Source organism: Pan paniscus, chromosome 13 (genome assembly GCF_029289425.2).
Source record: "Pan paniscus chromosome 13, NHGRI_mPanPan1-v2.0_pri, whole genome shotgun sequence".
Taxonomy (NCBI): Eukaryota; Metazoa; Chordata; class Mammalia; order Primates; family Hominidae; genus Pan; species Pan paniscus.
This window is the reverse complement of record NC_073262.2, coordinates 27,850,961-27,923,049: the sequence shown is the minus strand read 5'-3', so window position 1 is coordinate 27,923,049 and position 72,089 is coordinate 27,850,961.

Sequence of the window (72,089 nt, the reverse complement as noted above, 5' to 3'; positions counted from 1 at the left end):
ACAAACCTAACAAAGTCATTTCCTCTGTGGTATGAATATTGGATTAGCAAATGATTTCTTTAAAAAACAAAAAACAGTCAAGTGCATTTATTTTTCCTTTGAAATGGACAGCAACAGAATAAGGGAATTATTTATGAAACAGTTACAGGTCCCCACACCAGCATTATCATCATCACATGGGAATGTTTTGTAGACAAAGTCAGGCTCTACACTAGACCTACTGAATTAAGAAATCTAGGTTGAAGAGTCAGGTAGGGCCCAGAAACATGTATTGTAACAAGTCTGCTAAGTGATTCTGATGTGCATTAAAATTTAAGAACCACTGTTTTAGAATATTGAAAACTCACTGTACTGATAAGAAAGCTGTTAATTTTTAAAAGACTTTCAGCATCAATCCCCATATTGAGATATATATATATATATATATATATATATATTTTTTTTTTTTTTAGTATTTATCAAACGCTTATACACCATGAGGAAACTGAAGCATAGAGAGGCTAAGTAACTAACCTGAGTAATACAACTAATAAGTGGCAGAGTTAGGATTTTGACCCAGGAAGTCAGGCTCTTGAGTGCAGGCTGCTCAGTTTTCCCATGTGCTCTTCAGGAAGCCGGCTTCATCTCCAGACCTAGAGGTACTGTGTATGGCTTAGATACCACACAGTCCATGTCACTCAAAAGTTTCAACATCTCCTGTCAACACCTGGTGTCCTTTTTTCCTCAAACTCTGTAAACTCTACATTTAGTTACTTTATTACTTCATTCTCTTCTATTAAAACGTAAGTTCCATGCAAAAAGACATTTAAATTCTTTTCTTACTATGGAAATATTCAAACATATGTGAAAGTAGATAAACAGTATAATTAATCCAATTTATCTGTTACTACTTTCAAAAATACCAATATATGGTCATTCTTGTTTCGTCTCTATTTCTACCCACTCCCCATACCCTGGACTATTTTAAAGCAAATCCTGAACATCAATCATATCATTTCTTCTGTAAACATTTCAGAATAAACACCTAAGAGATAAGAGCTCTTAAAAATGTAACTTTAATATCATAGCTTTAAAAAACACTTATAATTTCTTAAAGTCTTCAATGCCCAAGCAATATTTAGATTTTTCTGATTTTCTTAAAAGTTGCTTTAAAATATATTTGTTTAAATCAAGATCCAAATAATGTCCATATATTGTGATTGGTTGGCAAGACTCTTTCAGTGGCACTAGGTCTATAGGTTTCCCCATCATCATTCTGTACATATTTCTCCAGCTTTTTTTCTTGAAGTATTTTGTTGTTATTATTATTGATAAAATCAGGTAATTTTGTCATGTTAAGTAGAGGTTAGCAAACTTTTTCTATACAGGGCCAGATAGTAAATATATTATGTTTTGAGAGTCATATGAGCTCTGTTTCAACTATTGAACTTTGCTGTTCAATCATAAAACAGCATAAACAATATGTAAACAAATGAGCAAGGCTGTATTGCAATAAAACAGCATTAACAAAAATAGGTGAGGAACCGAATCTGGCCCACAGGTCATAGTTGCTGATCCTTCCTATGGAATGCCACAGTCAGATTTCATTAATTATCCACCTATGGAATCCTTTATCAGGTCTTCTGTTCCTTCTAGTTTCTGTAAATTGGTAGTTAAATCTAAAGGCTTCATCAGATGTAGGTTTGATTTTGTTTTCTTGTTCGTATATTTTTATTTTTATGAGACAACTTACATACATGTATACATATATACATATTTTGTATACATAAAATATGTATATTATTACATATTTTACATATGTATATTTTACATATGTATATACATTTACATATGTATATAAGTATGTATATTATATACTTATACATACATACTTTATAAGTATAATACATACATACTTATATATATAAGTATAATACATACTTATTACATATGTATATAAGTATATTACATACTTATTACATATGTATATAAGTATATTACATACTTATATACATACACGTATACATATATACATATTTTGTATACATAAAATATGTATATATGTATACGTGTATGTATATAAGTTGTCTCATGAAATAAAAATATATGAAAAAATGTGTGTGTATTTTATATATATATAAATATATAAAATTTTCATTGGGGGTTATTATAGCAAACAAAACAAAATAAAAGAAAACAAACAAAGAAGCAGTGCATATTCATCATAGGGTACTTCTGTCACATTTTGAGATGTATTTATTCATTAATATTATTCATTATTCATTAATGATCATTGCCCAGATCTATTAATAATATCTCAAGAGCTAGAAGATAGTAATATTCTTATTTCATTATTACTTCTTTATTTATTAGATAGAACAGTGTTACAAAGAGAAATTATCTTTGGTCACCCTGCGGTACAGTTCATACAGGAAAGACAGAATAATTGCTTGATGATTTAGCTTATCATAATGAGTTTGTTCTCTAGCATCCTTAAAAGATATCTAAACTTTTAAAGGATCAGTATAAACCTATGATATAAAGTATTTGAAGTTTTTCAATCAATTGTCCTTGTTATTCATATGGCACACACATTTTTTCCATCTTTGTTCAGTAGAAGTTTTTCCAAATTGTGTCTGATTCTTTTTGGCACAATCCTACTAGTCTTTGAAAGCATCCCTATTTTAAATTATGGCAAGATGTTTCAGATTTATCTTATAAATTATCTGCCCCAGATGCTGAATTATCCATTTCTCCAATGAGTCCTGGTTCCTTTTACTGACAAAAGGCATTTAGAGACCATAATCTGAGCATTAGGGTTGTACTTGCTAATGGGTTAGTCATTGTTTCTAGGGCTATTCATTGAACAGAATTGGAAATTATTTTCTTAAGAATACCTATATAACAAATTCATACAGAAGCCTCAAAAATTTTTGGCCAGGTAGAGTGGCTCAGGCCTGTAATTTCAGAACTTTGGGAGGCTGAAGTGGGAAGGTTGCTTGAGTCCAGGGGTTTGAGACAAACCTGGGCAACACAGTCTACAAAAAACAAAAAAAAAATTAGCCTTATCAACCTTCAATCTGTATCTTCTTCCAATCATGCCAAAAATCTGAGTTCTCAAGGACATGGACATAATTACTCATTTGATTTATTAAATATCTCACAGTATAGACCTAACAGACTCAGAATAACAATATTACTTTCAAAAGTATTATAACTTAAAATCATTTAATATTATTTTTAAGTTCTTTTTGTCATTTTAAGTTATTTTTGTCCGAGGGATATACAATCAAATTCCTGAATTTTAAAATCACCTGGAGTAGTTCCTTCCTATGTGACTATTCTGTTTCTGTGCTGTCTAGTATGGTAGCCATTAGCCACATATGGCTAGTAAAAATATAATTTAAATGTCTTAACTATAACTTAAAATTAAGTTTCTCAGCATACCAGCTGCATTGTAAGTGTCCACTAGCCATATGTAGCTAGAGGCTACTATTAAATGGTGGAGATACAGAACATTTTCACCATCACATAAAGTTCTATTGGGTACATCGTTAAGTTTATTTTCTTTCCTTTTAAAACATTTTTAGAAATTCTTTTTGTATGTATTTTATTCTGTTTTGTTATTAGGTGAAAACCTACATAATTCCAAAGACAAATCAAGAAACAATATATACTCAAAGAAGTCTAGTTTCTATTACTGTTCCCTCTACCCTGTTCTCTCCTTCCCACGATAGATCAAGTTTTAATATTTCTGTGCTTTATCTTTCTATTGGTTTCATTCTTAATGTGAACAAATATATATATACTTACATACATATATATAATTCCCAATTTTCTTAAAGGGCAGCATACTATTTATTATTTAATTGAATAGTATTTTTCTATTACTTGCAAAGAAAAAAATGCAGTATAATATAACCACTAATTCTTTAGAAATAAATCTGTGCTGACTCACCATTAAAGCCTTTTTAAAAAATGAACTTGGAGATGTGGAGAAATCAATGAGACACTAAATCTCAGGGAAACTTAAAGTTTTGGACAGTTATTAACACAGTAACTTAAAGCCCAAGTTCATGATCAAAAGTAAACTCTGAAATCCCAAGTGGTGAGTGAAGGGTGCCATATGTGTTGGAACACAAGAATGACCAGATCAGCCCAAGAGGATGCCAGAGAGTGATACTGACTTGCTGTCCAATAAGAAAATTTCAAATCCATCTGAGTTCGTTGCCAACAAATGCAATTTTTTTGAAAGGGTGGAACATGTTCATATTTCCTTAGTTTTTGTCAACAAGTTAACAGCTGTGTTCCAAATGGACTGAAGTTGAGCCAAAATATTGTCTGGCAGCCCTGAAAACAAAATCTGACAATAATTGATTTTCAGAGCATTCACAGTATGAATCCCAACATTCCACAGTCTGGGGTTGTTGGGGAGATAAGGGGGTGGTGAGCATAGGTCTTTATTCTCTTAATTCTAGATAATACATGACCAAAGAAAATCTAAACAAGAGATTAGCCCAATCACTGTGTTCTATTTCTTAAGATAGAGTGAATTATCTATGAGATATGTAAAAAACAATATCTTTTTCTGCCTCAATGCTTCATACTAATCTAGAAGGAGCTTTGGTTACCATTATGCTACTTTAATGACCCAAAATAGTGTGCATGTAAGCATCATATCCCCCATTTGAAAATAAGAGAAACATCAAGTATTACATGCAATGCTGAGGAATATATGGAAGGCAACTCTCACAAGTTCTCAGAAACCTGTGATTCTTACAAGAAGAAATAAACGAAATATAAAGTACTGAACATATTTCCCTTTGAGACATTCTCCAAAGCTAGCGAAAGGCATTGCAGAAATGTAAAGTATTCCTTGATATTGTTTAGCAATTCCATCTGTGGGGGAGGGAAAATGCAGCTAAGATCAACCTTGGGACACCCCCCTAAACAATATCAATGCCTGCTTTTCATCCTATATTTTGTTTGAGATCAAGTCATCTGACAGTACGCTCGAATTTTCACCTGAAATATTTACTCAGTTTTTAATGAAAATAAAAATAAAAAACTTTTCTCTATTAAAGAGAAAAGACCTTATATCCTCAGTAAACAACCTGGGACAAATTAATATATCATTGTCACCTCTGGTTTTTAAAATTTGTAGTTTTCCTCAGCTTTTCCAAGCTAGCCATATGTAGATATTTTCACTCAGCCTGACCATATTCACTAACCATATATGTCTACTTTTTGGAAAATATTCCCTATATAAATGTGAATGAAATTATAAATTTGAATCCCACATACTCATTTTTTGAACTCTATTTACTCACTAGCCAATATTCACTTAATTTGGAAACCTGTATGGTGAATCTCCTATTCATACCTTTGATGCTCATCTGGGTCAACCAATGAAAAAGGAGAAAAATGAATTATGCTTTTTAAAATCATTAATAAGGTATAAATCTCTAATAAAAATGCAGGAATCACAAATGTGCTATCACAGAGAAAAATAATAAGCTGAAGAAACCTCAACGTCCTCTGGTTCAATCCTTTTTCTTAGTAGAAGGAACTGAGGCTCCAAGAGTTTATGAGTGTGTTTATCCTGCCATACTTTTCTAGCACATCAGGAACAAAATTAAGCTAGATGGGGCTCCTGCCTACCTGTCCAGAACTATTTTCTCATAGCATCAGGTTGTGTATTATCATGTATGAAAAGGTACCAGGATTATTCTTGTTCAAAATAAACACTACCAGTGATCATCAGAATGAGGGTGTTCCCTGCCAGGATCACATCGTTTTTCTGATTCACATTTCCTGACTTGGAGAGCACCTGCCCTCACTGCTGGCACCTCACAAATCTGGGATGATTTAGCTGACCTGGGCTGGAGGTGGTTGGTTTCCAGAACTTTGGCTCCAAGAACCCAGTGATGGGCTCTGATCTTGGGGCATATTTGCTCTGCTTGCTGCAGCCAAAAATGTGCTTGTGTCCGGTCAGCATTCTTGAAAGGTTTGCCTTTGAGTCACACTTTTCCTATGGACCTTTTGTTCATACACTGCACTTTTAATCATTATTTAACATTTATTTAATACCTTCAATATTTCATCTCACCACATACCACTAAGATATTCTACAGAACAATGATTTTACTTAGATGCTTAGAAACAACAGTAATAAACACAGTAGGAATTACAATAATTTGAGTACTTATTATATGTTAGGCAACTTACACACCTTTCGTCACTTAATCTTGAGAACTTTCCTTTAACACACACTGTGAGACGGGTATTATTAAATTGATGCTACAGATGAAGAAACTGTTTCAGAGAGCTTAAGTAAATTGTCTAAGGTAAATGGAAGAAGCAGGGCTGTCTAACCCCTAAGGTTCTGTTTCTGATTACCATTGTCTTGAAATTAAGAAGTACCACCTTGACCATTTCATGGCCTACAGCTGGATCACAGTTTATTAGCGGACAGTTGGGAAATCAAGACTGTGTTGGAACATATTCAATAAGGGGGAAAAAAAATCAGTCATTACTTCAATAATTACACTTCACCCTTTTAAGGAACCCCTCCCTCTCAGGATAAGTTAAGGTCTTTTAGTTATTCTTGAACATTGAATGTAAACCCTTTATCAATCATACTGCACATACTCCTACTCCCTCCTCCTAAATCCTCCTTCTTCAATACTCCAAAACATTTTTCTCTTCTAATAGCAGCTCTTTCAAGCTGGTCTTCACCAAACAAACTTACCCCAGTCCCTTTAACATTTTTAATGATTTGTTTTCCTCAAGTTTACTTGTTTTTTTGCTTTTGTTTTTGTTTTTTTTGAGACAGAGTCTCCCTCTGGTGCCTAGGCTGGAATGTAGTGGCACAATCTCAACTCACTGCAACCTCCGGCTCCTGGGTTCAAGCAATTCTTCTGCCTCGGCCTCCTGAGTAGCTGGGATTTACAGGTGCACACCACCATGCCCGAATAATTTTTGTATTTTTAATAGAGATGGGTTTCACCACATTGGCCAGGCTGGTCTCAAACTCCTGATCTGCCTGCCTCAGCCTCCCGAAGTGCTGGGATTACAGGTGTGAGCCACCTCACCCAGCCAAATTTGCTTCTTTTTAAGATCATCTTCTAAAACTATATATCTAAGTTGTTGGCCACTATTGACAGAAACCTTCAGATTATTTTTTTTAGTAAAAATAAAAAAATAATTTTTATAAAGTAGTTAATAGTTTTATTGGAGTAAAAGATTGTAAACCAGCATCTTGTTGATCCATATTATTCAGACATTTCCTTTTTTTCTAGCTCATCTTTCCACTGCCTTTTTTTATCCCAAAAGGAGACAAAAGCTCAAATGTTTCACAGCTCATTAAGAAATTGAACAAAAGATGAGAAATGCCTCCTGGAAAATGTAGCTACACTAAAACTGCCATTAAATCTAAATGCACAGCTAGGTGAATGTTCTTTATTCTGTCATTATTTCAGTGTCATGATACTGAATGTGAATGAACTTTGTTCAAACAAACATACCTCAAGGGATTCAAAGAGTATCCCTTATCACATAATCATGCCATTATTATTCATAGCTTTAAAAACATCAAGCTGAAATATATTTCTATCAGAAATGTAGTAAGAGCATAGAACTTGATAGATTTGGGAATCAACACAGAACGTTCTCTGTTCTTCAGATGCATCTATTGCTCCTAGACTGATAGGAATCAAGCCTATTATAAATATATAGATTCAAAATGACCTCTCTCAAACATAACTTGGGACTCAGACAACTTAGTTGGATGCAATCTGTCCCTGGATCACTTCCATCTTGTCTTCTTCTCAAGGGAGTTGGGCCATAATGTGTAACTATTCTCAGAAATGGGTAATCCTCAACCTCTGGGCATCTCTCATGAATGTTTTTTCCAGCCAAAACTACTTCAGACTTTGTAGCTTTTTTTTTGATAGGTCAACTTACCATCTCTATACAAATATTTATGTCACTATTAATATCATGCCTCCGTTCCAAAGCCCTGAAATCTAGAAAATACTACACAAGCACAAGTCCTCGTAACAGCCATGAGTTAGTTACACAGGTAAGAAACAATAGGAAGATAAGGAGACTCCCAGAATCATCCTTAAAAATCAGTAAGCTACAGATTGAATCTCCACACTCTGATTCACAGGCATTTTTTTCCTCCTCAAAGAAACAACACACACTCTCAGGAAAAAAAGAAATATTGATGAAAAAATTTAAGTTCCAGAAAATGCCAACAGCCTCTTGAATCAAATGATACAAAATTATAAATGCAATTGAGCATGATCTCCAGGTACTGAGCCTATTTGATGCTAAGGGAATGAATGTGATCACATCAGCAGATGTGGTGGGGGCAAAACCAGCTAAGCCAAATGGACCAAGATGATGCCAAGAGCCTTAAAGAAATCAGAAAAAGGAATTCAAGAATCAATCCTGGCAACATAACAGAGAGCCGATGTGAAGATTGCAAATGTGATGAATATGCTGTGGCCACCTGTAAGAACACATGCTGCTCTGTTCTGGGGAGGAAAAGTAGGATTTTGTCATTCCATGGCAAATAGAGGCTCTTGAAAGGCAGTACCTACAAAGTAGAGAGCTGAGTCCTCAAAGTAGGGAAAAACATGAATCCAGGTCCCTAATTAACCCCAAGCCCTAAGTACAAAGAAAGAGTATATGCCCTAAGTATAAAGAAAGAGTTGGTTATCAACTAAATTCTGATAACCAACACTTGGCCTAGGCTACGTTACCTGGGCTGTTTCTTACACTGTCCTTCAATGTAGGCCAATGATGTAATATCAAAACACAATACAGTTAAGCAATTCTTCAGGTGGGCAAAGGAACAAGTCCATTTATGCAACCCCTTCTGCTCATCTGCTTAATCTGGGGATTGATTTTAAAGTAACTTGAGAAATGTAGGAATTGAATATCTTTCTGAAATTTTTTCAAAAATACTCCTTTTGTAGCTGAGCTTCTACAAAGAGTTGGACAAGAGTAAGTTCAAGATTTTACTCCTAGGAAGTTACCTAGAGAAATATGGTCATATATAGTCTGTAAATAGCTGAGAGCAGTAGCATACAGGTAGTAACAATGGTGGTAACAATATAAGAATTGATATAGCAAATACAGTCACAAGTGTGCTGAAAGAGGGAGGCAGAAGATTTGATCACAGAAGAAGAAGGCAATGTGACAATGGAAGCAAGGTGCACCATTGTCTGAAGATGGAGGAGAGGGCCAGGAGAGAAGGATGCAGGTGGCCTCCAAAAACAGGATGAGGCAAGAAATGGAGTCTATCCTGCAGCCTCCAGAAGGAATCATCTCTGCCAACACCTTGATTTTAACTCACTGAAACTTATTTTGGGTTGCTGACCTCCAAAACCATGAGAGAATACATTTGTGCCATTGAAGCCACTAAGTCTATGGTAATTTGTTAAAGACACAACAGAAAGTAAATACACATGATGATCAAGAACATGGTCTTCAGTGTCAGGGACATCTAAATTAGAAAACTCTCTCTGATACTTACCAACCTGGTGACCTGGAACTTAATTTAATTTCCCAGAGCTTCAGCTTCCTCTTGTTTTGAGCAATTAATGAGATGATCCATGTTAACAATTTAAGCACAGATTATGACACAGAATGTGTACAACTAATGGAAGCTAATATCATTAGGGAGGAAAGGAACTGATGATTATTGAAGCCAACTAAATCCCAAGCACTTCATGGCTCCTGTCTCATTTAAGTCCCATGACTCTCCGAAAGGTAAGGATTTCTGTCTTAGATATTTTAAAAAATAGGAAACTGAGATTCAGAGATGAAGTCGGTTATGTAGCTGATACTAGTTTATATTTATCCCAGTAACATTCACTGTCTTTCTGTTGATACTCTGACAATAAAATCCTTCATAGAAGTTTTTTCAAACCAAAGCAAAATCAAGATGAATGTACCAAATGCAGTTGGTGGAAAGAGTGTAGTTCAGGTATGAGGCCAACCTAGTCCTTTGCCCTCCTCCCTGTGATCAATTAGTCATAGACTTGGCTATGCCTATGTTTCTTCACAGGTGAAAATAAACTGGTTGAAAGATTAATAATGAGATAAACATCTGACTTTTAAATTTTCTAGACAAATCTAACAGTTGATGTGTTATCAATTACTTTTATACTTAAGGTCTCTAGACTAATCAGCAATTTTTTTGCCAACTTGATTTTGCAGAATAAAAGATACTATAAACTCGAATTGAATTGTAGCATTCTAACTAAAATGCAACTATATCATTTCAATAAGACAACATGGAATTTCCACTATATTCTTAGAATCAGTAATATTCTTTCTTTTAAAAATATACATTAATAGGTCGGGCATGGTGGCTCACTCCTATAATTCCAGAACTTTGGGGGCCGAAGTGGGAGGATCACTTGAGGCCAGGAATTCAAGGCTAGCCTAGGCAACACAGAGATATCCTGTCTCTACAAAAAATTTAAAAAATTAGCCAGGCATAGTGGTGCATCCCTGTGGTCCTAGCTACTTTGGAAGCTGAGATGAGAGGATAGCTTGAGCCCAGGAGGTTGAGGCTGTAGTGAGCCATGATCGCAGCACTGCACTCCAGCCTAGGTGACAGAGCAAGATCCTGTCTCAGAATGTATATGTATGAACATACACATTAATAAAGGTTTGGGAATTTTAAAAAATTGCTATTCCCTGGTCTTTATACTAAATCAAGTAAAATCCTTTATGATGACCACAGAGACATTGTTAGAGAATAACAAATTAATTGGTTATAAAAGTTTATTCAAGGACTTGCTAACACCATGTCTGTTTCTGTGGCAGCACAGAGAGCACTGTAGAATATGAATCTTTGTTCATAATTAGCCCTCAATATAGACACAATTTTTATCTTCAGAATTTTCTCTACCATGGCAACAGAGACTATTTAGACTCTACTTACTTTCTAGGGACACTGAAGGCTTTAAACTCCTCAAACAGCAGAGTGTCTTAGGATCAGAGGACTTAGGCTCAGAAGACTAGATCTAAAGATGACTTACATTTCACTTCTAATTTCCAAAAGCTGTTTTCTATGTCTTCTTACTTATCAGCTATTCTGCTTATGCTACATTGATGGAGTGCTTAGTAATTACACAATGTTCCAGATATCTATTTTCTAGATTAAAAAAAAAACAAAGTTCTGAAAGGTGAAGTGATATATTTCAAGTCATACAGCTGACCACCTGTAGAACAAATATTAGAACTCAGGCACCCCAAATCTTACACCCATTCTTCTCTTCCCACACCATCCACAAACTATAGCACCCTCTGTGGAAAGACAGCAATGTGTAGATGCTTTATGTGCTGCCTGAACTGAAAAATGTCATGCTTGTAAAAACTGTCATGGCTGGTTACCCAGAGGAAGTGCTACTTGTCTTTCCATTTCATTAGCCCAGTTTATTTTTAATAGAAGAAAACAAATGGTTCTCAAAAGTATTCTATACCTTGTAGGCCCTGCAATGGAAGGACACAACCACAGTAACCAACCCTGACACTGTCATTTCTAAGCTGTACAGCTTCTTCCTAGAAACTTCATTCTCTGAACTATAGTTTTTCTCATTGGCAAAAAAAAAAAAAAAAAAAAAAGCCTGGATAGTAACATTCTAAATAGTTAATACAGTAAAATAGAAACCTATGTCACAGGATTGTTTATGTGGGGGAGGAAAAAATAATTTTCCCTGTAACCTCTGAGTTCCTAGCTTAGATCTCTATAACATAGAACATATTAACAACAAAAAAAAACAAACATGTTTACTAACATGTGAGTTTTATATATATGGGGGAGAATACTCAGATAAAAAATATTTCTCAGAGAGGTAGCTTAGAATTCCAGCTTACATGCCATCTTCACCAAAAATCAACACATTTTTTGAGAAGTGACAAGACAAAGGAAAAGGACCTTGAATCTCTAGGGGCAGGAAATGTAGGAAAGTGAATACAGTTGACCCTTGAACAACACAGTCTGAATTTTGTGGGTCTACTTATACATGGATTTTCTTCTGTGTCTGCCACCCCTGAGAAAGGAAGACCAACCCCACCTCTTCCTCCTCCTCCTCAACCTGCTCAATGTGAAGACGATGAGAATGAAAACCTTTATGATGATCTACTTCCAATTAATAATAGTAAATATATTTTCTCTTCCTTATGATTTTCTTAATATTTTATATCTTTAGCTTACTTATTGTAAAAATACAGTATATAATACATATTACATACAGAATATGTGTTAATTGACTGTGTTATTGGTAGGGCTTTCAACAGTAGGTTAATAGTAGTTAAGTTTTTGGAGAGTGAAGTTATACAAAGGCCAGGTGCAGTGGCTTACACCTGTAATCCCAGCACTTTGGGAAGCCAAGGTGGGTGGATCACTTGAGCCCAGGAGTTTAAGATCAGTCTATATAACATGACAAAACCCCATCCCTGAAAAAAAAAATACAGAAATTAGCTGGGTGTGGTGGTGTGCACGTATAGTTCCAGCTACTGGAAAGGCTGAGGTGGGAGGATCACTTGAGTCCAGGAGGTTGAAGCTGCAGTGAGCCATTTTCACACCACTGCACTCCAGCCTGGGCAACAGAGAGAAACCCTGTCTCCACAAAAAGAAAGGAAGAAAGGAAGAAAAGAAAGAAAGAAAAGAAGGGAGGGAGGGAGGGAGGACGGGAGGGGAGAAAGAAAGAAAGGAAAGAGAGAAAGAGAGAAAGAAAAAGTTACACATGGATTTTCAACTGAAGTGGAAGGAGGGGGGCAGTGCCCCTGACCCCCACATTGTTTAAGGGTCTACAGTATATGGGAAACTATTACTAGATAAAGGCCAGTTAGAAAACTTTGTGATGTAGATTCCTCTGGTGCAGTCTCTAGGCTGATCAGGGTCTAAAGTTATCATTGATAATGAACAAACTTTGTCCTTTCTGACGGAGCTGGTTTGGACAAACAACTTTGCAAATTTATGTCCTGTTTTTATGCAAATAGGAAAAGGGCAAAGAACTTTTCTGATATCTGCTTCTTCTCAATTGCCTTCAACTCAAAATAACCCTTATGACAAGGTAGGTTATATTTTGGGGTGGTGTATTCTGCTGCCTTTCATTTTTAAAGTCAAATAATAATGACAGCACTAGTTAATATCACTTTTTAAAATTATTGTAAATTAAGCATTCTGCTCAGCAGTTTATTCATTTAATTTTATTTGATCCTTGCAATCACTCTAAGAGGTAGATTCTAGCATTATTTCCATTTTGTAGATCAGGAATTAACCTTGAGTGTTCAAGTCATCTGCTCAAAGTCACAAAGCTAATTTTAACTCCTCTTCACCAGTATGGGTAAGAACTTTTAAAAATATAAAGCACTATAGGATATAAATTACATATTCCTCGGTTTTTGTCTCTAAGACTGCTATAGTGGATAAATTGATATACATGCTTATTGCTGGAGCCACCTCTGGGATAGTAAATTAGGATAATTGCTTGCCTTTCTCTCCTTTCTTATTCCCATACTGTCAGCAGCTTAGGGATGAATTAAGAAAGCTGGTGAGAAAGACAATAGATGTGTCAGTTAGTAGGACACTGTAAGCTCCTGAAGGCAGGAACTGTGTTATTTCTGTGTTCTATTCTTTTCTCAGTGTTATATACTGAGTGCCTTGCCCAAAGTCCTGCTCATAGTGGAGGTTCAATAATATTTGTTGAGTGAATAAACAAAATGATAAATACATGCCTACTAGGACAGATTTCAGTTTTGTCTACATTCAAAGTACCCATAATGCTGACAACTACCACTAAGAACAAATTGATGTAGATGGCCAGGAAAATGCAATGTGTTCACCAAATTCTGGTTCTGTTTCCCCCAGGGCATACAACCAGACCATATTTCCTAACCTTTCCTGCAGTTACTTGTGGTTCATGCAACCTAGATCTGCCCAATAGAATATGAACAAAATGAGCTATACCATATCAAGGCCTGGACCCCCAAACCTTGCAAGCAATTCTCCAACTCTTCCTTCTCTTGACTTCTGGAGCCACAGAATCCAGTGGTAGATTCCAGAGCCCTGGGATATGGTGAAGCCACTTGGTAGAGGGATTGTGGGTCCCTGAGTACATGGAACAGGACACCACCACTACCACCACCACCATCATTGCCACCAACTCACAACGGCATGTGAGGGAAACAAACTTTTAATTTATTAAGTGTTTTAGTCCATGTGGACTACAGTAACAGAATACCATAAGTCAAACAACTCATAAGCAACAGATATTTATTTCTCACAGTTCTGGACACTGGGAAGGCCAGTATCAAGCAGATTTTGTGTCTGGCGAAGGCTGCTTTCTGGTTCACAGATCACACCTTCTAGCTGTGTCCCCACATGGTGGAAGGGGCAAGGCACCACTCTGGGGCCTCTTTTATAAGAGCACTAATCCCATCACCTGATCTAATCACCTCTCAAATGCCCCACATCCTAATAAAATCACATTGCTGATTAGGTTTCAATGTTTGAATTTTGGGGAACACAAATATTCTGACCATAGCATTAAACCACTGAGATTTGGGGAGCTCTTGTTACAGCACTGTGTTTCTCTCCACTTTTTCTCCTTTTCATACACTTTTTCCTATACTCTTAGAGTGCCTTCATTTCTCTTCCCCATGTATTGCCTATGGTTGTTGTTGATCTTAATATAATTTGTATAAAAATACTTATACCATGGCAATGAACAAAGAGAACATCCTAGGCCCCAGAAATTCAAGGATGAGAGCTCAAGAAATAAATCCTTCTATTTATCATGTCTGATCTGCTCTTACAAAAAAGCTAGGATGACACAACACTTGGGAACTCTTTGGCCTAGAAATACATACAGGTTTATAAAGAGAATACGCAATGCTAAAACTTCCACCTAGGCAGCAAATATTGAAGAGATGTACAAAATGAACCTGAGCCCAGAGTTAAAATCCGTTCATTTTGTTTGTGTAAAAACTTGGACTATAAGAGCCTATGGTTCCATACAGCCTTTAGCTAAAAAGAATTCGGATTTAAACTTGATGGCCTGGGAGGGTGACACGAAAACATCTTTAAACACTCTGAGTGTGCGTAAATCCCTGACACAGGAAAGACTATGTTTCTTTCTATCCTTTATTATATTTTCTGATTGCTCTTCTAATAATTTGTGTGATATTTCCCAGTTGTGAAATGTCTCTGATTGCCAGTGATTAAGATTAAATGAGAAGATTGCGCTCCTCCCCCAGGTGGTTGTTAGGAAACATCTGAATCATAGTGATTTGTTGGATGAACTAAGAGAGTGCCTCTCCCTAGCCATCTCGGGTTTACATAAATAAACATTCAATATATGCCACACCAATACATTTATTTGCACTGCAGGCTTCTGATCTGCAGTATCCAGTTTCTTTATGGCTTAGCAAATCATAAGCATGTTTGGAAATACAACCGCCTGAATGTCAAGACTCACGGTTTTACACATATTAAATACACCAGGTCTGAGTTTCAAAAGAATGCGGGCATTTGAGCTTCATAAATGTAAAGGCAATATAATTCTCAATTGATGATGACATCATCCACAGTTCTGTTATACCCAGGGAAACATTCAGACTTGTCTTATTTTTTGGTCCTATGAAAACACTGAAACAAAAACACTGAAATAAAACAAAAATGATGTTCCAAGAAATGATAAAGATGTGGCCACCAGGAGGAAAAATGTACAGGCCACAGTGAAAGGCTGTGTCTGTGGTGCAGCTGACACAGAGGTGCGGTGCCATCCGATGGTCTCCTTACATTGGGTAATAGCGTGGACATCAAACTTCTAAAAAGAATAACCAAAATCTTTTGGAAACTTTGGCAGAGTTACATGATATTTTTTACTGTTTTTTAGATGGATAGTAATATAAGCACACCACGCACTGCCATATTTTTATAGTTATTTGTTCCTTACTCCAGGAATATCTACCTCCTCTGTTTGGGGTCAAGCACTTTTTCAGTCTTCAAATCTTGCCTCAAGAATCACCTCCCTGCTGTGGTCACCTCTGAGCCTTACAGACAGAACCATGATGTCCTTTCTCTCTGCCCCCGTAGCACAGTCCACTAACTCTAATCCAACTATTTAATAACCTGTGTCTCCTTTAGAAAAGCCAGGGCTCTTCAAGGGTAGGCACTTTGTGATAGTCATCCTCAGGGCCTACAAAGATGTACTGTACTTATGGAGCGTTCAATCAATGTTTGATTTCTTCATGAAATAGTTCTCAAAATATGGCACATGAACCCCTGGGTGTTCCTAAGAATTTTCAGAGGGTCTGTGAGGCCAAAACTAGTTTTATATTAATATTAGGGAGTCATTTGGTTTTCCCACTGTGTTGGCTTTTGCACTGATGGAGCAAAACCAATGGTGGGTGAAATGACTGGGGTCAGATCATGAATCACGTCAATGGCAATAAACACCACTAGCAGTCATTGTATTTTTCACTGCCACGCACTTGCAGGAAACATAGCGCCCATTCCACTTACAAATGTCCTTTATGAAGCAGTAAAAACATATGAGTTTTTTAGATCTTAACCATTGAGTACAAGTCTTTTAAATATTCTGCATGATGAAATGGACCAGATGGATGAAAGGCACTTCTGCTGCATTCTGCAGTACAATGAGTTTCTCAAGAAAAATTCCTTGTCTGATTATCTGAGTTGCGAGCTGAACTAGTTGCTATTTGTTTAGAGTGCTACTTTTACTTGAAAGAGCCACTGACTGTTAAGCTATGGTTATTCAGACTGGCAGTTTGGTAGAGATTTTTACATCATTGAATGGAGTAAGCCTGCCATTTCAAGGAAAACAACTGGCAATTATGTTGCTAATGATGCAATTTAAGTTTTTGAATGAAAATTAGAATTTTGGAAAATGTATATCCTCTACTTTTTGCCTGACAACTTCACAATACTTACAACTTCTCCAATGGGATCAGTGGTGATATTTACAAAAGTGAGCTTTTAGTATTTTACAATGAAATGTGTCAACCTTTGGAGATCTGTGTATTTGTTCTAGTCCTCTGAAAAGTAGGTGCTAAGATCAGAGTAGACATTCAAGAAAGCTGCTGATGGGAATACCTGTGAAGGATAAAGGGAGAGAGCCAGAGAAGGCAGAGACAGCCTTTGAACCACAATGCAGGTGTGACACCGGAGAAGGAGGGAAGAAGGAAAGTGCATGAGGTAAGAAGAGTTCTAGACTGCAGCAGTCCCTGGCATGTTTCAACTAGACCAATGCCAACTTCTGGAGTCAAACTCACCAGTTTAAGGAGGTCTGCATCTCAGTGGGGTGGGACTGCCTTAGTACTTCTGTTACGTGCAGCCCCTGGCTGGGAGCAGCCATGGGAAGCGTGACCTCCGTACAAACATGATGGTGGTTCTAGAAGGACAGTCGCAGGTGCTGTCAGTCAATCATATTCCCTGCAGAGAAGATCTAAATAGTGCATTTTCTTACCCACCACAATCTGTATAACTCAGACTATATTTTCCAAAGGAGCAATGCATATTGTTATACAGTCAGGCATGAATAAAATATTCACTAAAACTGAGTTTTTCAAAGTTATTCATATTAACTGTGGTTTCTGATTCCACATTGACACTAATATTTAAGTAGTATTTAAGAAACCACCAGTTGTTGGGTTTGATGTAGTATCAAAGATAGCCATAGTCATTTGAAAAGGCTATTAAAATACTCCTTCTTTTAAAACTATACATATGTGTGAGGCCAGATTTTCTTCATATACAGTATTTCAACAAAAAGACCATGTCCCAACAGATTGAATAAGAGCAGAATGAGCATACAGGTATCTTATATTAAGCCAGATAATAAAGAGAGTTACAAAAATGTAAAACAATGTCACTACTCTCACTATTTTTCTGAAAAATAGTTATTTTTTACTAAAATATATTATTTATGTTAACATGCAATGGAGTCATTACTGTTATTTTAAAAAATAAGATGATACATTTTTCAAAAGTTTCTGTTTTAATTTTGAATACAATACAACTAGATATTACCTATATATTAGATTGGTACAAAGGTAATTGCAGTTTTTGCCATTATGTTCAATGGTAAAAGCCGCAACTTCTTTTGCACCAACCTAATAACAGAAACTCTCTTTGAGGTCTTCAATAATTGTAAGGGCATAAAGCTTACCTGAGACAAATGTCTGAGAACAATTGCATTAAAGAATCATTACATTCAGTTGTGAGCAGTAAAAAAAAAAAAATCAGTACCCCATTGAAGAAGGCAGAGAACCTGGTAGCTACCAGAGTGTCTCTGGTGTCAGAAAACCAAAGTTTGGATTTTGGCTTCTATATATGCTAAAGAGAGTCTTTGGACAATGAATTAAGCTCTCTGAGCCTCTGTGTCCTTATATACAGAAAATAATATCTATCTATAGGATTTGGGTAAATATTAAATTCGATACAAAGTATTTATTATAATCAAGATGAGCAGCAAAAGCTCAATAAAGTTTAGTTTTTCCTAGTAATTATTGATAATATTATTACTCAACTGCTAGTACTTTTCTCCGATTGGAAATCAAAATAAACACCCACTCACCTTTCCTCCACAGCAGTACATAGTAAATAATCCTTGAATGCTCTGCATCAGAATCATATAAAGCGCTTATTAAAAATGCATAAAACCAAGGTGTTAGGTTAATTCAAGTCTTAAGTGCTACTAGAACAACTAAATATCTGTATAAAACAAAAATGAATCTCAACTCCCTGCCTCATTATACACACATAAATACACGTACACACTCAAATTGATAAGATACCTAAACATAAATGCCAGAACTATAAAGCTTCTAGAAAATAATATAGGAGAATATCTTTGCAATTTTGTGGAAGGAAAGATTGAAACAGACCAAACAAGCACCAACCATAAAAGAAAATATTAATAAATTAAACTTAATTAAAATTAAAATTTTCTGCTTGAATGAAAACACAAGTAATTTTTTAAATGACAAGCTACAGGCTGGCAAAAATATTCTGAACACATATATCTGACAAAAATGTGTATTCAAAAAATGCAAAGGACTCATACAAGTGAATGATAAAAAGGCAAAAAAATTTTTTAAATATTCAAATAATCCGAATAGACCTATCATTAAAGAAAACATTACAAATCATCAATAGATACATAAAAAGGAGCTCCACATTTTTAATTATTTTTTTTTTTAATTTAACAACACCAAAGTTTGTGAGGACATGGAAAAGCAATTCTCCTGCATTGCTATTGAGAGGGTAAAATGCACCAATTTTGGAGAAATGTTTGGTGGTTTCTTAAAAAGTTAAACATACATCTATCTTTCGAGCTAGCAATTTCTCTCCCAGATATTTACCCAAGAGAAACAAAAACTTATGTTCACAAAAAGAAATGTATAAGAATGTTTATAGCAGAATTATATACGATAGTCAAAAACTGAAAACAATCTACTTTAGTCCATTTTCACACTGCTACAAAGACATACCTGAGACTGGGTAATTTATAAAGGAAAGAGGTTTAATTGACTGACAGTTCCACAGGGATGGGGAGGCCTCAGGAAACTTACAATCATGGTGGAGGGGGAAGCAAACACATCCATCTTCACATGGCGTCAGGAAAGAGAACAGCATGGGGGAACTCCATCTAATCACCTCCCATGACGTCCCTCCCTCAACACACGAGGATTACAATTTGAAATGAGATTTGGGTGGGGGTACTGCCAAATCACATCATTCCAACACTGGCCTCTCACAAATTTCATGTCCTCATATTTCAAAACAAAATCATGCCTTCCTAACACTCCCCCAAAGTCTTAACTCATTCCATATTGGGGGAACCCACCCCCAATATTCAACATAGGTTCTTTCTATATGCCATAAGTGTCGGCTGGCTGAGAAATAAAGAGAAAGAGTACAAAGAGGAATTTTACAGCTGGGCCTCCAGGGGTGACATGACCATGATGCCCACCTGAGCTGCAAAATCAGCAAGTTTTATTAAGGATTTCAAAAGGGGAGGGGGTACAAGAACAGGTAGTAGGTCACAAGGTCACATGCTTCAAAGGGCAAAAAGGAGAACAAAGATCACATGCTTCTGAGGAAACAGGACAAGAGCAAAATCACAAACTCCTGATAAGGGTCCAACAAAGATCACAAGGCAAAGGGCAAAAGCAGAATTACTGATAAGGGTCTACGTTCAGCGGTGCACGTATATCTTGATAAACATCTTAAACAACAGAAAACAGGGTTCAAGAGCAGAGAACCGGTCTGACCTCAAATTTACCAATTTGAGGGTGGAGTTTCCCAATCCTAGTAAGCCTGAGGGTACTGCAGGAGACCAAGGCATATTTCAGTCCTTACCTCAACTGCATAAGACAGACACTCCCAGAGCGGCCATTTATAGACCTCCCCCCAGGAATGCATTTGTTCCCTAGGGTATTAATTATTAATATTCCTTGCTGGGGAAAGAATTTAGTGATATCTTCCCTACTTGCACGTCCATTTATAGGCTCTCTGCAAGAAGAAAAATATGGCTCTATTTTGCCTGACCCCACAGGCAGTCAGACCTTATGGTTGTCTTCTGTTGTTCCCTGAAAATCACTGTTATTCTGTTCTTTTTCAAGGTGCACTGATTTCATATTGTGCAAACACACATGTTTTACAATCAATTTGTACAGTTAACACAAATATCATAGTGGTCATGAGGTGACGTACATCCTCAGCTTAAGAAGATAACAGGATTAAGACATTAAAGTAAGATAGGCGTAAGAAATTATAAGAGTATTACTTGGGAACTGATAAATGTCCATATTAAAATGAAATCTTCACAATTTATGTTCCTTTGCCACGGCTCCAGCTGGTCCCTCCATTTGGGGTCCCTGACTTCCTGCAACAATTCCAGCATTAACGCATAAGTCCAAGTCCAAAGTCTCATCAGAGACAAGACAGGTCCCTCCTGCCTATGAGCCAGTAAAATCAAAAGCAAGTTAGTTACTTCCAAGATACAATGGGGATACAGGCATTGGATAAGTGCTCCCATTCCAAAAGGGAGAAATTGGCTGAAACAAAGGGGTTACAGGCCCCATGCAAGTGTGAAATCCAGCAGGGCAGTCATTAAACTTTAAAGCTCCAAAATGATTCCCTTTGACTCTACATCTCACATCTGGGACATGCTGATGCAAGGAGTGGGCTCCCACAGCCTTGGGTAGCTTCTTCACAGGCAGGTGTTTAGTGCCTGAAGCTTTTCCAGGTGTACAGTGCAAGCTGTCAGTGTATCTCCCATTCTGAGGTCTGGAGGAGGGTGGCCCTCTTCTCACAGCTCCACTAGGCAGTATCCCAGTAGGGACTCTATGTGGGGACTCCAACCCCACATTTCCTTCCATCGACTCATGGGGAATATAAGGATTACAATTCAAGATGAGATATGGCTGGGGACACAGCCAAACCATATCACAGTCCAAATGCCCATTAAAATGAAAATAACAAACAATGTGTGGTTTGTCCAAACAGTGAGATATTAGACAGCATTAAAAAGAGAATTACTAAAGTACACAACAATACGGATAAATACGAAAAAATATATTATGTTGAACAAAAGTCAGAAATGCAAAACTGTATACAGTGTATAACTCCATTTATATAAAATCCAAGAAGAGACTGTGGCTGGAAGTCAGAAATTGAAGGGGAAGGGCAGTAGAGGTTAGAGGAAATAAAATTTTTTTGAAAGAGGGACAAGGGAACTACCTGTAGTAATGGAAATATTCTATATCTTGTTTTGTATGCATGAAATTGTTAAAACTCAATGAACTAAATCCCAAAAACATGTACATATTATATATGTTAATTATATGTCAATACAATATGTAAAGGAGAAGGAGGAAGAGGGAGAGGAGGAGGAAGAGGAAGAAGGTTATAGTAGTTGTTTGTCCTGCACGGCAGATCTTATAAATGAGAAATTCTGAGGGTGGGGACTTGGAATCTGTCTGTTTTGCAAGCCTCTGAAGGGGTTTTGATGAACTCGGAGGTCTTGACAAGAATTGTCCTCATCATTGATCCACAGCTGTAAAAAACACTAGCTTTAAGTGGAGGTAAGTCAAACAGGACTCTTGTGGCTTAGACCTTTCCTTCGGGAATCCTCTATCCTTGGGTCTCCTGAAGCAAGATTTCTATCATATCATTTATCAGATTCTTCTAATTTTTTACCTTGATCTGTAGATTATCTTTTAAAAGTCATACTCTATTTCCTCAATGGATTATAAACCCCTCAAGCTCTGGTCCTCTCTCACACATTTGTGTTGATTCCCCACAAACATTGTTGTGATGAGGTTTCTGAGGAAGGATATCCTCTGTTAACTGTCTCTACCATGAAGCTTGCACTTAGAGAATTTCCCTAGGTGCGGCCCCAGCCCCTTAAATACGTGAGACTCCCATGGTGTGAGTGTTTCCAGCAGAGGGAAAGCCTAGGCAAAGAAAGGTTAGGTGCCATCCAGCCCCAGCCTCAGAATGAGTCTGCAGGATCACCAGAGTGAGCAGAGGGCAGCCCAGGGCCATAACTAGGCTATAGAAGTGTGGGGAGATCCTGGACTTTTCTAAGAAAGCCCATAAAGCCAGGAGCTTAGGGAAGCAAATTGGACTATTGTTCCCAGCATGCCTAGCTTAATGCCCAGGATCAGCCCTCCTCTCAAGCAAATGGGTGTAATTTCACTTCCACAAAACCTCTTCCCAAAATATCTCACACATGGCCCTTCTGGCACCAACTATTAAATTAGGTGAAATGAAAGTTTCAGCAGCCTCTAGCCAGATCTCCAAAAAGAAAACCACATTACTGGCAATGGCAGTGAAAGCAAAGGCATTCTATAAAACCTGAACATGTTTTTGTCACATTTCCTATTGAAGGGCAATTGTGCAATGTCTAAAAACTGAAATACAAGATTCTGGACAGATTTAATGAAGAGCTGAGTCACTTGTTTCATTGATTGCATGTCTTAAATGGATGGGCACATTTCCATTGAGAAGAGCACAATTGTGTTGTAACTATGCATTTTATCCATGGGTAGCAGAGTCAACAGTTCTCAAGATGTTTTGAGAGCCCATTATAAGTCAGGCATCTATGAAGCAATGTATGTGAATAGTCATACTTAATGTTCACAGTAAACTAATAATGAGGCAAAGACCACTATAATTGTCATTTTACAGATGTGAAAACTGAAGCCAAGAGTACCTAAATAGGGGACCCAATGTTATTTAACTAAGAAATAGTCAAGCTATATTAAGATCCAAGTGGTCTTACCCCATGAGTCATTCATTTTTTAAAACATTTTTCCCACTGAGTAAATATTTATTAAACCCTTATTATATGCCAGACACTGTTCTAGGCATTGGGAACATGATGACTGTCAAAGTTTCTATACTCACAGAGCTTACATTCTGGTGAAAAAGAAAATGAGTGACTGAAATATTTATAATGTAATAAGCAATGATGAGGGATAAAAAGTGATTATGTGTGTTGGAATGCTTCTTAGTGAGATAGAATGGTCCCAAATGCCTCTTTGCAGAGGTGTCTTTGCAATGAGACTGGACCAACTGAAGGTAGGAAGGCAGCCAGGCACATTTGCAAGGAAAGAATCCCAGGCTGTAGCAAATTTCTTGCAAGGAAATATAGTCACATTAAAAGGATTGAAAGGAGGCAACTGGGGCTGAAGACATAAGCTAAGGAAGGAATGGTTAAAAAAAAAAAAGTACTAAAAAGGCTCTTAGGGGCATATTTTGTAGGACATTGTGGAAAATTTTATTTTGAGGAAGGTCAGAGCCTGTGAAGGCTTTGAGTAGGGGAGGGGCATGGTCTGCTGGCTGTGGAGAGTTCAGACTTGGGAGGGGTTACAGCAATAAAGGACTCTGGAAGATCAGTCAGGGGACCACAAGAATGTAAAGCAGAGTGGTACAGTGGCAGGAGTGGTGATAAATGGTTGCATTTAGAATAGACTGTGGATATATGGCCATGAGATTTGCTTAAGGATTGCATGTAAGATGTGAGTCAAGGATGACAAGGATCCTCTTTCACTATTATGGTGTACCCTCCATGATAGTTACTCACCAATGAGGAGTAAAAGTTAGTATTTTCCCTTCCAGGAAAAGGGAATGAGATACGAGAGAAAGCCTTTCCCTAGAGATGAGCAAACTTTTATCTGTACAAAAAAAACAGTAAGTGAGTGGTTTTCCTGGTAGTGAGTTATTAGCTTGGTGAGAAGGAAACTCCAGGCTGTTACAAAACAAGGAAAATTAGACTAAGTGTCAGAAGAAGTGGACTCCATTTCTGATTCAACCATTTAAGGAGAGTGTGATGCCAGCAAGATGCCTAAGCCCGCTGGTTTTATTTGCTTTAAATATTAAATAGGCATAAAAATTCATGCCCTCCCTGCTAATGAGATTGTTGTAAAGAACAAGCGAAATAAAGTAAATGAATGTATCCTAAAAATTCTAAACTGAAGCATACCTGCAATGCATAATAAAAATTCTATCTTTCCAGGTTTAGTATGTCTATGTAATGTTGGCAGTGCAGTTAAGTCTTGTTACATATACTTTATAAGCTGAGTGTTAATACATCTCTGATTAAGACTTGTCTAGAAGCTGAGAGATTTTCCTATTATCTACAGAAAAAAAAAGCCATGCTAATGTTTCCCCATGCACATGTAGTTTTCTCTCCTTTCCCAAGCCAGGCCAATTGCTGTGTTCTAATATCAGCTCTGCTGTCTTCATTTTCTTTGTACCATGCAGCTGTTTTTGCTTATATGGAAAATATCGTTGGAAACCCAAAAATAAATACAATTGCAATGAAAAAGAAGATAAAATAAACAAAAGGCATAGCATGTTCAAGCTTTAAAAGTGAATCTAGAAGTTTTAAAACAATTTGAGGAATTGCAGCCTCAACATTCAAAGAACATTGGGGCTACATAAATCCACACTGAAGACATAATAAATAGGTTAGAGGAATGCTTAGTGTATTAGCATACTTGAGACTACCAGAGACTGGGTAATTCATGAAGAAATGAGGTTCAATTGGCTCACAGTTCTGCAGGCTGCAGGCTGTACAGGAAGCATGGCTGGGAAGCCTCAGGAAACTTACAATCATGGCAGAAAGGCATAGGGAAACCAAGTGCATCTTCACATGGCAGCAGGAGAGAGAGAAAAGGGGGAAGTGCTATGTGCTTTTAAACAACCAGATCTCATGAGAACTCAACTCACTATCATGAGAACAGCAAGGAGGAAGTCTGCCCCCTTGATTCAAACACCTCCCACCAAGCGCTTCCTCCAACACCTGGGGATTACAGTTTGACATGAGATTTGAGTGGGGACACAGAGCCAAACTATATTATTCTGCCCCTGGCCCCTCTCAAATCTCATGTCCATCTCTCATTTCAGAACACAATCATGCCTTCTCAACAGCCTCCCAAAGCCTTAACTCCTTCCAGCATTAACTCAAAAATCCAAGTATGGTCTTAAATGAGACAAGGCAAATCCCTTCCGTCTATCAGACTATCAAATCAAAAACAAGTTAGTTACTTCAAAGATACAATGGGGATACAGGCATTGGGTAAATGCTGCCATTCCAAAAGGGAGAAATTGGCCAAAACTAAGAGGCTACAAGGCCCCATGTAAGTCTGAAACCCAGCAGGGCAGTCATGAAATCCTAAAGATTCCAAGCAGAAATCTTAGTGTTTCCTGATTTGTAAAACTAAACTCAGAACCTACTGTGTAAACCCATTAATGTATCAGATACTATTCACTTTCCATTTCTCAAGTAAATGACATTCATAGAAACTTCCAGGAAGTCTACACCAGCACATAAGGGAAGTTAAGTGGAGTGGCTTCCTTCTTCATAATTCTCAAGGATGCACATATCTTGTGCTGTGTGAACAGTTGTCTGAATATTTGGGGTTGGTCAGTATAGTCACCCTAAAATTTAAAGGGTTGGAGATAATCATCTTGAACTCTGAACTTTTAGTCTTACTATTTGTATTTGAACAATCAGATGAAGAAGTATCTAGCAAGAAAAAAATAAGTGATTTTAACAAGCTGCTATTAAAACAGACAGATGAGGACTAGAGAGAAGCCCTGACTTATGAACTAAGACACACAACCCCGCCAGGCTTTTCCTGCTTCTACCTGTATTGCTCATTTCCACTTTCAAAATACCCCACTAGTCTCTTCCACCTTCCTTCCTTGTCATTTCACTGCCATAAATTACATCACACATTAACCAGGTTAAAGTGCATGCATGTAAACACACACACACACACACACACACACACATCATAGATGCCACTGAATTGGGGCTGAAGAGAAGAAACTTTGGAACTTCAAATAAGTTCTGGTTTCAGGTGGGAAAAAAAACATTAAAAAGATGAAGAGCTTAGCCCAGGAACAAATGCCCAGTAGTAACAGTGGGGCAGAAAGTATTAATATTCATGCTATTCATGTGCTCCTCTACACGTCTGGATGTCCTTGCAGTTGGTTCAGACCTGTAACGGAGCTCTGGCCACTGTAAAATAGGCTGATAAGTGCTATGTCACATGTCCAGTCTGTCCCTCTTCTGTGGTATTTCTTTAACAGCTGGAATTGGAGGACTCTGAGATGACAGTGCAAACTGTTTCCCCTGTTGGAGAAGAGCTGCCCAACTTTCACAGGACCTTGTGTGAACAGAAATAAACTTGTATCTTGTACTTCCACTGAGATTTTAGCATTGTTTGTTTCAGTAGGTAATGTTAATTACTTTAAAACAAAATGCTTTGAAAATTAATGACATGTTTTCTGGAGCTGTTGGAGCCAGAGCCAAGTGCTGAAGCATACGAATCTGCAGCGTAAATTCAGGAAGTTCAGGATGTGAGGCTCCACAAGCTATATGGTGGGAATTGGAAGTTGACCTGCTTCTCTGGTGCTGCGCACACTTCCACATACCAACACCTCCAGCTGCCATCATTGCATCATTTACCTAAACTTATACACTTGGGTCAACAAGTCCCCTTTTTAGTAAAAAAAGTAGTTATGAAGAAATTGTTGGTTTTCTACACCATAGTGAGATTTATTTGGTTCTGATTGATTTGTTCTTAGCAAATGTTCTGAGAAAATTGAAAATTGAGGGATGAAAGAGCATAGATCCTTAAAAATAGCACGGTGGACGACGTGACTGGGGATGAATGCCTTAGGGAAGGATAAATGTGTGTTGGCGTGGGGAGAGTCACGGAGTGAAGGAAGAGAAAGCAGGGAGAGTTGCAGAAGGATACCCAGGTGCCAATCTCACAGATTTTACATTTTTGCTTAAGGCCATCTCTAGGAAACCGGAAAACCCATTCTCCCATTTAACTCTCAAGGCTGCTTGACTCCTATTCCCAGGTGGTCTGACAGCACACACTGCAGTTCTACTTCACGAATTGAGTAAGCTTTTGTTGGTTAGCCTGACACCCTAATCCCCAGTCAATACACTGTCTCTAGGAAAGAACACTTTCCAAATTCCAGACAAACAGTTTTAGAATACAAGCTATAAAACCTATTCATAAAATTTGAAATTGTGCAAGAATCAATCCATATACTTCCTTGCCAACACCAAGACTAAATGGTTTGTCTTCACTGCACATCTTTTTGGATGACCTTTTAAAAGCTTATAATATTTTTTCTTTGGGTTAGCCCTAGATCTTTAATTTTAACCTGATTACATCTAGTTGAATGCATTTTAAAATTTAAATACTAAAAAAGTTAAATTCTAAAAAGGGGATTGTGAAGAAAACGTCCTGTGTCATGGATCAGAACATTACATAAGTAAGAAAAAAATAATAATCAATTGTTGATGCCTAGCAAATATCTGTTGGAGGTGAAAGAGTTTATCCTTTAAGAGGGGAAAACCCATGCCAACATTTCTCTAAGAAGAGCTGCTAACAGATGCAGATTATAGTGAAAAGGTTCTTTGGGAGTTTCAGGGAGGAGTGAGGTAATTCACATACTGAAGAGGCAAATGGATAACTGTGTCTTGATAAATAAGAAGGCTGCACACTAAAGCAACTGAAGAAAGCTTCCTTTTCTATGGTTCCTTCATCCAGAAACACGAGCAAGAGCTGCTTTCTATAACTAATGTCAAATTCATACAAAAAGATAAAGAAATGTTGTGGAAGGTGGCAGGTTGACGTGGGGATTCCCTGTTTCAAAGCCTTAAATTTCATCCGAGTACTACAAATATGTCATAACAGTAGCAAGGACCTTATCTCCTTATTGGCAGGAACTCAAGTCGTGTAGCGGAGAACACACACCTCTGAGAGATGATATCACAAATGAAGTGCTCACGTTGTTTCTAAATACCAGGCTCAGATGCACAAAGGCAGGGCTGGCCCTCAGCAAAGTCAGTCAATTCTGCTTTTCTAACAATTTTTACCACCATCCCATCTTCTCTGAGCCTGACATAGCACTACTACTTCTCTAACCTAACTGTAAAGTACTCAGAGATCCCAGGTCATCTGGGAAACATACAACTGTATTTGGGTAAAATTTGCCACATGTAATTAAACATGGGCAGTGTACTGAAAGAGCCAACCTAGAAAGGTTGTCAAAGTTTTACAATTGCCCTGAGAGTGAACTCAGGTTCCTGAAACCTGACACTTAACTGAGTTCTTTATTAGTCAGCTTTAGCTTCTTCCCTGGATTATTGTTTTAAGAACACCCAGGAAAGACTTCTGAGCTTCCCTTTGTAGCCAAGCTCTGCTTCTCAAAATAAACCATTTCTTGCAAGCATAATATTGATGTAGCAACTGTTGATGTCTCTCTGTTCCTTCCTTTGGAATTAAATCTTTCATATCCCTGGTCTCACTTATTCAGAATCCTAGTCTTTGACAAGTTATTGTAGAAATGAGTCATTCCAATACCTGCATTTATCCAGTTGAAAGCCATACATCTTCTCAATGTTATTTCAATTAAACTAAATTAATTAGGTAGGCATTAATTGCTTACTACAAGTCAGGAACTGATTTGGGAAAGTGGGGGAATATAAAAAAAATTATAAGTTTATCTATGCCCCAAACAGTTTATATTTGTGGTAACCAGACACATTCTAGGGAAATAATTTATTAACGTGGATTAACTTGAATGGGTCAAAGTACTCCAAGCATATTTCTTGAATGAATGAACAAACAACAAATAACTGCTCTAACGAGCAACCCTGATAACAGGGTTAGCAAGGAAGTACCTAAGATTATGTTATCGCAGCATGGGTAAACAAAGTTATCTGAAATTAAGAAAGTTCATTCCACTTACATGGCACAACTTTCTGCCCCAGGAAGTGACTGTGAATCCTTCATGGCTGCCTCTGTCTACAGGAACGTAAAATTGAACACAGAAAGTCACATTTGCCCATCCTTGGCATAGTCCCCCATCCTAGATCTACTGCTGCCTGCTGAGCAAGGTCTTTGAAATCCTTGCCATCCCAGACCACTTTTGGGTGCAGAGAAGTATCTTTGTAGTGCATCAGAAAATTGTGACTATAACTTAAAGACTAGATCAAATAGTTAAAAATATAGTTTACCCGGGCACTGGATAAATTAAACTCCTCTCAGTTACTAAAAGAACATGTTGTACTGGGCTGCATTATTGGATATGCTATCTGGTCTCCTCGTGGTGAATAGAGTTCAATGTGCTCCTCAAATAATACAAATGCTTAGCTCTTCCTCATTCCAGAGTAGTAATACTGTGTTCAAAATCTTGTCTTCATCTTCATACTGACCTGAGCTTAGCAGCTCATCTTTTGTCTGATTCTACTGATTTTTGTAAAGTTCAAATTAGGTCCAATTGCTACATAAATACATAATCATTACATAATTTGGATTGGAATCATTCCAGTTGAAAGTGCTAGCCAGACACAGCATGTGGTTGAATACCTTCTCGTCTGTCTACTAACATAATTTTCCTTAGTACCTTGCCTCTCTTAGAAGGTTTTCTTAATGCTAAATGTTTGTGGGATTTTTCATCACCTCCCTAATTTGTTAATCATTTAAGTTCCCCATGTTGCCTTTTCATTCAAACAGGATTTTCCTATATGCATCCTCTTAATTCTTCACGCTGTTACTGCTGATAAAGGGCTTTGCACTGTTTCTTTCTCTGTATATCTAATTAATGACTTTCTTTCTTAGCACAGCTTCTGGGCCTGTTTAATAATTTTCTTCAAACAAGTCCAGTGGTCTCATTCACCACTGCCATTCTGACATTTCTTCACAAATCCTTTAGCCCTATTTCTAAATCAGTCATCAAAATCAACGAATACATCTTGGGGTCCTTCCCAAGGCCTGGGATTCAAGATTCCTACAACATAATCTGTCTGAACTTTTGCTCACATTTTCTGTTGATGAATCATCACAATGGTTTTATAGTTCCATAGGAAGCTTCTGTAGCTCTTCTAGATTTTCTTACTTGCATTGAGGACCTTAGGAAAATCAATTTAACATACTTAATATATCAAGCTAGGGCCACCTATCTAATATAAAATTGCCATAAACCAGGAAATAATTTCTGGGTTTTAGAAGTATGCAAATGAAAACTTCACACGTTTTGCTCTATAAAAAGATTAAGTGTTCACATAACTTCTTGGAGTCTTCAACATGTAAGGAATTTTGATTCAAGTTGTGCCCCAAGGGAAAGAAGATTAGACTGTGTAGGGCAAGGGCCACCCTGGGCAAAGTTGCTGAAAAATATCCAATGAACTTGGTGTATCTCATGGCCCTGAGACCTCGCTCTCTCTACCAGCCCTACCCATTGACAGAAGGGAGAAGGATATTTGGTATCAGAGGTCATGGCTAACCAGAATCTCTTCCATTAAGAAGCCAACTATTTGCTTAAATCATCACCTTACTATGAGAAAAATGAAAATATTAAGGATGAAGCAGCTTAAGATATTTTTATTCTTCTCTTACTCTCCCAACATGTGGACTAAGAGATGACTAGGCAAATCACAACATTTAAGTTTGTAGAATTATAGGAATCACATCGTTCTTCAGAATATATGGGGATACTGTGATTACCCAAAGAGAAAAATGAATGTAAGGTAGCATCAAACACTATTTGAACATAAGCATGTACATACATGTGAAAACAAGATATTGTTTTTATGAATGCTAATATAACTGCAGAAAAATGTATTTTAAGATTTTTTTTAGTAGGATGGATAGACAACAATCATCTAAGATCTTCATGAATCTCTCATTTGACATACAGTTCATCCAGGTCTCAAAGGCAGGAAGGGAGAGCTGCAGTTGGAAGAGGAGAAGAAAGAAATAACCCACTCAGGTGTGTTCAGAGACAAATCAACAAAATCAACCAAATCAGGGTATTTCTTAGGTGCAGGGTTGTAATACACAGGTAGGCACCTAAGAAAAGAACAAACAAAAGTTCAAAATAGCAAATTAACACTGTTTGGGTTTTGATGGGAAGTAAGTTTAGAAGGGAACGGAGAGAACTTGTTAGTGTTCAGGAACCTAGTTTACAACATGCAGACGAAAATTGAGCCTATCAATTGGAATTCACTCTGACCATGCTGGAAATGGATATTATGATACTTATTTTATCATCCTCAAAATTTCCAAAAGAATTCTACCACACTAAGCAGCACACTGAAGAAAATGATTTCCAAAAGAATTCTACCACACTAAGCAGCACACTGAAGAAAATGTGACAAAATGAACAATATGATTTACTTTGCTTGTATTCACAGGATATTGGCTACCTTATTCTGTTTCCTACTGGTTGCCATTTAGATAAAATTTACAGGTTGATTCAGCTGACAGGAATTATAAGCAAAAGTGGCATTTTTTTTTAAGCTCATAGTCTTGTTTTATAGATTTGCATTTGCCTATTAGAGACATTCTCAGTTTTCCATATTTTATTCTAGGGAGAGCAAAGAATAATAAATATGACAGAAAATACTGTTTTATAAGAAATATGAAGTTTTATTTCTTCAGAGCTAGATCTGTGAGAATCAGCTGAACTTAGAATGGGAAAATTTGCATTGATATAATAGGAAATTATATAGAAAGGCTTTCTAGAGAAGCAGATTGAGGGTAGGGGGATGGATACCAAACTCCAGACTGATGAGGAAAAACACAAGGTCATTCTAGCAATACATTCTGCACCCACACATGTAGCACATATAGTCAAGTTCAGTAAGAAAAAAAGATTCTCCCATTGTCATTTAAGAAACTCAGACTCTTGGCCGGGCGTGGTGGCTCACCCCTGTAATCCCAGCACTTTTGGAGGCCAAGCCAGGCAGATTGCCTGAGGTCAGGAGTTCGAGACCAGCCTGCCCAACACGGTAAAACCACGTCTCTACTAAAAATACAAAAAATTAGCCAGGTGTGGTGGCGGGTGCTTGTAATCCCAGCTACTCGGGAGGCTGAGGCAGGAGAATCGCTTGAATCCAAGAGGTGGAGGTTGCAGTGAGCTGAGATCTTGTCACTGCACTCCAGCCTGGGTGACAAGAAGAAAACTCCATCTCTAAAAAAAAAGGAAGGAAGGAAGGAACGAAGGAAGGAAGGAAGAAAAGAAGGAAAGAAAGAAAGAGAAAGAAAGGAAGGAAGGAAGGAAAGAGAAGAGAAGAGAAAAGAAAAGAAAAGAAAAAGAAAGAAAGAAAGAAAGAAAGAAAGAAAGAAAGAAAGAAAGAAAGAAAGAAAGAATCTAACTCAGACTCTCAGGGTGAATTCTTGAGTTTTTTGTTGTTGTTGGCTTCTTTGTTTTGTTTTGTTTTTTATGTCTATCACAGAGAGAATAGAAACACTTGAAACATACTGAAATTTGGCCATGTCCAGTTCATCCAGTTGCCCCAAAGTTGTATCTCCTTGTAAGCAAAACAGCTGTTGTTGTTTATTTATTTACTGTAAAAAATACAGTAAATAAATGAATTTAAATGGTCTCTTGTCAGTAACCAATGAGTTTGATTCACATTTAAAGTGAGTTGACTCAATTTTCTGACAATATGGAGATGGCCATTGATATTTTTTATAGTGACAAAAGTACACTCATGTTTTCCATGTGATCCCATCTAGAGTGTTAAAGTATTAAAGATGATGTGGTAAGATAAGGCTTATGGCATTTCTACTGCCATGCAAAGGACCATGGAGTAAACAATTTGTATTAGTTTGTTTTCACACTGCTATAAAGATACTACCCAAGACTGGGCAATTTATAAAGAAAAGAGGTACTCACAGTTCTGCATGGCTGGGGAGGGCTCAGGAAACTTACAATCATGGTGGAAGGGGAAGCAGGCACCTTCTTCACAGGGCAGCAAGAGAGAAAGAAGTGCAAGCAGGAGAAATGCCAGGCACTTATAAAACCATCAGAGCCCATGAGAACTCACTATCACAAAAACAGCACAGGGAAACTGCCCCCATGATCCAATCATCTCCCACTAGGTCTCTCCCTCAGCACCTGGGGATTACAATTCAAGATGAGAATTGTAATCATACAATCATACAATTGTACAATCATATAATCATGTAATCCCCAGCACCTGGGGATTACAATCAAGATGAGAATTGTAATCACACAATCATCAATTGTACAATCATACAATCATACAATTGTAATCATACAATTACATATGTAATCATACAATCATACATACAGAGCCTAACCATATCACTATTTAACACCTGAAAGAAAATCAATCAGATATAAAGGAAAATGCAATATATATAGGAACATGGGAATTAATGATAGAGCAAAGTAATCAAGTCACCTACATCGTGCTGATGTTTACTGTCATCTTATACATGACTTTCTCTACTGGAAAATGTTACTTCAAAATTAAAACATCATAGTACTATGTTACTGAAAGACTTTTTTGAGAGTAGCAAAATTCTAGGTTTCATTTTCTCTCTTTTTTTTTTTTTTAATTGAGACAGAGTCTCACTCCATTGCCCAGGCTGGAGTGCAGTGGTGCAATCTTGGCTCACTGCAACCTCCACCTCCCGGGTTCAAGCAATTCTCCTGCCTCAGCCGCCCGAGTAGCTGGGACTACAGGCACACACCGCCACACCTGGCTAACTTTTTTTATCTTAGTAGAGGCGAGGTTTCACCATGTTGCCCAGGCTGGTCTGGAACTCCTGAGCTGAGGCAATCCACCTGCCTCGGCCTCCCAAAGGGCTGGGATTACAGGCATGAGCTACCACGCCCGGCCCTAGGTTTCATTCTGATCTCAATTCTTCCCCCTTTGGCTAGAAGCTTAAAAAGCAGAGCTAGTTATGTCTTCAAGGTAGAGGAAATACGTGTTTATAATCACATGCAAGCTCAGTAGTGGTTGAGACTATTGTGGTCAGAATAAAAAGATGTCTAAAGAAGGGAGTGGTTGATAATGTCAAGTTAAAAGAGGATACAGGAGGCCCAGTCTCTAGTTCAACTGCAAAGGTTCACATATATTGAAAAGAAAACAGTGAGCAAGATAATTGCTAGGTTTTTTATTAATCTAAAATCATAGAAGATGAAAAAGAAAAATGGAGATTTGAGAAAGCACATGAGTTTCTTTGGATTTAATGCACTTACTAATTATTAAATATTTTTAATGAATGAACAATCATCTTACCAACATTGAGTATCTCTAATATTGAGAATGTTGGTAGGTTGTGAAGGCATTTATTAGAACAAAGAGTGTATGTGTGTATATATATATACACACACACAAAGATGTGATAAGTAGAAAAATATAAAAATGTATCCATTTTAGTGTAGTGCAGTACACCTCAAATTTGGGTTCTGTAACCAACCAGCAGGAAGGCATTGAGCAATTTACTTAACCATATGGCGATTCAGTTTCCTTGTCTGTGAAATGGGTAAATATCAACCTCACAAGATTATTATGAAGATTAAATGAATTAATATATGTAAACCAATGGGAATACAGCCTCATACATAGTAGGCACTGTAGAAGGTTAGCTTATTTTTATTAGAACGGTAACATGGATGAGGAGCTTAAGTATCCCTAGGAGTTTTGTTAAAGAGAGCTAAAGTGTAAAGATGTGACACATGGGCTAAGAGGAGAGGTAGAAAGAAGAGAGTGAGGAGTTGGAAAAAACATTACAGGTACTGAGAACAGCTTTTGTCAGATGCAAAGATGAAAGTATAAACTCCTGCTAAGTTTGGTATTTCTAGAACTAAAGTGAAGAGACAGGGGAAAAATGCTAAAAGATTAGGCCAAAAAGGATAGGACCTCATCATTAAAGGCCTTGTGTGCCAACTAATACACTTTATTTTATTTTGTGTGGATGGAGAGATCCTAAATAGCTCTAAACAGGGAAATGACGTGATCACACTGGATTTATTTCTGGAAATGAAAAGATTGATTTTAGAATACCTTAACTGGAAGATTGAAAGACCATAGGCCTATGATTATTTCTGAAGTTAAATGACTATTAAAGGTTAATGTATAAATAAAAAATTAATTCACCAAGATTAGCTTCTTATCAATAAATGATAATTTAATGCCTGTATCTAAGTGCTTCCTATAGCAAGACTCTATGGTAAAAGATCCTGGGAGCCACTGTGACCATAATTTGTTCAAATCTAATAAAAAGGTTTAGTAAAATAGAATCTACATGAAAAATAGCAATGCGGACCAAATACTAAGCAGAGTGCTTAATCATTCAATCAAATTTACAGACCACCCACAAAACGTATATCTAAACTCTTTTCATGGAATGTAAATCATAAGCAATGTCATCTTACGTTGGCATAATGCTGTATAAGCTACTTTCACTGCCACTCCTCCTTTTCCTGCTAAGATTAAAATTTCCATCTTATTAGAGAGGGTTGAACATTTCATTTACTAAGAAAACATTTTTAAGGTGCTTGGTATACGGCAGGCAGCATTCTAGTTGTTTTACAAATATTTGCTTTTTTTAATTCACATAGCAACCTTATGAGGTGGATGGTATTTTTAACCCCATTATAATATTAGGAAATTGAACTATAGATAAAGAAGCTTGCCCAAGGTCATTATGCAAAGGCAAAATTTGAATCTACATAATCTAGCTTCTAAGCCAAGCTCTTAATCACTAGACTGTACCCTCTCTCATACATGGAAAAATTTTATTCTAAAGGGAATTCTAGGTAACTTTAACAATTCAAAAAAGGCAACATTTTCCCCTTTTGTTTAATACTACTCTGACACTGCTAAAGATGTCTATGAGATGAAAATAATTCAACTTGTTTGTTCATAGATTTCCAAACTAATTGAGATCATCTCTCAGCTGTCTCTTCCATTTGCTTCTCTATAAGCAAAGAGACCACAAACTGACTTGAAAAGAAGACTATTTACTCTTTCCTTCTCCTTGTGTTCCAACAAATACCATTCCTACCCTGGCCTTGACACTAATTCCAAAAATCCAAGCTTCTATCTACTGAAGAAAGAACCTAGCCTTTCCTTGGGTAATTAAAACTTAATTGTAAGCCTGTTTTTTATAGTGTTCATTTCAGACTCTGCTTTCTTAAGACTCCAGTGATCTCTCTATGTTGATGTCTAAAGGACCCACGGAAGGTTTAGTCATCACTGAAACAATGTCCACCTTCAAAAAGACAGTGAGGCCGTACACGATTTAAAAAATGACTGGGCATGGTGGCTCATGCTTGTAATCCCAGCACTTTGGGAGGCCAAGGCAGGCGGATTACCTGAGGTCAGGAGTTCAAGACCAGCCTGGTCAACATGGTACCCGGTGTCTACTAAAAGTACAAAAATTAGCCGGGCTTGGTGGCATGCACCTGTATTCCCAGCTACTCCAGAGACTGAGGCAGGAGAATCACTTGAACCCGGGAGGCAGAGGTTGCAGTGAGCCGAGATCGTGCCACTGCGCTCCAGCCTATAAGCCAAGCTAGGCTCCTGGTCAGAAAAGAACTATACATAAATACATATAATAGAAGAAGAAAGGAAAGAAGGGAAAAAAAGAAAATGTACACCTACCAAGACAGTGTGAAAAAATGGCTAACTACACAGTAAATTGAAATTTAAAAATCCAACCTGTTTTTAGAGCCAGCCTCAGGCTCTTTAGGGAGCCCAAACTGGATCCTTATGCATAAAGTTCTCCGCGAGAGATAATCCTGCTTCTTGGCTTCATTCAAATAGGAAGCAGAAAGACCAGAGCCAGATACTACTTCCATAGAGGGGCCTTATGGGAAAGAGCCCCTAAGAAACTCAGGTATAATGGCTATGGATATCCCAAAAAGATAATTTTCAACTGGCCTATTGTCAGCCAGCACAGAAGGCAAATGATGAGTCCTTAAAATTTTCCTACCCACTGTAGCAATAGTAGTTTGCTCTCTAAGTAAATTTTAAGGGAAGCCTAATTAGAACACACAAACTGCCTATAGGTGGCAATTGCCTCAGTGACCTGGGAGGGAGCTGTGTAAATGAGCTAAGACTAAAGTTTCTAAGCATTCTTATAAACGCCATAAAAAGCAAGGTGATAGCAAGTGCTGAGGCTTAATATCCTTAGCACCCTCTTTCCTTTACAGGCTTTTAGGTGCAAAGATGGCAAAAAAAAAAAAAAAAAAAAAAAAAAAAAGAGGCCCATAAAAGTCTCCTTAATAGGCTCTGGGTAGAGTGCATGTCACTAACAGCAATTACCATAACTGCTGTAATCTGAGATCACAGAAATGGCAAGAACATTTTTTAATTATTTTATTAATGATTTCTGAGAATTTATTTCAGGGCTGAGACACCAAGCTCAATAAAGAAGAGGAAGAGGAAGCTTCTATGTTATCCAGATCCACAAAATGCAGCAATATCTGATGCAACTATCCAAAATCATTCTCCTGTGCAGCCATGTTTAGGGAGAAATGTAGCCTAAGGAGCCAATGATGTCACTGCCTATCATGTTAATAACTGTGACTTCATCCAATTTAAACATACTGAAGGCACTAGGAGTATAGAGGTATTTTCTAGCACATCTAATTATTGACAGGTTGAGGAGCTTGGAGTTCTAGTTCTAACACACTCTTAAATAAAGTAGTTAACAAGAACAGCTCTTCTCAAATTATTGTAATCATGCAGGGTTCTGAACCTATCTAATCTTTCCCTTAGGAGAAGCACAAAGTCCACTTCCATTATGAGCTTGTTAACTCCTATAATATCTCTCTCTACTGAGAGAGTAAAGATTGTTATGTTTATCATGAAGAAAGATGAAATGGAAAAAAGAGACAACTCTCTTGTGGAGAGTTGTGTTTGCCAAGAGAGGTCATAGTTCTCTAAAATTTTTTATAATAGAGTTCTGTGTCTTCCTTTGCATTTCAAGGGACAGGGATATCAGGAGAAGAGAAGGAAGGGGGTGGGAAGAGACAGAGACTATGCCTATGTGCATAATAATAAAACACTTCTATAGCACTGAGTAATCAAAAAGGATATTGTATGTGTGCCCATGTGTGTGTGTACTTATTACTGGAATGATCTGATTGCCTAAATACCTGATTGATTTAATCTAAAATTGCCTGAATACTTCTGAAATTATGAGTATACCTATACAAAATACAGTAGAAAGGGGAAATTACATAACAGCACAATGCACTCAATATCTATAATTAACTTTCACATACAGCTTTTATAAAATTTGAATCTTATTATCCTCTCTATTCTCTATCATGACCAGGCAGAGAAGACACAAAGAATTACATGGAATTCAAACGCTGAACATAACTTTCAGCTACACTCAAAAAATACCTAAGAAAATGTGAAAAGGAGAAAAAGAAAAATAACACAAACAGCACTTTTAAAGAAATTTGTGAAGCTATTTCTTTTTTGAGACTATTTTACATGGTAGAGAGAATGAACAGAGCGAACATTTCTTTTTTAATGTTTTGCCCTATAGAGAATATCACACAAAATTATTTTTACCAACATTTGTAAGATATTTGAGAATGTTGGATAGAGAATGGAAATATAATACCATATTTTTTCATCTTTAATCTCAGTTTCTTAGGCTGTGTCATGGTAGTCCTCTTTAGGATTAAACAAAAAAAAAGCCCTTTGTCTTCTTGGACAGGAATATTCCTGAACAGGAACTAGTGCTCAGAAAAGCAGTGCATTCAGAGGTATAAGGCATAAGGTTAGAGAAACAGAAGTCTCTTTGCTGTATTCTTTCTTGCAAGGTCACAGCCACTTAACATTTAAGGAAGGCACAGCTAGATATTACGTGTCCATACACCATAGTGCATTTTAAATTTCTTGATTTAGAAGCATGAATAGTTAGGAAAATGTAATTTATTCCATTTCTCTGATTAAACAGCTATTTTCTAACTATGTTAAGAGGAACTTTCTGCATTGGTCATCTGTAGGGCAAAAAGTTAAAAGAAAACTGTATTTTAAAAGCATGCTCTTCAAGAAAATGAGAAGACAAGCCACAGACCAGGAGAAAATATTTGCCAAAGACACATCTGACTAAGGACTGTCGTACAAAATATAAAAACAACTGAAAATATGGAAACAAACTCAACAATAAGAAAATGAACAACCCAATTTTGTAAATGGACCGAGAACCCTAAAGAGGTACCTCACCAAAAAGATATACAGATAGCCAGTAAGCATATGAGATGTTCAAGGTCAGATGTCACTGGGGAATTTTAAGTTAAAACAACAAGGAGATAGCATGACACATTAGAATGGCCAAGATCTAAAACACCATATGCTGCTGAGGATGTGGAGAAATAGGAATGCTCATTCATTTCTGGTGGATATGCAAAATGGTACAACCACTTTGGAAGACAATTTGGCAGTTTTTACAAAACTAAACCTACTCTTACCACGTGATCTAACTATTGTACTCCTTGGTTTTTACACAAATTAATTGAAAACTTATGTCCATACAAAAACATGCAAACATGTTTATAGCCAAATGTTTTATTTATAATAGCCAAAACTTGGAAGCAACCAAGATGTCCTTCAGTAGTAGTGAATAAATAAGCCATGGTACATCCAGACAATAGAATATTAATCTGTGCTAAAAAGAAATGAACTAGCATGCCATGAAAAGACATGGAAGAATCTTAAATGCATATAGCTAAGTGAAAGAAGTGAGTCTAAAACGGCTACACACTGTATGATTGCACTATATGACACCTGGAAAAGGCAAACCTGTGGAAACAGCAAAAAGATTAATGGTTGCCTGAGATTACAGGGAGGGAGGGATAAACAGGCAGTGCACAGAGGATTTTAGGGCAGTGAAACTATTCTGTATGATATTACAGGATGGATATGTGTCATTATATATTCATCAAAACCCATAGAATGTACAACACCAAGAGCAAACTTTAATGTAAACTACGGACTCCAGGTGATGATGTGCCAATGTAGGTTCATGGATTGCACTAAGTGTATTACTTTTGGTGCAGAATATTGATAGCAAGGGAGGTTCTATATGTGTGGGGATGGGGAGTATGTCAGAAATATGTACTTTCCACTCAATTTTGCCGCAAACCTAAAACTGCTTTAAACAATAAAGTTTGCTGATTAGAAAAAAAAGCATGTTTATGTACTCTGCTTTTTAAATGTGAACAAGTTCATTTAACTATTTAAATATAAAAAAGTTAACATAAATTCAGTGTTTTCTTCAGTCGGTCATCACTGATTTAACATTTTGTTTCTCGTATTTAACCAAGAGGAGATAGAGAGGCCCCTATCACATCAAGCCAGAGCCCTGCATTAGCTGAGAATAGAACTGTCCAAAGATTCTCCTTCAAGCTTTGAGGGATTATTGGACCTCATCAGCTTCTATAAATTAGAAGCATTAGCAAGAGATATACATAGCATCAGGGCTGGTAATTTTGAGCATTCCTTTGGTATGCGGCATTGATTTTGAACCTATTTAAGGCTTTCTAGCTCACAGAAAAGTATACCTATAAATTATCTTCACTATGACCAGAGAGCAAGCAAGATGGACAGACAAATTATTGGCAATAAGGGTATCAGAGGGTAAATGCTCCCCTAAATGCCCTTCATATTAGAATAATTCTTCTATATTTAGTTACTTCCCCAAACTCCCTTCACATATATTGTATTTTTCTCTTAAGCTCTAATTAGTTGTGAGGTAATTCAATCATGATGCATATAATTTGGAAACATATGGGGAAAAGGGGGCTGCAGAGAGATTCATACCTTATTGTGACTTAGTTGAAATTTATGGTTAAATAGTTTTGATCATCAAAATGATAATTTATGATGTCCCTGGTACTAGGAATTTAGTAGCTGAGAATAACTTAACATTTCATTACCATTTTTATTGCCATTTTGGAAAACACATCATGAACTTGGAACAGCCAGTCAGCCACATTTATTGAGCGTCACAGCATAAGAGCCCAATATTGCATAGTATGGGGAGAATACAGAAGAATCTTCTGTTCATAGGTCCAAAATCTAGCTTGCAGAAGCTTAAATCTTAAATAATTGAATAAAAGTTTATATAATCTTATGTAATGTAATCTGAGCCCCCCAAAAAGTGATAAGTATGAATGCCTGCAAAAAGAGGCTCTGAGTATTTAAAAGGACTAAAATAGCTAATGACATATTGCTAAGAGGAAGAGCAGACTATGAAACCATGCATAAAGAGTCACATAAAAAATATATACAGGACCGGGCACGGTGGCTCACGCCTGTAATGCTAGCACTTTGGGAGGCCAAGGCGGGCGGGTCACGAGGTCAAGAGACCGAGATTATCCTGGCCAACATGGTGAAACCCCGTCTCTACTAAAAATACAAAAATTAGCCAGGCATGATGGTGGGCGCCTGTAATTCCAGCTACTCTGGAGGCTGAGGCAAGAGAATCGCTTGAACCCGGGAGGTGGAGGTTGCAGTGAGCCGAGATTGCACCACTGCACTCCAGCCTGGACAACAGAGCAAGACTCCACCAAAAACAAACAAACAAACAAACAAAAAACACAAAAAATAGACAGGAAAGATCATCATGTAAATGGTGATTATCTATTACAGCTGAATTACAGATGATGTTTGCTCTCTCTATGCCTTTCAGTGTTTTCCAAATTTTCAATATTAGGCTTGTATACTATATTAATAAAGATAACAGATTTTATGTTAAAAAACTAAGCCAGAGAAAAAGCTCTTATTGTTATGGATCTAAGAAGAAAGTGTATAACAAAGAGAGAGAGACAGAGAGAGAGGGAGAATAATTATCTTTTCTCTCCCCCAAGTAGCAAAACTATGGGACTGAAACAGAGTTCAGTTTATCTAATAGCAAGGTTTGGGTCTCAACTTTGGTTTGCAAAATGAAGGCTTGATCGCAATTTGAGCCAGGAGGGGGCAGCAAGGAGCTGCTCATGAAAACAAAACAAAACACAAAGGCCCACTCCAGGGGCCTTTGGACTGGAAAGAGGAAGGTAGTGGAGCCAAGCAGAGGTGGATGTGATACAGCATAAGTCAGGGAAAACACCGAATGGAGGTGAGTCCAAACACAGCCAATAAAAGGGAACCAATGAGGAAAGACATCACTCCAGAAGCTGAGAGCTGAAAGCAGTCATGGAGGCATAGGCCAAAGCTGAGTTCTGTGGCAGGTTTAGGTACCAAGAGAGAAATAAACATCTAAAGAAACAAACAACTCCAAAAGATTGCTCTAAGGGGTGGAATCCAGAACAAGAAACCCAATGATCTTCATTGGTTCAAATGTCAGGAGCTGAGGGGTCCCATCTAAAATGCTGATAAACAGAGCTATAAAGGATGCCTTCTACGCTGAAACACAAAACTCCTGTCCTTACCTTTTATGCTCTTATCTATGTGCCCAAGGAACCATGTAATCCCCAGTACAAGAGTAGATCATATAATTTACACATATATAGTGGATCAGAGACCTAATGTAGAGACGACAGCCATGCCCAGTCTTACCCAGCCACACTCATAAATCAAATCCTCCTGCTTATCAGCTTTGGGCTAGATTTTGAACTTGGCTTAATTTTAACCCTTTTTCTGGCACCTACAATTTTGTTTGGAAACTAGGCTTGCACTAGGACAATAGGCTTGCATTACATAGATTTAGAATATTCCTATTTTACTCTTCATCCTTGGACAGAATTTAGCTCTCTTTCTCTCCCTTGCCCTTTCTGCCTATTGATTCCAAAGGCAATGTTGCCTCTAGATTGGGGGCCCAGAGACAGGATTCAAATCAAAGTATGTCGAATTGCAAAGCAATTCTCACTGTTGCATAACCTCTCCGAGTCAGTTACCCTATCTTAAAACTAATCAAAATGTCAAAGAGTTATAAAGAATAATTTATATAATTAACTTACATAAAGCACTTTGTAAAATGCCCTGAATGGTATAGGCGCTTAATAAATGCTGGCCATAGTTTTTTATCCTTTGCTATATTCCCTAACAAACCAAACAAAAATCAAAGCACAGTCTTTTCATGGGGCTTATTGGAAAAATGGTCATCATACCCTCTTTCCCTCTATTGTTCCTGTGACATATTTTAAGTATTTATAATTGCTGTTCAGATTGGTGACAATTTTCATTTCACAAGATTACTCTTCTTACAATTATGCTTAAAGTCCTCTCTAAATGGTTCTTAAATGTATTAATTATGCAAGATTTATCACCTGACATATGAAAGGCTAACTTTTCAAATGATTTCAGAGTAAATGGAATGCTAAGCCCTCTCCCAACCAGTAATAGCAATGTGTTCATTTGAACCAGGTCACGAGCCTGCCTGCCTAGAGAAGTGAAGCCCCTGGAATGTCTCTGAAGCAAACAGGCAGGTGTGTCTGCATGAAAAAAGGCAAAATCGACCATGGAGCATTGGGTTAAATGCAGGATGATAGGTGACTCTGCAACTCACTTTACAATCACTTAACCCCTTTTGGTCCTTTGAGACCTAAAGGTGGTGCTGACAAGAAATGCAAGCCTGTCTGTATAGGTATTATGAGTCCAGGATAATGGTCATATAGCACTTCGGAAATAAAAAGTATTTAACCCTTCTAGCATGTTCCTCAGTCAAGAACAAAAAAAGGTAACTTTTAAAAGCTCAAATAAGTATGTATTCCCCTGTGGGGGGAAAAAAAACTTCTGGCTGAATTTAATATTACTAACAAAACTACAACTGTAATAGGAGTACTTGAAGGAACAATTTGAGCTTACTCAAATTTGTGTCCTTAGAAGGCAGTAAATAAGTTTATCATTTTGACAGGTAAGACCGCCTGAGGTGCTTTGAACAAAAATAGGACACTGTCTTTCTGATCGAATGCTTTCATCTGAAGACTTCTTCCCATATCCACAACAGTACTTTGAACTCAAATGACATTTGTTTTATATATTAAATGAAGGGTTCCATTTTCTTGTCTTTGTTTTCACTAGTGTCCAAAAAATTGTTTCTACATGAAGTAGTAGGACCCCCAAAAAACTCAGTAAATTATTACAGCCCTAATAGAACAAGCAAAGGTAAAGAAATGGACCCCAAATTCAAGATCAAAATCCATTAAAAAGCTACACCCATGCATTAATGGCTTTGTTAAGAACCAAACAGAAACATCTTTTTTCCTCACTCCACCCCCTTCAGCTTTACTAAAATAAGCCCAAGGAGCACCATGTCATTGATACTTTTCTTTGAGAATATCAGGGAAAATTTAATTGAACACATAATAGAATCATTTACCTTTGTGGACCGCTGTATACACTTTCCAAAGTATTTTCACATATATTATTACATATTAGCTTAAACCTTTTACAATCAGGGAAACTGATGTATACAGAAGTTAAACATCTAGCTCTCAGTTATTAGGCTTATTCATGTGAACTCATGAAGAGACACATCCAGCCAATGGCCACAGATGTCATCCAGAAATTATTTACAAGTTGGAAATATAAAACCTGAAGGTAACTGAAGCTGGACAGGATTCTCATTTCTACAGTATTTCAAAGGAACCTTTATTTTCAAGAGCAAGAGCCAAAGATAGACTATTTTACAATCCAATAATGTGTTTGTAAAGCTTTGAATTAACTGAAATTTCTGGATTTTCTGTTCTGAAAAGACCATCTCCCCTTTTTTGCCCTGTGAATTCTTTCTCTGGTAAAGTGGGTGTGTTTGATGACAGTGTAATCAACAATATAGGAGGTAGGATATAGAATTTACATGGTATTTTTGAAAAATATTTACGTCACTTTATTCCTACCAGAAGTAACCCATGTCTTTTACAGAAGAACATCAAATTTGATGTAGAAAACAGGTGGCAAAAACAAGATAGTTAGGAGGATTCCAGGAGAACTCCAGGCACCTAAAAACTCGGGAACATTATCTTCCAGGGACCACGGTTGTGCCAAAATTAATATTTTAAGTATTCATTTCCCCTCAAATATGCCAAATGTCTAATATGATTTGCATGTGTGTGATATTAGCTACTTAAACTGCAATCTCAAAGGTATTATGTCAAGGACTGAGAAGAGGCTTTGTGGAGCATAATGGTGCCCAGTTTGTAAGACCTGCTATGGAGATGTCTTGCTTATGAATCTCCTATGCTGGAGGCCACTTTGGCCACATTCTATCAATCTAAATAAAAAGCTATGAAATGAGGACTGGCAGTATTCCGTAAAATATTCCAATCTTACCCAGCATTTATTTCAAAGTGGGTGCCTCTGAGCTCCTTTAAACTATTCTCTCAGAAAGAACATTAATGGTGCTTTTTTGTACGCAACACATAGTATCTCTATATCAAATATGAAAATGATTCTACTGAGTACATCCATGGGTATGGAAATGACAAACTGTGATTTGATGTAATCTGTAATGAATGAGTAATAGAGTCAAATAACTAAGGGAAGGAATCTATTTTAGAATTCTCACTGTGATATACAACATGGTTGTTAGACAAATCATAGATAGAACGATCTCTTGGCTTAGAGTCCTTTCTATGTTTTATGGCTTGCTTGCGGGGAGAGGAGTTCTGGTTTCTACGACCTGCTGTGGGGGAGAAACGGGAAAAGGAGAAAGGAGAGTGGGAGAAAGTCAGGGAGAACTTTTTTTCTGAAGCCCTTCCAGGCTCCTTCAGTCCAAAGTACTCAGCAGGCAAGTGCTGTACTTTGGGGTATTGTGTTCTGAACCCCAATAAAGTTTGTTGGGAAGTACTCTTAGAATAAATACCTGTAGGGAGGTTAAGACAGTACCATTGGGCAGAGAACAGTGGAGCTGCACAGTAAAACTCCAGATGATTCTAAATTGAGTTCTGGAACTAGACAGACTTTTAATACTTCCTCAACTTGAGGCAAGAGGGCTAGGCTCTTAATTAACCCCCTTGTCCATTAACAATTCCTTCAATGCTGGTATCTCTGTATTAGTTCAGGCTGCTATAAAAATTACGGTAGGGCTGGGTAGCTTAAATGAGAACTACTCCTTTCTGTCAGCTCTGGAGGCTGGAAGTTTGAGGTCAGCATGTCAGCATGGTCACTCTATAATAACATGACTCTCAAGCGTTTGCATTTCAATATGTTCACTTCAGTGGGAGGGAAGCAAGGAGGTTACATCTACAGAAATGGGGCACACACAATATCAAAGCTTATTTTATCTGTGCTGTAGCCTGTAATAAACAACTTCTCATCCTTGTGGTGATTGCAATTTATTCATGATATTTCAATTTTCCATAAAATACTTGTGAATTTCAGGGGAGTATACTGTGCACATGAACATCAGCCTTCCCTCTTATCACAGAATCCAAAAGCATGAAGCGTGCTAGTACTTTGCTGTTACCCAGTAGTTTTAACATTCTATTTCAAGGCTTTCATGAAAGCATAAAAGATGTTTTACTTTTTCTTCCTACCTTTGCCCCCTCTTGATGGAAATGATTTCCTCAAGCAAGAAAAAAAAAGTTATGACAGCACCGTGAGGAAGACACTATTCCAGGAGCTCAGTAATCTGGTCCTTTTCCATTTTCCCAAAGCAACACAGAGAGAGAAAGGATAAAACAAAGTTGTGCTGTTTATTCCAAAACAAATAGTTGAAGGCAAACTTCTTAAAGGAAATGTAGTCTAGAAGGAAAATGAATTTAGAGAAAAGGAGAGCTTTGCTTGAAATGTGTGAATTTTCTTTTTGGCCGAGCTTCAGCTGCTTCCTGGGTCAGTTGGCTAATGGCACATACCCCATCTCTCTCTAAGTGGGCAATGACAATTCCAGTTAGTTTTTCTTCAACTGACTGTTTAGACAGAAGAAGAGAAGGAATGATGTAATTATAAATGTTTAAAGGCCTTATGAGCTTCTTTGCTTTTCCAAGAAAATAAACAAAGTTGAGAGTTCTCAAGTGGGATCCTTGAAATCAAGATTTACTTCCTGGCTTGGGGCTAACTTGCTATGGTTTATTGACATTTTTTCAGCTCTCTGAGCCTCGGTTTCTTTATCTAGAAAAGTAGACGGCTGGACTTGATGAGTTTTAATTTGCCTTTCAGGTTCTGTGACTCAAGAGAGGCTGTGTTGAGTACTGGGACCCTGAGCTCAGCCCTGCCTGGGCTCAAATCCAAAAGTACCACGTCCAGCTGTGTAACCTTGGACAAGTCATTTCCCCTCCATGTCCAGTGTCTTTAATATATGGTACTACTAGTACTCACCTTATGGATGTATTGTATTAAATATGTTAATGTGTAAATAATGTAAACAGTTCATAGCCTGTAATAAGTATTTAATTTTTGTATTATTAACTTGTAATGTATAAAGAACATTGTAATACCTTAGATTTGTTTCAGCCTTGGATCAGATCAGGTGTTTCTTTCACTACAATGTAAAATGTCAATATATTTTATCCTTGGTCCTGTGTATTCAAATTGTGAAAAGAAAATTCACCAAAAGTGAAATTTTTATTTATTTGTTTATTTTTTTGAGACAGGGTCTCCCTTCATCACCCAGGTTGGAATGTAGTGGCATAATCAGAGTTCACTGCAGTCTCGAACTCCCTGCCTCAAGAAATCTTCCTGCCTCAGTACCAACCCCAACCCACACCCCAAGTAGCTGGGACTACAGGTGCACGTTACCATACCTAGCTAATTTTTTGTATTTTTAGTAGAGATGGAGTTTCGCCATTTTGCGCAGGCTGGTCTTAAACTCCTGGGTTCAAGCAATCTGCCCGCCTTGGCCTCTCAAAGTGCCACCTACACATTCTCTAAGGAGTCTGCATACAGTTTCCAAAATAAGTTAACCTGTGGATTTCCCAATCTCCCTCCTGTGCCACATTCTAGTTCCTCTTTAAAGGTTAATGACTTAGGAAATTACTTTTCTTAACTTACTTTTTCTAAGAAATTGTCCATTTCTTTCTGAATCATTCCAAATATATTAATCAATGGGTATAGGCTACTAGATTACTTGTAAAATACTGATACACATTTTTAAAGTAATTATTTTGTTACCAAGAAAGATGGATAATAGTGAAAAATTACCAGAAATGTCTAACATTCCCGGATTATAGCCTTTAACTGTAACAGACCCAACATATATAGAAATCATATTACTGGAAGGATTGCACAACCTACAGTAGCCAATTGTTAGCAGGGCTGCCAGAAAGCAATGTGTTCCATTCTGAAATTACATGCTTATTGTTCATGTTGTTTTATTTGTTCTAAAGGTTAAACTTGTTGCTGGCCTTAAAATGTCATGTGTAATTCTTTGAAAATCATATTTTTAAAATGCTGAATTTAGGATTGTATTTCCATATAACTTACCAGTGGAAAAAGAAAGACATTCTTTATAGTCTGTTCTTTAGTGAAAAAGGATCATTTAGAAACAATAGCATCTACTTTTCTGAAACAGGGGAGTTATTTCCAACCTGGGGCTCATATGTTTGAGAATAAGCCAAAAATTTAATGGTTTTTCATAGAGCCAATAACCATTTGAAGTGCAGTCTAAAAACCAAAGGACAAGAGAATGGAGTAAAAGAGAACTTCTGCAATTGACTTTAACTGGAGAGAAAAAAAATAGGGTGCCCAAACTGTGGCCTTTTAAGAGTTATTTCAAACCTACCCAAACAAATGTTTTTGAGCTAACATGTAAAAACTTGTTGAATTGTGAATTTATCCAAACAGTCCTCTGGGCTGAAACAAATGGGTAAACTCGTTTCAACTCGTCCTTCTTGTGAGCATTTCTGAAAACATACCTCCCAAACTAATGATATATCTTAGCAAGCAACATCCTTCCCTTTTCTGACACTATTAAGTTATTATAGGCTAAGTACGTACTCTCTGAATTAATAATATGCTATTTTCAAAGTCAACAGTCTTGTTAATTTGCATAAGTTTCTGTTTTTCCTTGGAATAAACATATTCTGGACGTTTCCCAGCACTCTCTTGCAAACATATCTCCTTCTAATTATCCTTACTATAGAATTAGTGGTTTAGCAGACTAGATGCAAGGAAAAGAAAGCTGCTATTATTCCAGGGGTGGGCTGGTGGGGGAACTATTGGAGCTTGCCTTCAGATATTTCTGCTTTTGTGAATACTAATATTCAGCTGAACCACAGCTCATTTGTTTTTCCTCCCCCTGGAAAATTGGGAATTACAATATTTTATATCAAGACTATATAAGCCACACCATTACAATATAGAATTACAGAATACTAATGCTTGAAAAAGCTTCTCATACTCTAGTTCATGTATCTGATTTTATAGGCAAGAAAACTGTATTATAAATGACTAAACATTTTATAGCTTAATAAAGAACAAGATCAGAAATTTGGGTCTCTTGACTCTCTCCTATCGTCTTTCAATATGTCATTTGGCCACTAATGCCTTGATATTTATTATATAGTTTAATTATATGTAATATCTAATTATGTCCCTCTTTTTTCCAGGTAAAACAAATACCCTATGTTTTAATATGATTAATCTATTAGCTATGGTGATTCAGTTTTTCTAACAAACAGGATTACCACAGGGGTATTTTTTGACATATTTTACTCTTAACTTAAATGTGACTCTACCAATTGGTACTATGATCTGGCAGTTCAAATATCAATGAAAGATTAACATCATTTTGGACAACTTTTAGTTTTGGGATTTGATCAAATGGAATCCTGTTTGGGGAGATGAATACAGTAAAGCAGTCTGCAGTGACCTCTGAATTAATCAAAATGGAGGGGTCATGTAGATAATAAAACAGAGGTCCACATGTAGATCAGAAACAGAAAACATGCACCAAAAGAATAAGGCAAACAAAATGAAAGTGGTACTTTTCTCACTTTTTTTTCTTCCTGGGAGCAAGATGCTGATCAGTCCCCAGAACTCTGTGTCCATCCTTGCCTCTTTTCCAAATGTCATGGCACCTATTTCCAATAAACATCATCTGGTCATTTACAGGCATATCCCCAACCCCAAATACAGAAATATTCCTCCAGGAACGACTCAAGAAACCATCAGGAACTTTATAGATCAGCTCCTCCCCTGTGTTGAAGGCAAAAATAGCTATGGCCTCTTAATGAAACACTTGGATGGTGAAGTCAGGGGACTGGAGCTTGGATAGGGGAAGGAGGGAATCTGTCATACATCTCTTCTCTTATAACCAGTTCAAACTTGGAGCCTCTTGTGGCCACATCTGTGCCTGATACTTTAACATGTGGAATTGAGGGGAGCCCTGTCTTCCTCTCCAGACATGCATCTGAGACCTGCTTTTCTCCATGGTGATACAGACGGGAGACAGGGAAATACCCGATGGAAGCGGGTGGTTCCCTGGCAAAGACCCCACCCTCAAGCGTGGATATGCACGGTCCTAAGTGAGAATAGGCATTCCTGTTTTTGCACCCCGAAAGTTGCCTTTTGGCCTGCTACATCCCCTATCCTGTACCCATATAAACCCTGAACACCAGGCTCCAGAAGGAGACAAAAGCAGATGAGCAGACAAGGAGCCAAATGGCAGAATGGCACAGCAGAGAAAGAGACAAGAGGAGGAACGTCTGAACGCCAAAAGGAGTCAGGCTGGGGGCAGTCAGAGAGGAGTTCAGGCACTGGACAGCCAAAACTTCAGAAGAAGATCATCTTTCCACTCCATCCCACTTCCAGCTCCCCATTCGTCCTGCTGAGAGCCACCTCCACCACTCACTAAAACCCTGCATTCATCCTTCAAGTCCCTGTGTGACCTGATTCTTCTTGGACACTGGGTAAGAGCTTGGGATACAGAAAGCTGTCATACTGGCCCTCTGCCCTTGTGAAAAGGCAGAGAGTCCATTGAGCTGGTTAACACTGAAGCCATCTGCAACAGCAAGGCTAAAAGAGCACACTGTAACATGCGCCCACTTGGGCTTTGGGAGTTGCAGACACCCACCCCTAGATGCTGCTGTGGGGCCGGAGCCCAAAAGTGCTTGCCCTGGCTCCTGCACCTGCCCACCTGCATGCTCCCCCTCCCATCAGGGCTTTGAGCAGTGGCAGCAACCGAATAGGCAAGCCACAACCCTGTTGCACATACTACGAGGGCAACCAGGGAACTCTCCTATTTCAATGGCCCTTTCTCAACAACCTACCCATGATTCCAATCCTCCTTGCTCTGAATTGCATGAGAGACTTTAACATTTATGATGGATTCTGCCCTTTTGCACTCTTGTAGCATGACTCCTACCTGTTGTAATATTGAACCAGAGTGGCCATTTATTTGTTTGAAATTGAGTTCTACCTTCCAAACTCCCCTTAATACCCCTGTATTCATGTCCACGTTTACACCAAACCCTTCCTCACTCCACTATCTTTCACACTCAGCACAATGTGGAGCCAGTGTGTAAACACTTGGTGAGAGTCTGGGGGTGGAAAACTGGCTTTGCTTTAAACTTACCCAGATGTGGTTTAGACATTCACAGATTAAGACTGTTCCTTGTTTGAGATCATTACCTCCCCTGGAAAAACTGGCTATTGTCCAAAAGTCTACCTCTATTACCTGTCAAGAGCCATCCAATCTCTTTGGACCAGTGGTCTTCAAAATAAAGTGCAAGCATCACAGTGGATGGCCAAGATGACCTATTGGGCCAGATGTAAAAAGAAATATAACAACTGACATTAACGTCTATTTTTATCTTACTTTTTATTGTCAACTTTTGCAAATACTGAAATATATATACATATATATAATGCTACTATAGTACTTTTTATAATATATAAATAAATAGCATATATTAGGGGTGAAGGCAAAAATCATTTTTACTGATAGAGGTGCATGACTAAAACCTTTGTATATTACAACCTTTTTCTACTACGTGGAACAAGCACTGTCTGACCCAAAGTAAATAATCTATAAATTATTTTTGAGTGATTAGTCAGGTAATGGTTAAACAAAGCAGATGAAACTACTGTTATATACTATGGTACACTCTTAAAGTCTACCTTCATACTACCTCATTTACCCCCAATTCAGTTTTTGGTATCGTCCATTCATACGAGTGTCCAGGAAAGAGAAAATTTGTCATCAAAAGTGAGGGCTATGTCAGTAGACGGACATCTCATGGGATTGTAAAGTGTCATGGATAAAACTAATGAAAAAGTGCAATTTGATGAGCAATGGTATCAACTGTGAGCCTCAGAATGTGTTTTCCTTGATCCCATGGGCTTTGATTTTCTTATCTTAGAATTACTGAGAAATCCAATATTCCAGCACTCAGTCAAACTAGCTATACCTTGTTGGTTAAAAATATATATATATATATATATATAACATATATATATATGTGTGTGTGTGTGTGTGTATGCATGTGTATATATGTGTATGTATATATATATGTATGTATGTATAAGCAGAATAGCTTATTTCTGTTCTGGGGATCTAATGTACAGTAGTAGCAAATGACACTGTATTGTCTACTTGAAATTTGCTAACAGAGTAGATCTTAAATATTCTCACCACAAACACACACACAAAAGTTAACTATGTGAGGTGATGGGTATGTTAACTAACTTGATTGTGGTAATAATTTTACAATATATACATATATCAAATAAAAAAGAATAGCATATTTTTGCCATGATATTTTGGAATATTCAGCTTGATTTAGAAACATTCAAACATATTCAGGGGTAAGCCATAAAAAATTCTGAGTCCAGAATTTAAAAGAAGTTTAAAGTGACGAGTCATTGTCCAGTGTAGCTGTAGGTTAGAGTGTTTGAAATTGTCTTATATATTTCTATACCCAATGCAGGCTATACTCACGGGACTTACATATTTAGGTGACATGGTTATTAATAATTTATTCCAAGCCAAAGGTAATTAATGTAAAATAATTAGGAATTTGGCTGGGGCCTTTGTGTTTCAAACACAAGGTCTATGGGCCCAAGTGAGTGAATGCTGCATAACCAGCCAAATCTCTTTAAGTCAACATTGCTTTCTTTTCACCATTTTGATCAGAGTAATTAATTTTATTATGAGAAGCAATCATCCAATAAGAGATAAAATTTTAATGATAGGTATTAATAGAAAAATTTGGAGAAAAACAAGTTTCTGTGGGAATATTCTTGATATGAGGATTTGGGAACTCTTTTGGGTCTCTGGAAAATACCTCACTTTTTTCAACAGTGATATATCCACATATGGAGTGCCTACTATGTGTTAGGCTTTGTACTAGGAGCTTTAATTGATTTTTCTCATTAAATTCTGACAATAATTGAATGGGATTGGGAACTGAGATTTTGTGAGATTAAGGGCTTGCTCAATGTCACAAAGCTTGGAAGTGGTGAGACCAGATTGTGAAGGTTAGTTCATCTGACCCCAAAACCCCTGCCCTTCCTTGTCCTGCTAGGATATAGCATATGGCCTTTGTGCAGCCAGTCGGATGCCCTGCCAGGACTTCACATCTTCAAAGACAGACAAAAATGGATGGGATTAGAGATTACTCACAATGGTTTCAAATTAATTCATTTTCCAAGGGAAATAAAACTCCCAGTGGCATCCTCAAATAGACCAGTTTTGTGGCAGGTGTTTGCCTGTATCTGCCACTTTTGGGTCCAGGCAGTCCTGGCCCTATACTCTTCCCACTGACATCCTTCCAAAAAAATCCCTTAGCCAAAATTGGTTTCTGTTGCTTGCAACAAAAACCATGATTATTATATACCAGAATGGACATCCGTGGCAAAAAATGATGCTGGGGAGATATAAAAATAAAACTTTCACTGAGAAATATTTGGGGTAATGGGTGAAGACTGAATCATGTGTCCCAAAGTACTATTTGAACAAAGGTCATCCAGGCCCTACATGGTGGAAAGGAAGTGGGCACTTTAGAGCCCTGCCAAACATCCCACTGAAACTAAGGAAATAGAGACTATCTAACATATGTATCCAAGAAGTCTATACCAATGATGTTGATGTAGGAAGCACAGGCACCCCTTCCCTCGGTGGCCCAGTGACTCATTTAGGCTCATCACTGGTAGCTCAGTCAACACCTTACCAGACTCTTCCATATTGTATCTGTGTATGGGGATAGTCCCAAGCTCCCCTGTATGATTGAAATCTACACAGATCTAAAGAGATGGAGACTGATACAGGCCCAAGGTTAATCCTGCTACTTTCTCAGCACCATTCATGCCATGCTCCAGTGAAGACCGTCTTGGGAAATTACCATAGTCACATTGACTCTGTAGAAATCCATAACTCAGATCTCCAAAATAAGAACACACAACTGAATTCTATAATTAATTCACATTGTGGCAGTTTGTGAATGATAAGTTATAAACTCAATATAGAGTACAGTAGTCCTGCTGTTCCCAGAATGTTAATTTCCATGGCTCAATCCCTATAGCAACCTTTCCATTTGCCGAATGCTCGTATTCCTCACAACCAAGCCTTGCTTGGCAATGTAAAACTTTGTAAGCCAGAATTTCATTTGACCCTCAGAATAACTCTGTAGGGTAAAAATGATTCTCATTTGAAGATCAGGAAACTGGGGCTCAGGGTGACTAAGTGTCTTCTTCAACAACACACAGCTAGTAAATGGCAGCTCAAGGAAAGAAATTTACCATAAGAGCTTAGTGATATTGTTAGAGGATGTTTGTTTCTTTGTAATCTGTATATTATGAATATTGTCTTTTTAAAGCAAGTCTAGGGCATTATTTTGGTAGGCAGGGCATTAGTATTTTCCACTGACTAAAATATCTCTCTGACTGAGGACTGAAAGGCACTGCTTTGTGTTAAGCATGTTTTCTTTCTCTGCCAACTTTCTTTTAAAATGCATATGCCTCTGGAAGGATAACACATTGCATCAATGATTTTTATGCTAATACTCTTTTCAATATCTGATTAGTCAGTAACAATCACAACAACAAAGCAAAGGTTTTAAAAATGCTTAAAGGGTAAAAGGGAAAGGAAGAAATTAGAAGACAAGCATGTGCTGTTCGCAACTTCCTGGATCACAAGGGGCTTCTTCACCCTCCATTTCCTTCCCTAAGAGTTCCCAGAGCCCAGGCTCAGTTTCATGCCCAGAAACAGCAACAGAGATGCCAGGGCCCAACCGGTTTCAGAATTCACTGCCTCCCATAAAACTATGTCTCTTAATTCTGGTGCAGATAATAACAAAGGCAGATGACCAAGCCAACAAACATTTCCCCCATGCCGCCTTCCTTATATTAGTTGAATAAATGTAAGCATATTAGGTTCGTTGCCTGATGCACACAGCAAGTCACAAAGCCGAGACACCAGGTTGCAGCAGAGAAAAATGTTTAATCGTAGGGTCACTGAAAGAGGAGATAAGAGAAAACCTCAAATCCATGTCCCTGAGGAGTTTAGGGGTAGGGTTTTTAAGGGTTTTGGAGTGGGCTAAAGTGTGGAGACCCTTGATTGGTCACAGAGCGCAAGGTGAAGTCATTTTCCTGAAGACAGGAAAATGAAGAAGCTGTATTTTCATGCTGATCCTGTTCCTCTGTGAGGGTCTTCAAACTGGTTGTTGGAATTCAGGATCTGAAAAACATCTCATGCAACTCTTAAACAAACTGTCACAGATCCTGTCTATAGGAACCATGGGTATGCAAATCAATTCTTAAACAGCCTTAAAATCCTAATGTCAGAAATCCTATCAATAGAAATAATGGAGATGCAAATGGTCAGTATCTAGTGCTGCCTGACTTTTAGCAACAAGGAAGTGGGCCAAAGTGCAGCCTAATTAATCTTTAATTATAACTATATTTCTGATCAGTATCTGGCATGCAATTCTTGTCAACCCTGTAAGGATGGTTTCCTAAAGGTATGGAGTGGTCCATCCATCATGTGAACCCTCCACAGACCCTGAAACTACCGTGGAAGATCAGATGAAGCTGATTCACATGCATTAGCCTCAGAAAATTCTACCAGGACACAATTCACCCTCTACAAAACAATGATGTATGGAGCCTACACAAGTCCTTATTCTTTACAAAGCTGAAACCTGAGAGGTAAAGCTACTTTCACTGAGCTCTGAAACATTTCAGACTCACTTAGTGGAACCCTAAAACATCAGTTACTCTGAGTCCACTGAATATTTTAAGTATTCAAATGCATCCTCCCTCTAAGCAACGCATAATAGACATTCATTATAATGTTTTTTGCATGTTAGTAAGATAGCTTTTCTGAGATAGAGGTTTCTGGTAGTAGTTTATTAAAATATTAGATATTAGACCACCTTGTAATTCTTACAGATTTGTTTATATTTTCCCTTTGTCCTCTGTGTTAAAAGGAATAAAGGTTTTGAAGGTTTTTCCCTAAAAATAGAAATAATTTATTTAAAGAAAAAATAATTTAGACCTTGGTTGAAATTATTAGGCAATAAGAATTATATTTAACAATGTATTTTCAATTAATTTTTAATTAATCCAGATAAAATTATGAGAAGGGTATATTTGCCAAATATAAAAATGAATGATAACAGTATAAAGACAATTAGTCAAACAGACTGAGAAGCCAAAAATGAAATTACATCTAATACTTTTGTTAATGCAAAAGAACAAATGGTATCATATTTGGAAGGTTTTCTTTTGTAAAATTGCTTAATCAAGAGCCTGAGGCTTTAGTACTGTTGGACAGTAAAGTTAGACTGCTCCCCTCCCTAACATCCATTTGTATCATAGCTTAGATCTTTAGCTAATTCTGTTAAATATTGATTTTCAACCACTGATTTACACAGGAGACCTGGAAGTGAAGCTATTTTTAATACTCTCCTTTCATTCCTCCAGGAGTCAGGCCATGGCTCAAGACTCCATGGAGATACACATGTGTAGAAATACATGTCCAGTGGAATAGTTGTTGGATGGAAGTGAGATTTCAGGAAAATAGTAATGGACTCCTAAGAAGGAGCACACATTACGGGGTAAGGAGTAGGGACCAATGAATTAAAAATAGCCCTCCAGGATGAGGAAGGTAGAGGAGTATAGGCTCTGAGCCTACCATGTGGCTTAAAGAGAACCCCATAATTCTGTCACCCTGGAGTATCAGATGTGCCTTTGGAAAAAAAGGTGTGTGTGCGTGTGTGTGTGCACACACGCATGATCTGGAGAGCAGTGTCACTAAAAAACTATAGCTGTCTGCACTCTAGACAGGTTCACTGTGGGACACAACTTAATAAACAGACAGAAGTAACAAACAGCCTTTTATTTTGTCAAAACTGAATGAGCAAAGTATTGGAATATCTCTTATAAAATTTGCATTGCAATGGCAATGGCAGGAAATAACCCAAGACGCAAGAACCACTCCACAGAGCTGTCAGTAAAAGGCAGCATTGGCTCTTGCCAGCAGAAGAAGAGAGGATTTTGATGCTACAACCAGGGTTAACAGGTTTTGGCCACTTAAGGTTCTGGCACCTCCACGTGGCTTTCAGAAAGGTCAGTGTTGTTGCAGCTCAGTCTTTGACTACAGTTCAGCTTCTACTTTGGCTGTAGAGAAAATGCAGAGAATTATTATGTAGGCACCAATCTCAAGCCCTGGAGATTTTGAAAAAATTGGAGGAGAAAAATTCCAGAAAGAACTGGAGATCAAATTTGTAAAGCAGATGAGGATTTTGGACCATCATTATTTCAACATACATGTAAATGTGGCCTTATTTACACATACTTTCTTTAAGGCTTATTACATGGTAGCTAATCACTAATCTGGTTTTCTAATTTGTCCCACTTCCCTACTACAAGGAAGGTCAAAAGAGTGAATGATACAGCTCAGACGTACAAATCCTATATTATTCAAATGGGTGTTTTTATATACATATATATGCTGAACATTTCTCCATTCGTTGCAATGTTTCTAGGGACAGGCTACAGCTCCTATTGATAGTTCTTTGAGACCAGAATATTTATTCATATGACTCAATATACGTCAATACCTTTTTATATTTTTTGGATCATTAGAGCCTTTTAAAAAGGTTATGAAAGATACAGATATTCTCCCTAGAAAAAGGCACATGTGTACATAACTTTAGGGTATCCCCATTTATAATCCCCTTTGACATTTATCCTCCAATATCTCTTGCATACCTACAGTCTCTCATTGGAGTCCTCCAAAAATCTTCCTGGCATCCAGCCTCCCCAGCTTTCCTGCTTCTTTCACCCCAACCTCACCCTTCTCACACAGCAGGAACTTTCTCTGGCTTATTATTCACACTCTTCTGGACTTGACATTTCACCTGGATTCTCCACAACAAAGGAGAGCCCAGCAATGTTGACTTAGCTCTCAAGAATCCTTTTTTTCCTTCAATCTGTTCAGCCTTGTTTTTCTCTTTATGTTTGTTTGATTCCATATTCTAAGATTAGGTACAAGGCTGAAAAAGAAAAACCTCTCTTGGGAGAGTAGTGGAAGAAAAGAAGCCAAGCAGGCAGATGCCTAACTACCTTATGGGAGTGAAGAAACATCAGGTGACGATGCATTTGTCCCCATCCTATTTTCATGCACATAAACCTTTAAAAACAAAGCTGAAGATGATGTCTCTTCTGGGGTTGTGGGAGGAGAGAAACAGGTGAGGAAGCCCTCACACCAAGATTGAGATTTTTTTTGAGTCTTTTATTTTCTCTAATTGACTGTTGAGCAAAAGATTAATTTTATTCAAGACAAAATGATTTGGAAAAATGTTCATAGCATCTCAAGTAATCATATCTATAGTTTGCCTTGAAACTCTAGAATGCTGCAAAGATACCTCCTAGACTCCTGGAATACAATCCATAAATATTTTTAAAAATCAATTGTGTAATAATTGCCATCTCGAAGGCAGGAATAAAACCAGAAAATGCTACACATTCCAGGTGGCCTGGATTGACATCCCATAGAGCAAACATTGAAGTCAAGCACAGTGTCCTTCTAACTATGGAGCAAGATATATTTTCTCCCTGTTTTCTTCTTCATGGAAACTATTTGACCGAGTTACTATTTCATAGGATCCTTTTCCCGTTAGAGATTTGTATTGCTGACTGTGCTATTTTACTTAATAATTGGGTGTCCATTAATTATTTATCCTTTCATTTAGCAAACACTTATTAAACATCTTTAGGCACAATGGAAGCATAAAAATCAACATGATTTGGACTCTGGAGGCAAAATAATCTAAAAGAAGTTATATCCAGTAAAAAGGCAATTATGTAAACCCCTAAGAGGTGTTCCTAACCCTGCCTTGGGGCATCAAGAAAGGCTTCCTGGAAGAAGGAAGCCTTATACTAAACCAAGAGCTGTAGTATAATTAAGAGTTAGCTGAAGAGCTATAGGATAATTAGAAGTTAGTTGGAGAGCTATAGGATAATTAGGAGTTAGCTGGGTAAAGGTAAGAAGAGAGTGCCAGGCAGACTTCCTCACTAGAAGGATAAATTTGAAGCAGAGAATACTGGATGAGAAAGTTTAGTCTCAAATCCGGTTTGTAAAGCAAGATTATTCAGGATGGAGAGGAAAAAAGATGTGTATTAAATCAGGGTGCTTTAATTATGAGCTAACATTTGACCCCTTGAAATTAAAGCTTGTTATGGTCATAAAATTCTCCCAGTGTGTGGGAGAGATGATAGTGTCGAGTGGACATCCAGCACATCCTTGTTGAACTGATATAAGAAGGAATAAGGAACAGAGATTTATTTTCTGGGAAGTTGATTTCCAAACAGTTTTGGGTAGTATGCCATAATTGGAAAGTTACCAACACTGGTACTTATAAAGCTTTAGAATTTTGCTTGAAATATTATAAATTCCATGATTCAAATTAAAAGTGTTAATTTAGACTCCAATGCTAAGGAGAAGTTACATCTAAATTATTGACAGCCTTAAATTATCCATTCTATTCTTTGAATTTCCTCCATTAGTGCATGTAATGACAGTCATCTATATGATTGATGATATGGTTTGGCTGTGTCCCCTCACAAATATCATCCTGAATTGTAGTTCCCATAATCCCAACATGTCATGGGAGGGATTCGGTTGGAGGTAATTGAATCTGGGGTGGCTACCTCCATGCTGTTCTTATGATAGTGAGTGAGTTTTCATGAGAGCTAATGGTTTTATAAGGGGCTTTTCCCTCTTTGCTTGGCACTTCTCTCTCCTGCCACCACGTGAAAAAGGACATGTTTGCTTCCCTTTCCACCATAATTGTAAATTTTTTGAGCCACCCCCCCCCCAGCCCTGCAGAACTGTCAATCAATTAAACCTCTTTCCTTTATAAATTACCCAATCTCAGGGAATTCTTTATAGCAGTGTGAGAACGAACTAATACAGTGATTTTGTATCAATGGTGTGGGGCGCTACTATAAAGATACCCAAAAATTAGAAGCCACTTTGGAACTGGATAACAGGCAGAGGTTGGAACAGTTTGGAGGGCTCAGAAGAAGACAGTCAATGTGGGAAAGTTTGGAACTTCCTAGAAACTTGGAGTGCTCAGAAGACAGGAAGATGTGGGAAAGTTTGGAACTTCCTAGAGACTTGATGAATGGTTTTGACAAAAAGGCTGATAGTGATATGGACAATGAAGTCCAGGTTGAGGTGAGTGCAGATGGAGATAAGAAACTTATTGGTAACTGGAATAAAGGTGACTCTTGCAATGCTTTAGCAAAGACCCTAGCAGCATTTTGTCCCTGCCTGAAAGATCTGTGGAAGTTTGAACTTGAGGGAGATGACTTAGGGTATCTGGCAGAAGAAATTTCTAAGTGTCAAAGTGTTCAAGAGGAAGCAGAGCATAGGAGTTTGAAAAATTTGCAGACTGACAATGCAATGGAAAAGAAAAACCCATTTTCTGGAAAGAAATTCAAGCGGCTGCAGGAATTTGCATAAGTAATGAGGAGCCAAATATTAATCACCAAGACAAGGAGGAACATGTCTCCAGGACATGTCAGAGACCTTCACAGCAGCCCCTCCCATCACAGGCATGGAGGCCTAGAAGGGAAAAATGCTTTAGTGGACCCGGCCCAGGAACCCCCTGCTGTGTGCAACCTCAGGACTTGGTGCCTTGCACCCCAGCCACTCCAGCCATGACTAAAATGGGCCAAGGTACAGTTTAGACCATTGCTTCAGAAGGTGCAAGCCCACAGCCTTGGCAGCTTTCATGTGGTGTTGCTCCTGCAGGTGTGCAGAAGACAAGAATTGAAGTTTGGGAACCTCCGCCTAGATTTCAGAGGATGTATGGAAATGCCTGGATGTTCAGGCAGAAGTTTGCTGCAGGGGTAGGGTCCTCATGGAGAACCTCTGCTAGGGCAGTGAGGAGGGAAGACATGTGTTTGAAGCCCCCACACAGAGCCTAGTGGAGCTGTGAGAAGAGGGTCACCATTCTCCAGACCCCAGAATGGTAGATCCACCGGCAGCTTGCACCATGAACCTGATAAAGCCACAGACATGCAATGCCAGCCTGTGAAAGTAACCAGGAGGTGAGGGCTATACCCTGCAAAGCCACAGGAGTGGAGCTGCCCAAGGCCATAGGAGCCCATCTTTTGCATCAGCATGACCTGCATTTGAGACATGGAGTCAAAGGAGATTATTTTGAAACTTTAAGGTTTAATGACTGCCCTATTGGATTTCGGACTTTCATGGAGCCTGTAGCCCCTTTGTTTCCACCAATTTCTCACATTTGGAATGAGTATATTTACCCAATGCCTGTGCCCCCATTGTATTCAGGAAGTAACTAACTTGCTTTTGATTTACAGGCTCACAGGTGGAAGGGACTTGCCTTGTCTCAGATGGGACTTTGAACTTGGACTTTTGGGTTAATGCTGGAATGAGCCAAGACTTTTGGGAACTGTTGGAAAGGCATGATTGTATTTTGAAATGTGAGGATGTGAGATTTGGGAGGGCCCAGGGTAGAATCATGTGGTTTGGCTGTGTCCCCACCCAAATCTCCTCTTGAATTGTAGTTCCCATAATCCCCATGTGTCGTGGGAGAGACTTGGTGGGAGGTAATTGAATCATGGGTGTGGTTACCCACATGCTGCTCTCATGATAGTGAGTGAGTGAGTTCTCACAAGATCTGACGGTTTCATAAGGGGCTTTTCCCCCTTTGCTTGGCACTTCTCTCTCCTGCTTCCATGTGAAGAAGGACATGTTTGCTTCCCCTTTGCCATGATTGTAAGTTTCCTGAGGCCTCCCAAGCCCTGTGGAACTGTGAGTCAATTAAACCTCTTTCCTTTATAAATTACCCAGTCTCAGGCAGCTCTTTATAGCATTGTGAGAACAGACTACTACAATTAAAAAGTATCGTGGAGACCAGGCACTGTGCCTCATGCCTGTAATCTCAGCACTTTGGGAGGCAGAGGTTGGGGGATTGCTTTACCTTGGAGTTGGAGACCACACTGGGCAACATAGTAAGACCCTGCCTCTATTATTTTTTTTAAAAAGTATCTTGAAGAAGAAATAGAACATTTTATTCCAAAAGTACTCCACATATCAACCATAATATCTTTCAGGATGATCATCAAGGGAATATTGCCCACTGAGGAAGTCAAAGTCCAGTACTCAGAACTCAACAGTTCTATAGGTAGTTTGCTGCTCAGCCTCAGAAAAATTATCTCCATCTTTTTTGGTGTTTTTTTTCTTTTGTTTGTCTGTCTGTTTTAAGAAAACCACCACTCTTTTCCAGAAATATATTTGTTCTAGTCAGTACTAGAATAATTTATAGTCCTCAGATTTACGTATATTCTACAATTGGAGTTTCTCTGCTATTGCATTATTTTTCTATGCTGGAATCATGATGGGAAGACTAAGATAGTATACAAGTTTATTAATTTGTTCTAAAACTGAGATCTTTCTAAGCAGGTATCATAATAAGTGCAAGGTTGTTGTTGGGTATTTCTTTATTCCTACTTCTCAAAGTTAAAAAAAGTCACTTTGAAACATGTTTGTTAAGTAAAAGCCCCCAGAGAGTGAGAGTAATAATGAATGATGTTTCTGTATGCTCTCTAAAGATCCTGGGTTATTTCACAGCTTCACAACTTGAAATGTAAAATGGGTCCAGACAAAATTCAGGCCTTGATTTTTTACATTATTGTGCCTGGCACAAAGTCTTCTGCCAATGGCTATGTTCTGACCTTACAGGCTCATTAAGGCAAGAGTATCTGTAGCCAACACTTTCACTAAAGTAGAGCAGAGTATATGTCTAAACCCTTATATGAGGGCCCAGAGTATATAGCCTTCCACTTTCCTTAACCTCAGTGCCTTCATCTAGAAAAAGTTATAGAATTTTGGGGAAGCAAACTCAAATATAGGAAACTCATGCTGATTCTTTGTTCTGCAGCTTAACTACCATATATTTTTAAAAACATTATTTACCCTAAGTCTTACTGTCCCAGTTGTACTGATGGGGAAGCTAATACCTACATATGTAGGTATTACATTATCTCATTAAACCTATGTAAGGTTTACTGAGATTAAATTTTAAAAAAATTTTTTTGAAGTATTTCATAAAATAGTCATATGCAGTTCTATCAGATAGTTCCCTTTGCCAAGGCTGGAATATGTAAATGTTTTCAAATGAACAATGGGAGGCTTGAAATTATTTAATTGGTCCTTTAGCTTTTCAAAACACGCATATTTTGTTTAATTATTTCATTGAACAAATATGCATTAACAGCGCATTTCTAATTTTTAATTGCCGGGGAGAATTTTAGGTTATGGGAATATTGTGAGGCTCAAGCCACATGGGCGACATTATTGGTGATTGGATATGGCTCCTCAGAAACAGAGTGAGCCAAGCATCATCATGACAGCAAGGCACAAGGTATACATAAATCTTTCATTATGTAAGCCTCTCAAACTATACATTAAACCCAAATTCCAAGTTAACTGATATACTAGAACTGTTATGCTGCTCCAAGAATGCTTTGTAGAGTAGCACTGTTCTGTAAAAATAACTTTGTCTTATATTAAAAAAAAAAAAACCCTGAAAGATCCTGGAATGCCATTTCTTTCCAAAAGAGTAGCCATATTTGAATTTTCTTAGCAGCTTGCTGAGAGAGTGCAAAGCTAACAAGAATCAAAACAGACTCTTTACATAGTTTGTTTGGGTCTAGAGGAAATCTGTCCATGAGCTTTTGTGAAGGGGCCAACATGTCAGCATATGCCTGACTACAGTGAGTTTATCTTTCAATTGATTTAGTCCATTCTGGGGAATCGAGATGATGCAAGAGTATGGCACATAACCAAAAGCTTTCTCTTTTCATTGACAGAAGTGACAGAAATATCCTTACACTTACAGATCACTTGATCAGAAATAATAGAGTCAGATACTCTATTGTTTAGATTACTATTACTGTTATTTTGTTCATATTTTAAGATGTTATTAACACATGACGTAATCTTTGTAACAGTAATGTTACAAAATCACTGGTGAAGAATGGGATGGACCCCATAATTCTGTTGTTCTGAAGTTTACATATAATTTCATGGAATATATGTCCTATTAATGGAGGCTTTGGATGACTAGAAATGCTCAAAACTGAGCTGCAAAGGTGGTGGACATACTTTCTGAGGTGTGTCACACAAAAAAAATTTCAAATTGGGTGTTCCAAGAAAGTTTTGTTCTCTATTCAAATTTTTTATTTCTTTGAAATCTAATGGTAAACATATAGAACAGGAGTATGAATTAAGGTTAACCTGAGATTAGGCAGCTGACTTGAGGACACCTTAGGCTTCTATTTCTTCATGTTCTTTTATAATTTCTCCAGGTTATTTTTGCAAACCAAAGACACAGAACTCTAGAGAACATGATAGCAGGTGTCAGAGGGGTTCAGCTCACATCTGACTAGAGCAGCCATGCCCAGCAGGCTTTTCCTCATATAGAAACATAAGTGAAACACCTCTGGGACCACAGAAACTTGTGGAGTTGGGGAAATGTGGAGAGTGCCAAGATCTCACAGAAGCAATAGAAGAATGTTGAGACACTGACTGAAATTCCAATGCAAGGTAGTATAAATCCCAATGCAATCTTATTCCTATCCACAGGCTGGTGAAACCTGATAGCATATGGTTATACATACAGTCAACAAATATTACTTGAGAAGTTAATAATTAACATGTTCAAAATATATGTGTGTGTGTGTGTGTGTGTGTGTCTGTGTATGTGCGTGTGTGTCAATTCTAGGAGATACTCATTTTAAAACGAGAGACTAGGGTCTAACCACTTGGCATATACTAATCTTGTTTCTAGTTGAGCTTCTACTGAATGATATTGAGTCTCTGAATAAAACATATAGAATACCTCAGTTTTTTAATTATTATTTTATTTAATTAATTTATTTATTTTCTTTTTAGAGACAGAGTCTTGACCTGTTGTCCAGGTTGGAGTGCAGTGGCATGATCATGGCTCACTGCAGCCTCGAACTCCAGGGCTCAAGCAATACTCCCACTTCAGCCTCCCAAGTAGCTGGGACTATAGGCTTGCCCCACCATACCCAGCTGATTTTTTTTTTTTTTTTTTTTTTTTTGGTAGAGACAGGATTTCATTATGTGGCCAAAGCTGGGAAAGCCCCAGGTTTTAATTCTGGCTTTCTTAACCTTTCTTGGGTAAGATTGTGTTTTTCCACTTATATTGGGTATATTCTTCAGCTATAGAATACAATAACTCGAGAAAATAGACACTGAAGGAAACCTGCACACCTTCATTTTGAATACCAGGAAACAAAACGTATCCCAGGCCCATCACAATCAATATGGTTCCCTCTCCCTTTCTACCTTGTTGCTTCCAGCTGTTTGTCTTCAAGCAAATGCTATGCCTGATCATCAGGATTATTAAGGAAGTCAATTATCAATTAGCAAAACCTTAATTAACTGCTCTCCCTTTAGCACCTGGAAACTCTTGGCTCTCCACCATGTCTTCTGCTCATTGCCCCCAAAAGTACTCTTCCCACATCTTCTTTATCCCTAAGTCACTCTTGCTATCAGCTTTGCCTGAGATGCAGCCTTCCCTGACCTCTTTGTGTTTCCTCCATCACATTATTCTAATGATCTTTTCTCTCCTTGATACTCAAGTAGAGTCTTGTGCCAAAGTTATGAGGTGGAAAGAAACATAACATGTTCCATACCTCTAGAAACTAAATGTAGCTGGTGTATGGCCATGCGGTTTTACTCAGGATGAATTAGAGAAATAGGGTTTAGTTAGATAACATCTTACAGTTCAACAGTTAAAAAAAAAAAAAAACTAAACTTTTATCCCAAGCACAATTCAATGTCATTGTAAAATGAGAGGCATACACAATATATGCTGAACATTAATGAAGGAAAGAGACCATATGAGCTGTGTAAGGGAAGATTTCACAGAGAAAAGAGCCTTTAAGGACGGGTAGGATATGCATTGCCAAAAAAGAGGCAGAGATGTCATGGATATAAAAGTCATGTCTGGATGATGCTAAATCAGTAATTCTGGCTGGAATGATGTTTGGGGAGAGTAGTGAAGGATAGGAGTAAAAAGCCAGAGTGGAGCCATCCTATGAAAGTCTTTGAAGCTTGGACTGATGAATTTGTGCTTGATCCTCAGAACCAGGCTTCTCCCATGCCTTTTACTTATTTGTCTCCCAGAATCAGCTTTGGGTCCTATTTGCTCTCCTTATCCATCTGCCTCATGGTGAAGAGGTGCATGCATCTGTTCTGAGATTCCTGTCAATTTCTCCATGAGGCAGATGGTCTATTTCTGATTCCAGACTTTGCCAGACCCCCCTGAGTTTTTCATCCTCTAGCCCCGGGGATTTATTGCCAGTGTAGCAACAGATACCATGTGGCAGATGAGTGCAGAGAATAAGTTTCAGTAGATGTATTCACCAAGGGGCCATTCCAGCTCATTAGCTCATGTCCTTTTTCAAAAGGTAGTGTCTTCTTACCAAAAGATGGAATGGCTAAGAGGAAGATTAATGCAATTTAAATTGGGATTAATGTAAATTATTTTATTGATTCTCCTTAAATTATTTTAATCACTTAGTTTTTCTCCCCTGCAATGATTTTATTATTACATTCATTCATTTTGGATGGACCAAGAGACAAAGAAAGTTATTAGATGTGTCCATTTTTGAAACTGGCACCTATTACAGATCTAAATCAAGTATCATTAACAACAGACCCCAAATTTTCTAGTCTGTCTCTTCAGCAATAATCAAAGCAATGTGGGTCAGCCAGAGCTAGAATCTCCTCTTGTCTAGCTGCGTTATGAACTTTAACCAGATCTCACCTATACCAACATGATACATTGTGTCTTGCTAAGCTGTTCATCATCTAAACCAGCTATGATATTTCCTTAAGTTCCATAGCAACAAACTGCTTTTGGGTCTCTAACCTACCATCACAAACTGTATACCATCAGTTGCTGGCCAAGGAGAACCAACCAAAACTGGGCTGAAATCAGTATAAATTAATTCTTTGCTTGAAAACATAAAATCCCTAAATCCCTTCCCTAGAGATGGTAAGCCAATGACAGTTCTATGTGCAGAAGAGTTGTAGATGTATTTAGTGCACAGAATTAGATTTTCTCCAGTTACAGGAAACCATATGACTTGACCACCAAGTATAATGTCAATGGTCACTTTTATTTTAAAGTCCACAGTTACTAAAAATCACTTAATTAGAATGCATTCAAACTTGGTCTAAAAAACACTGCTCTCATAGATGCGACAGGACAGATTTCTCTCCAGCTGGAATGGGATTTTTGCTGGTAACCAGGCACAGGAGTTTCAAGACTTGTAACAGAGTATTGAGAGTGAATGAATGATGTCCCTGATAATTTTTTTTAGACAACCCCAAGCCTTGGCCTTTCTTTCATTAATGGGTTCAGTTGGAAGGTAGACCTGGGAAAGGCAAGGGGAAAAGAAAGGAATGGGAGGAGAGGAGTATTCTACTTAGAAATAAAATCTATACTCATTTACAACTGAGAATATCATCTTTCTTTGGTAAAGGATTAAAAAAATTCTCTTTTTAAAAGATTATAATATTTCCTCTTTTCAGAGTTCAATAAGATATCCACCAGTTTCTTCTAAAGCTTTTGAGACCTTGCTTCAAACACACCACTGAAGAACTAAGTATTCTTAAATATCATAATGCTATTTTTAAAACTAAGAAAAGTTTTTTATTTGAAGATTATTTTTTTAAAAGCAGAATAAAAACTTGGCCTAGAGTCCTGAAAATTCACTTTTTATAATACTCAACTCCCAGAGCAGATCTTCATCTCATTTCACATTCAATATTAGAATCTCACCATTTCCATTTAAGCAAGATTTAATAAAATGCATGCTGATTTTACAGTTAAAATAGTGGGAAAAAATTAGTTGAAACAGTGGCAGAGTTCCCCCTTTTGTCATTTTCATTCTTCCTTAAAAAGGAATCAGGCAGAGAATCTACACATGGGTGTACACATGTACACACACACACACCAACATTTTCCTTTTGAGTCCCTGACGCTCATGGTCTAAGGAAATTTATTTAACATTTTACATAGCTCAAGAGGTATCTCTTCTCAGTGTTTGAATTCTACTGAGGAGAACATAAGAATGCTTTTTTTTTTTTTTTAAATAGATTTAGGGAGTACAAGTGCAATTTTCTTACACAGGTATATTGTTTAGTGGTGAAGTCTGGGCTTTTAGTGTATCCATCCTCTTAACAGCAAACATTGTACCCAAGATGTATTTTTTTAATTCTTGTCTCCCTCTCATCTTCCCACCTTTTGGAGTCTTCAGTGTCTAATTTTTCCCCCTTGTACGTTCATGTGCACCCATTATTTAGCTCCTACTTATAAGTGACAACATACATTATTTGGCTGTCTGTTTCTGGGTTATTTCACCTAAAATAATCGCCTCCAGTTCTGTTGCTGTAAAGGACATGATTTTATCCTTTTCTATGGTGGAGTGCTATAGATAGATAGATAGATAGATAGATAGATAGATAGATAGATAGACAGACAGACAGATAGATAGTGTATATATATATATACACACACATATATAAGTATATATAAGTATACTTATATATATGTATATATATTCTTTTCTATGGCTGAGTGTATATATATATAAATATGACTTTGCTATTGTGAATAGTGCTGTGATAAACATAAAAGTGCAGGTACTTTTCTATATAATGATTTCTTTTTTTTTCTTTTCATTTTTTTTTTTTGAGATGTCACCCAGGCTGGAGTTCAGTGGCATGACCTCGGCTGACTGCAACCTCCGCCTTCCAGGTTCAAGCGATTATCCTGCCTCAGCCTCCTGAGTAGCTGGAATTACAGGATCCTGCCACCACACCTGGCAAATTTTTGTATTTTTAGTAAAGATAGGGTTTCATCATGTTGACCAGGCTGATCTTGAACTCCAGACCTCAAGTAATTTGCCTGCCACGACCTCCCAAAGTGCTGGGATTACAGGCATGAGCCACCGTGCCTTGCCAACATAATGATTTCTTTTTGGGATCCAAAAGAATACCAGTAGTGGGATTGCTGGATCAAATAGTGATTCTATTTTTAGTTGTTTGAGAAATCTCCATACTGTTTTCCATAGAGGTTGTACTAATTTACATTCCCACCAACAACATATAAGCATTCCCTTCTCTCCACATCCTTGCTAACATCTGTTGTTTTTTGACTTTTTTGTAACAGACATTCTGACTGGTGTAAGATGGTACCTCATTGTAGTTTTAATTTGCATTTCTCTGATTTTGAGCATGTTTTCATATTTTTGTTGGCAGCTTATATGCCTTCTTTTGAAAAATGTCTATTCATGTTTTTTGTCCACTTTTTAATTGGATTATTTGGTTGTTGTTATTGTTAAGCTAATTGAGTTTCTTATAAGTTCTGGATATTAGCTCTTGTCAGATGCATAGTTCACAAATATTTTCTCCCATTCTGTAGCTTTTCTATTTACTCTGTTGATTGTTTATTTTGCTGTGCAGAATCTTTTAAATTAAATCCTATTTATCTATTTTTGGTTTTGTTGTAATTGTTTTTGAGAATTAGTCATAAATTCTTTGCCTAGACCAACACCCAGAAGAGTTTTTTCTAGGTTTTCTTCTAGGCTTTTTTTAAATTTCAGGTCTTCCCTTTAAGTTTTTAATTAACCTTTAGTTAACTTTTGTATATAGTGAGAGATAGGGGTCCAGTTTAATTCTTCTGCCTATGGCTATCCAATTTTCCCACACCATTTACTAAAGAGGGTGTCCTTTCTCCAGTGTATGTTTTTGTTAACTTTATTAAAGATCACTTGGCTGTAGATATGTGGCTTTATTTGTGGGTTCTCTATTGTGTTCATTGATCTGTGTGTCAGTTTTCACACCAGTACCATGCTGTTTTGGTTACTGTAGCCTTGTAGTATAATATGAAGTCAGGTAATGTGATGCCTCTAGCTTTTTCTTTTTGCTTAGAATTACTTTGGCTATTTGAGCTCTTTTTTGGTTCCATATGAACATTAGAATTGTTTTTTTTCTAATTTTGTGGAGACTGACATTGGTAATTTGATAGGACTTTCATTGAATCTCTAGATTGCTTTGGCAGTATGGTCATTTTAACAATATTCACTCTTCAATTCATTAGCATGGGATGTTTTTTCATTTGTGTTCATCATCTATGATTTCTTTCAGCAGTTTTGTAGTTTTCCTTGTAGAGATCTTTCACCTCCTTAGTTAAATGTGTTACTAGTTATTTTATTTTATATTTGTAGCTATTGTAAATGGGATTGAGTTCTTGATTTGGGTCTTGCTTGATTGTTATTAGTATATAGAAATGCTATCAATTTTTGTACATTGATTTTGTATTCTGAAATTTTACTGAAGTCATTTATCAAATCTAGGACACTTTAGGGCTTATCCATGTATAAGATCATATCACTAGTGAACAGAGATAATTTGACTTACTCTTTTCCTGTGTGGAGGCCTTTTATTTATTTCTCTTGCCTGATTGCTCTAAGTAGGACTTCCAGTACTATGTTGAATAGGAGTGGTGAAAATGAATATCTTCATTTTGTTCCAATTCTTAAAGGGAATGCTTTGAACTCTTCTCCATTCAGTATAATGTTTGCTGTGGGCCTGTCATATATGACTTTTATTATGTTGAAGCATGTTCTTTGTATGCTCAGTTTGTTGAGGGATTTTATCATAAAGGAATGCTGAATTTTATTTAATGCTTTTTTTGTGTGTCTTTTAAAGTGACCATATGGATTTTGTGTTTAATTCTGCTTATGTGATGAATAACATTTATTGACTTGCATATGGTGAACCATTCTTGCATCCCTGGAATAAAATCCACTTTATCATGGTATATTATCTTTTTGATGTGCTGTTGAATTCAGTCTGGTAGTATTTTTTTTTTTTTTGAGGATTTCTGCATCTATGTTTATCCAGGATATTGGCATGTAGTTTTCTTTTTTTGTTATGTCTTTGCCTAGCTTTGGTATCAGGGTGATACTGGCTTCACAGAGTGAGTAAGGGAGGATTCTCTCCTCCTTAATTTTCTGGAACAGTTTCAGTAAGATTGGTACCAATTAGAAGACAGAATTTAAAGGACAAGAAAGGAGACACAAAACTACAGAAAGCTAAATTAATAAACACTAGCCTAGAGATATACATGTAACTATAGTGCTTTGAATGAAAATGGTAGCCTTAATTTTAGTCCCTTAGCTTAGCCAAGTATCTTGGTCATCCAAGACGTGGCAAAATGTCTCCCAGAAATATTTCTAACTAGTTCATCAATCAGG